We start from the raw sequence: 70,554 nt of genomic DNA, 5'->3' as shown, positions 1-70,554 counted from the left end.
TGAGTGTTTAGTATAATGTGACAGGGGGAATTAGACTATCCCTGTTGCTATAAAATGGGCAAGATAAAAGTATGTGTATTTCAGGGCTGAGTGTATATTTCTGTTGCCTTGAGGTTTCATTTAATGGATACTGCAGATCTACTATCACATAGGCTTATGCAGCAATAAATCTTTTGGCCTCTAAGACGCCCAGGAGTTCCTTTTGTCGGAGAGTGACTAACCAGGTCCAAGAAATCTCTCTGAAGGGCAAAGTTCACAGCTTCATGAAGAAACTGTGGGTGTGGCTATAAAAGCACCAGCTTTTCACGGGTACAGCAGCCAGTCATGAAACAATTATATAGAAGTTTTTTTCTAATTGATTATTCTCCTGTTGATGGGGCTCCTGCACCTAACACCAGAAATTCAACACACACATCCCCCCACCCATCCAGAGATGTCCAAATCACCTTTTCCACATCACCAAGCCCCTCTGTATCCAGAAGCACCAGGGTCTGGTCCGGTCTGCCAGGGTAGGGAACACACCACATCCAGATTCCCTTGGTGTTGGCTTGCACCGTGGAGCCCAGAGGGAAACCTAGGTACAGATTTCACATTTTAGAAACAAAGAAACTGACAGAAATGTGTAGATTGGAACCGGCTGTGCTGGTGCAATCAAGAGAGCCTCCCTTGGTTTTTAGAGGGGCTCCTCTGTTTATTTAGCTTACACGTTTGTTTAAAATATTTCTATGTTGCCTTTCAACCCAAATGCAGACCATTTAGGAGTCTGCAACAAGCAGAAATTCAAAGGGTTCAGTTTTCCAAGTACTGAAACTACTTCCTGGGCTGTTGAAGAAGACACAGAGACACTTAAAAAAAAAAAAGCTTGTTTCATTAAATATGTAGAAAATGCAGAACACCCTTTTTCAACCTTTTGATCATGGAGGAGCCCCTGCAATAATCCTTCAGGCTTCGAGGAACCCCAGAAGTGACATCAGCAGGCCATGCTGTCATGCCACGCCCCCAGAAGTGACATCACCATCTGTGTTAACAGGCAGGCTCAAGGACGACTGAGGGGGTAGAGATGAGAGTTGGTTTAACCCAGGAGTAAGGATACAGGCTCTGCCCCCTTCCCAGGCACAAAACCCACAAGAGAACAACAGAAGTGGCCAGTTCCCTAGATTGTGGCTGAGTCCATTAAGGCAGGAGGGGAAAGGCTATGGAACCCCTCCAGAGGTCCTGCTGAATTCCTGATGTTTCTTGTTGTAAAAGACAGCACAAACAGAATTATAGACTGTGTCTTTCTCTCTCACCTGACTTCTTGCCAGCTAGCTTGTTCATGAGGTAGGACTTGCCCGTTCGGTACAGCCCCACAATGGCCACCACCACCACCGGCTGATGGATTCCCGAGAGCAGCTGAAGGGCTTCTTGATGGACAACCAACTTCCTGTCCTTGTTCTCGATAAGGCACACGGGATTCGGCATGTGGATTTTGGAGGCCATAGCTCACAGCCTGGATGATCTGTCATCGGGCAGGAGAAAAGAGGAACAGCAGCCCTTACCAAGCGGGTACGTTTCACATGCCTGTCTTCTTAACTAGAATGTGGGAGGACATCCTACAATTTTATATCCACAAGAACATTAAATATTTAACACATCATTCGTTTTTGTATCTTCCCATCTCCAGGGATGGATTTGTTTGGAGATGGCATAATAACAACAACAACAACAACAACCTTTATTGGCATAACAATAAGAGGCAAGTACAGCCAAGGAGAGTAAAATGGAGAGGGCATATTTGGTGGTCGCTAGTCAGTTATGCTGGCAAGGAGCATGGTGTAAGCCGTTCTGCGTCCCCAATGGGGAGAAAGACATGGTATCCGGGGGCAGCCAACCTGTGGCTCTCCAGACATCAATGGACTACAATTCCCATGAGCCAGCATGGCCAATTGTCAGGGGCTCGTAGAAATTGTAGTCGATATACATCTGGAGAACCCCAGCTACTCTTGGACTAAAATGTCCATGAGCTCGTAGGTATTTATTTGCTTAGTTGGTTTGCTTATAACAGGGGTGGCCAAACTGTGGTTCTCCAAATATCCACAGACTACAGTTTCCATGAGCCCTGAAATCGTAGTCCACGGATATCTGGTGAGACACAGTTTGGCCACCCCTGGTATAAGCAAACCAACTCAGGGGCGGGCAAACTGAGGCCCTCCAGATGTCCGTGGACTACAATTCCCATGAGCCCCTGCCAGAGGATGCTGGCAGGGGCTCATGGGAATTGTAGTCCACGGACATCTGGAGGGCCACAGTTTGCCCACCCCTGAACTAAGCAAATAAATCCCTTTCCTGTTCAGCCCTACCAAAAGCAGAAGCCACCTCAACAAAATCAGCGGGGCCAGAAGGTGTGCCGTTACACCCTGATGTCTCTAAGCCTTTCATGGTGGGCAAACTGAGGCTCTCCAGAAGCCCCATGTCTTCCATGGACATGCCAGCCCATGTCTTCCATGGACATCAGGAGAGCCTCAGTTTGGCCACCTATTCAGGGGTAGTCAAACTGCGTCCCTCCAGGTGTCCATGGACTACAATTCCCATGAGCCCCTGCCAGCGTTCGCTGGCAGGGGCTCATGGGAATTGTAGTCCATGGACATCTGGAGGGACCCATCAGGGTGTTACTCTGTCGAAGACGGCAATATAGGCACCTCACTGGAGCCGAGGTCCCGATCCGACTGAGGCCCCTGCGCACCTGTTCCCGGAGCGGCGGGGGGGGGGGGGAGAGAATAACCGCGAGCTCCAATCAAGGGCGATCCGCCTCCGAAGTCAGGCTCACGGATTTCCATCGCGCTTGCTCCCGAGGAAGCGCGCTGCGTTTGGTGCCTAGCTTCTCCCTGTCGGCTTAAGCGCAGCTTCCGTGGCTGTCGAGGGAAAGGGATCGGGGCACTGGTGGTGTGGCTTTCCCCCCAAAAAACACTCCCCAAGAGCCAGCCCCAAGTCTTACCTTCTCTCTGCGGTGGAGATCTCGCAGCCTTTGTTTCCTTTTTCCCCCCTTCGCGGCGTTTAAAGGCAAGAAAATGGAAACCGAAAGCCCTCCCTCCCCGTCACTGGCCAAAGGCCGGGAGTTTCCCAGAGGTCAGGGCGCGGCAATGCGAGGGGGTTTCTTGTCCGGTTGCCAACTCTCGGGTGGGAATCACCTGCAGATTGGGGGAAGGAGCGTGAGGAGAGCAGGGTGGGGGGGAGGGGAGGGGCTTCAATGGGGTATCATTATAAAAATGCATTTGGGGGCAGGGATGGCTATTTAACCAATATCCTTTTCTGACTTAGGAGAATGAATCTGGTAGCTTTTAGACTCCACAGAATCACAGGCAGAGGAAAAGGGGAAGTTCTGTTCAGAGGCAGCGTTGGGGGGCTGGTTAAGCTCCGCCTGTTTTTCACTTGGGCAGGCGAAACCTTCGGAGCAAAAACTACCAGAACACCACCCCACAACCCAAGAATTGGGAAAGGACCAGCAGAAACGGGGGTCTTTCTGAAAATAATCAAGATTTCGTGCCAGCATCATTTCCAGCCCTATGTTGTTGGCATGCCCGTTCCCCATATTAGTTAGATCCTACTTGTTAGGTTCCTGGCAAATAGATGGGGAAGAAATGGAGGTAGTGACAGATTTTATTTTCCTGGGCTCCAAGATCACTGCAGATGGGAACTGCAGCAAAGAAATTAAAAGACACTTGCTCCTGGGAAGGAAAGCTATGGCAAATCTAGACAGCATCCTAAAAAGCAGAGACATCACCCTGCCAACAAAAGTGCGTTTAGTCAAAGCTATGGTCTTCTCGGTTGCAATGTATGGCTGTGAAAGTTGGACCATAAGGAAGGCCAAGCGTCAAAGAATTGAGGCTTTTGAACTCTGGTGCTGGAGAAGACTCTTGCGAGTCCCTTGGACTGCAAGGCGAACAAACCGGTCAGTCCTAGAGGAGATCAGCCCTGACTGCTCCTTGGAAGGCCAGATCCTGAAGATGAAACTCAAATACTTTGGCCACCTCATGAGAAGGAAGGACTCCCTGGAGAAGAGCCTAATGCTGGGAGCGATCGAGGGCAAAAGAAGAAGGGGGTGACAGAGAATGAGGTGGCTGGATGGAATCACTGAAGCAGTAGGTGCAAACTTAAATTGACTCCAGGGAATGGTAGAGGACAGGAAGGCCTGGAGGATCATTGCCCATGGGGTCGCGATGGGTCGGACACGACTTCTCACCTAACAACAACAACTTGTTAGGTCTCCATGTTCTTTTGGAAAATGGGAGAACAGCCAAAGATCAAGCAGGCATCGTGAACAACAACAAGGTTCCTAGCTCCAGTTATCTCTTTGGGGCTCCTGTAGTCTTTGAAGAATAAAAAGGTAAAATGTGAATAGCCATAGTGCAGCCGTGTCAGTGAAGGCCAAGTAAAGAATTGTAAAGAACTGAGGGGACCTTTTGACCTAGCAATGGGACAGCACTCCAAAATTCTGCATTCCTCACCTCAAAGGGTCAACTAACGTGTCCACTTAAACTATTTTAGTCTGCAGGTTGTGTTTTGCTTGTGGTGTACAACACAGAAGATAGTATTTTTAAAAGTATGTTCTGAAGGAAGAACTGTTTTTCTGTTCCCATGTCACTATCCAAGAGTCTCAAAGCAGCTTACAATCACCTTCCCTTCCTCTCCTTACAATGGACACCCTGTGGGGCAGATGAAAGCTCTGAGAGAACTGTGACTGACCCAAGGACACCCAGCCGGCTACATATGGAGGAGTGGGGAATCAAACCCAGTTCTCCAGATTAAAGTCTGCCACTCTTAACCACTTTAAACCACTACACCAAGCTGGCGCTCTAAGTATGCATTGCTTCGCTAATGGTTAACTTTGGTCCAGTATTGGGCTGTCATTGTATAACTAGTGCAACAATTCTGTAAGACCCTGAGGTCAACTTATCTATACATGCTTATGTTTTTGTCTATAAAATTGTCAGTGTCTTGAACATCTGTAGGCAGGTGAGTAGCTGTTGGTCTGAAGCAATAGAACAAAGATTTTTTTTCTGCATGCACAGAATACTTTTTATTATCACTGATTTTGCGTCGGTATACCTTTAATTCAAATTCTGTGCCTGCAATCTGTACCTTTTCCTTTTCTGAGTGTCTCTTGGGAATCACAGAGCATGTTTTCTGTATACCATTGAGAAAAACCAGATACTGTCACACCACTGAAGTGAGTGTGTGTGTGCTGTGTGGTTGGAATCTCCTGGTCAGTTTTGCATGGGACTTGTTTTGAAATTGTAAGAAAAGGTTCTTCAAGCTGCTTTTACTGGTTGGCCAGATGTTTTGTGGTTCTTCCCCCAGATGTTAGTGGTTCTTCCCCCGTCATCTGTTCCACTTAATATTTCTGGTAAGGCCTAGGAGGAGGAGCTGGTCTCATGGCTTAAGTGCTATTCAGCGCTTAACACCCATTCAAGGTGGCTGTCCTGCACCTGAGTGCCTCCTCCTCCAACCAGCTTGCCTGTGTGTCCAGCAGCCAGCCACTCACCTTCCATCACCCACCCATGACCACCCCCTCCTCCTTCCACTTCACTCGGAGGCTCGGAGGCTGCAGATTCCTGCCGCGTGAGAACTGCCCCAGCTGGTGAGTTCCCTGCTCGAGGCCTCCAGCCTTTCCAGGTCCTGGGGGAAGGGAGAAGCCATCCACATAGTTCTTCCACCCACCCCCAATCTAGCTCCCCTTGTATTCCTGAATCCAATGGACTTTGCCCCTAGTCAGTATATAAGATCCGGTATTGCATACTTTTCCTGTCTTGTTAATTTCAGGGTTTTTTAAAAAAATAAATAGAATGAGTCTATCGATATGGTAGTGCCTCACAAGACTCTGATCGCTGGAGAAAAACAATTGTAAGGAAAAGCTTTATATGGGGTCTCTGTGTGTGCTGAGTAAAGAAATGCAGGCCCTCTGTTGAGAAAGCTTACTGCAAGAGCAAAAGTCACCAGAAGGGGAGGAGGCGAGGTGGGGGCCTTTTCCCAGCAAGCATACTGAATAATCTCTTCTTGCAATTGAAGAATCATGCCCAGTGCAAAACTGACCAATAAAGAGAAACCAACCACGCCACACAATATAGCTGGAGGAGGGACCTCAGAGAGGTGGTGAAAAGGGAGGAGAGGGGAAATCTGAGGGAATCATTACATTTTGAATTACCTTTGCCTTACAGCCAGAGCAAGGGGGAAAACTGGCACAAAACCACTGTCAGAATGTACAGGGAAACAGCCAGCAAAAAGCGAACTGAGTACTGAAGGGAGAAAAATTCATGCTGAAAGAAAAAGAAAACCTGGGGCACGTCTGCAGGGAAAGCAGGCTGAAAAGCAGAATGAACAAGAAAACCCTAAGCATGTGTCCAGAACTACTTCCATCTCACGCCAGGAACCTCTTCTTCCACGCTACGTACAGGGGTAGTCAACCTGTGGTCCTCCAGATGTTCATGGACTACAATTCCCATGAACCCCTTCCAGCAAATGCTGCCAGCATTTGCTGGAAGGAGCTCATGGGAATTGTAGTCCATGAACATCTGGAGGACCACAGGTTGACTACCCCTGCGCTACGACACGGTGAGATTAGTCTTAGCTAAGAACTGGAAATCCCACAAGATACCAACCATCGACACGTGGCTGGACAAGCTTGCTGAACTTGTGAAAATGGCAAAACTCACGTCCGAAGTTAATAAAAAAACAAAGGAAGACTTCCAGGAGCAGTGGAGCTTTATCTGGACTACCTTGTTAAATGAAGCTCGAACAAACAAAAAATTGAACTATGGGAGGTATACGGATGGGGATACATTGTACTGAATGTATATCTATTTTCTTCTTCTTTTTGTATACCCTTATAGAAATTTTTAAAAAAGATATTAAAAGAAAAAGAAAACCCTCAGGCTTGGTTTGGTATTACATCTACATCCCAACCTCTAGAGAGGTCTGCTTGGGGGACTAGGGAATTTTGGCCACCAATCATGTGGCTTGTAAAGGATCTTATGGCCTCAGGGCTAAAAAGGGCTTTATATAGGGTTTCTAATTGTTGTTGTTTTTTGTAATGTTTGTAAGCCGCCACAAGTCATTGGAAAGCAGCGGGATATAAGTTCAATAAATAATAATAACAAGAATGCATAGTGAAAGTGAAGGAAAACACCAGTACATAAAAGCCTACAGTTTTAGCATAGGGGCACCTTTAAGACCAACAAGTTTAATTCTGGGTATAAGACTTCATATGCATGCACACCTCTTCTGATATCTCAGTAGGGTATAATGCCATAGTAGGATTGCCCGACTCTCTGCTGGACGCAGGGGAGACACCTTTTACAGAGGAACTATGATAACTTGAGCATTTAGCCAATTAATCCAGAAAGCCACACTGTAGGGTATCAGTACTGCTACTAAGTTTCTTCCAGAAAGGTTGCCAGCTCCAAGCTTGAAAATACCTGGAGGTTTGGGTGGTAGAGGCTGAGGAGGGTGGGCTTTGGGGAGGGGAGGAACCTCAGGGTCCACCTTACAAAACAGCTATTTTCTCAAAATTAATCAATCTCTATTTCCTAGAGATCAATGGTCATGCCAGGACATCTCCAACCACAACCTGGAGGTTGTCAACCATGTAATCATTATGATAAAACTGACTTCTGTCGTAGGGTAAGATGACCCATCACCATGGAATTTGCCTTGAATCCCTGCAGTTTGTTGCCCAGTTCCCTTTTCTTTGAGACCTTGAATGTGAAAACGAAGGGTCCAGGGCCTAGGGAGGAAGGCTGCCTGCCACTCTGTAATAGGAACCGTTGTCATCCCACCACACTAGCAGCATGTCTGATTTCCCAGAAATGTTTGTCTGGGGATGTTCCTCTTTCAGTTTCCAGCAACAAACATGCACTCTGGCCTTATAAGAACAGAGGTGATTTCCCAGAACTGTTTCTCTTGAGAGGAAAGGCATCCACTCTGTGTTCCTATTCCCCACAGTTGGCTTCAGGGATTTGGTCTTGTTGAGTGGGGGGGGGGGGCATCATACCAAATACAATCGCAACTGTGCTTCTGACGATATGTCAGTCCTCTGATTCGTCCTCAGCCTCTCTGCCCGCCCCCGGACTGGCATGCTGTCTGGAAGCACAGGACGGCCTCTGACTGGCTCTCACTGAGGGGCCCTCCCCACTGAGGACCACTCAGAGGCCTCCCATGCTCTCCCCAGAGCCTCTGATTGGTCCTCAGTGGGAGGGCCCTGCCCCATGAGCACCAGAGGCCGTGCCACTTTCCAATGGGACAGGACACTCTGTGACTACCTCGCCACTTTCCCCACTATCGGTGACTGGGTAAGACACCCCCCCCCGTCCTCCCAACAAATCCAGTGCACCTTCCCCAGCCCACTGCCAGCCTCTGTGGCCTCCCCAGTGCCTTCCCCGCCATTCTTGACACAGTGGGCCACTTGATCATGCCATTGCCAACCTCCCCTATCTCTTCATGGCAGTGGGGGTTGGGATTGGCGGCCATCTCCTCTGTGGCCTTCCCATCCTCCGATGGCGGCCAGGAGGTAGCAGGGGTCTGTGCAGCATCCACAGACAAGGCACCCACCCTTCTCAGCCACTGGCAAGGATCACCCAGCACATCTCACCCACCTTCTCCCCATCGTGATGGTGGTACCAACAGCCAGCCTCGGCTCTTTACTGCCTCAGTGCTGCCAATGTGGGGGGCCCTGCAACTAGGGTTTAGGGGTTTGGATTAGGGGTTTGGAGCACCTTCCCTAGGAAAGGCTGGAGTCTGGGACTTCTCAGTTTAGAGATGACAAAGAAGGGGACACAATAGAGATTTATAAAATTACTAGTTTCGAAGCCCGTTCCTAAGAATGGGCCTTGAAAGGTTCCCTTCCCCTGGCCCCTGGCCAGGCAGCTTAAGGTAGCCTTGGGCGGCAGCTCACAGCCAGATCCAGTGGGGCCAGTGGGGGCTGGGCAGCTTGTCAGCAGGGCTGGGACACAGCTCCTTAGCAGTCAGCTAGTCAGCTCCTTAGCAGTCCTTGAGCAATCAGCAGGCTGAGAGGCACTCATCAGCAGGCCCAGCCTAGCAGGCCAAGAGCCCCTCGTTAGCAAGCCCTCCAACACAATCCTTTGCCCAGGGCCTCTCCCCTTACCTGCTGCTGGCTCCAGGAACTGAGGCATCTGAGAGCAAAAAGGCTAGAGTCCAGGGACGGAGGGTGGGAGCTGAAGGGGCAGGGCCAATCAGGGCAAAGCTGGCTGCACCCTGATTGGCCCTATTCCAATTTGGACAGCCGGACATGTCCCACCCCCTAGGCTGTTTCATAAATATATAGAGGAACAACAATGGATAAGGATACCTGTGGTGAAGAGAGTTGACAAAGAGAGTTTTTCTCCCTCTCCCAAAATATCAGAATTCAAGAGCATTTCATGAAGTTAATGGGCAGCAGATTCAGGAGGGACAAAAGAAAAGAATTTCTTTACAGAGTCATTAAAATGTGGAATTCACTGCCAGAGGATGTAGTGATGGCCACAGAAATAAACAGCTTTAAAAAAGGATTAGAGAGATTCATGGAGGATTGATCTATCAGTGACTACCAGCCATGGTGACTGAGGGGAACCTCCACATTCAGAGGCACAAAACCTCTGAAGCCCAAGAAGTCTATAACAGGAATGATGAATCAATAACAGTGGCTGATGATAGCTCTAAACAAGGTGGAAAATTACCAGCAGAAGAGAAATTTGAAACTATGGAGATGGAAAAGGGGATGTCGGAGCTTTGCAGCCTAGATAAGGACACCCTACCTAAGAAGACATACAGCCACTCCAAAGCAACAGTACACAAGAACCAATCAAAAGATATATCGATCTGCAGTGAAAGTAATCGATTGAAAGGAGCTTCTTGGAAAAAAAACTGTACTGATATTGGAGCCCAGGAGGTACAACTGTTTCAAGAATCACCGATGTATACTCCGAGGGAAAGACTACAACTGCACTTTCTAAGCCAAAGGCCAAATGGACAGAACATAAGTCAATGGGAACAACAAGTTGCAACAAGCCTCGATATGAGACCCCCTTAAGAAGCTTGGGGAACGGAAATGAGACATAGTGGTTGAAATTCTTTTCCTCCTTTTCCTTTTTTCCGTAGCCATATAGGCAATATAACTAGTTAAGAAGTTACTCTGGGGTCTAAGATCTTCTAAGTAAGCTGAATTTGTATTATTAAATCTAACTTCGTAGTGTCTACCAGCCCAAAATTAAAGCTTAATTAAAAGGAGACACTTAATGGAATGGGTTTATACTACCATGTAAGTGTGGGGTCTTAGATTTCCTATGTTAGCTGAATTTGAATTATTTAACACATCTCTGTAGTGACTCTCAGCTTAAACTTAAAGCATAACTAAAAGGAGGCACCTAACTGAGGAGGTGTAAATGTAACTAACGAAGACTTTATTTTACTAACTAATGAAGACTCTATTTTATCATTTTTTGTATTAATAATGTACACTTCTATAACTTAACAACCTTAACAACCTATATATATTTTTTTCTTTCCGTACAACTAAGTAGGCTTTTATTTTTTCCTTTTTTCTTTTCCCTAGTGGAAATGTGGATGGCTCTAAGACCACGTTAAGTATAAATTGTTTATGATTGTTAAAATTGTTAAAAACTATGCAAACAAATGTTGAAACGATGGTAACAATGTAGACTTCTCTTTTTAAATGTGGTGGAAACGTGAAAAAGTTTATAAGCTTTGGATAAAAGTCCATAATATTGTAGCCATGTGGAGTCTTATAATCTTAAATGAAGAGAAGAGGGTTTTCAAGAACAATGGGGCCCTTATCTGATTTACCTAAGAAAATAAGTTAAAAGGGGATTGAAACGGGGTATCAAGTGTATCAAACGAAGAGCATAATCTTTTTTTTCTGTGTCAATAATGTAGATTACTTGCATTGTATTATCTTTAAATATTACAAAAGGGGATTGAAACGGGGAACTAAATGTATCAAATGAAGAGCATAACCTTTCTTTTTCTGTACTAACAATGTAGATTGCCTGTATTTCATTATCTTTAATCCTGGAAAATAAAAATAAAAATCTTAAAAAACAAACAAAAAACCTCTGAATCCCAGAGCCTGGAGGCAGCATCAGGGGAACATCATCTCTCTGTCCTTTTGTTGGCCATCCAGAGGAACCAGTTGGCCACTGTAAGAGACTGGATGCTGGACAAAATGGACCATTATTCTAATCCAGAAGGGCTCTACTGATCTTCTTAGGAATATGGCATGGTAAAATGTGTCCTCATGTTTATTTGGAGATAATTTGTTACCCCTCCAGGTCAGTGAGACTCATGGTTGAGCAAGAATCCAAAAACCAAGCTCTTCTCCCTGTACTACCATCTACAACAGCCTTGCTCGGCTTTTCTAAATATCCTTCAGGCTTCGAGAGGTGGTGTGATCATGCAGAATATAGCTGTATACATGCCGATCTGGGGGCCCTCCCCTTCCCACCCCCTCCAGGCCTATCATAGGCCATTTTAGGAGGGGGTCTGGTCAACATGACCATACATGGTCATATCTCACAGAATTTAAAATATATATTAAAAAAATTTCACTCCTACCCATTAGGGAAACCCTTCCAGAGCTATCACAAACCCCCAGGGTTTCACAAAACCCTGGTTGAGAAAGCCTGATTTGTAGTAACATGTTGACATTCTTTCAAATCATTTAAGGTGGATTACCACATACCGTGCCCTTCCAGCCATTCCTACTGCTCATTTCTTTCCAGTTATTTCTCCCCAATTTCTCCCCAATTGGGGTGGGGGCTCACTATGGGTTCTATCTGCCTCTCCTCCATTTTAGCCTCACTACAACCCATTGAAATACATTCAGCTGAGAGATCGGGACTGACCTGATGTCACCCAGCGACCTACCACAGGGTGAGTGGCAGTTCAAACATGGATCTCCCACATCCTAGTCTTAAATGGTACACCACACTGGCTCTAAGTAGTGCTAATAAATGTCAGAATATTCAAGACTTGAAGCGTGCATGATTCAACAGCATACAAAGAACATCCTGGCATTTCCCCTGTAATCTTCTGCTGTGTCCTGATTGGCTCAATTGACGACTTCCTGCTCCTTGGAGCACACTTCCTCTCTGCTTGCCTCCGAAACTGAATGAAGGTTGGTCAGACTGCTAGGACTGTCTCTCTCCTCTCTCTTCACAACAAAGTCGTTTCCATTATCAACAAAGCTAGTTATTCTTTAGTCCCTCTGCGTATTTAAACTCTGCCTAGGATAAGAACTTAAGCAGTTCCTTCTGCAGCTGTGCTTGTAGATTACTTTTTTTGTTCTCAGCAGAGGTTCACACATAACAAGAATCTCCTAAACTATAAATCTGTTGTCAATGCAGCAATATTTTTAACATTTATGTAGAAAGGGGAAAAGGCTGCTTTTTTGTAACACAAACACTCAAAATGACTAAAGTGATGATAAAACAGTGATTAAGTCCAGGAATGCAGTCCAAAAGAGATACTCCTTCAGTGCCCTCCATGCTTCCTCTGCAGCCTCAAGACCAGAAGAGGAGTCCTCTGGGTCCCTGAGCGATACAGTTCTCAAGAGATGACACATCCTCCTCTTTTCTTGCCGGAATTACTGATCCGATGATTCAGATTCGCAATCTCGGACTGAAGTCTTCCCACTTCCCGGTGGTATCCTTCTTGCAGCAGCCGACTGTGCTCCTGTGGACAGGGGGCGGCAAAACAAAATCAGAGCCGGTTGCTTGCAGAGTCAGGAAATGAACTTCAGAAATCGAATTTGGGTAGGAATCTGTTATGTTGTATCCCCAAAACTGGAGAGGACATACTTCATGTGATACTCACAACAATCCTGCAAGATAGGCTGAGACCGGCCCAACATCACACCAGGAGTGGCTCGGACAAGTGGGAATTGATACCTGGCTGTCCTGAACCCAATATTCTAACCTGGAGTGGGGTGGGAGGTCCCCAACCTTTTTTGATCCTGCAGCCCCTTTGGAACTCTGATAGGATGTTATAAGCACTTGAACAGTTCCGCAGGGCCTGCAAAAGGGAGCTCCTCCGCCAGGCATTCAGTTGAGATCGATCTGAACCACTGCTTCCCATTGCCCCCCCCCCCCAAGCCTCCCTCCATTGACAGTCATTACAAATCCGCCCAACCCACTGGGCCTCAGTATGAGTTGATTCATGTTCCCTAGTATTCTATTGTTCCACATGCTGCTACTGTTATCCGCACAACCTGTAACGTCCTTCCCTCGACTGTAATAAAAGCTAGGAAAATACCTTGTAACACACAAGTCAATATCATAATGACATCCATGCTAGTTTCATTCTACCACTGCTATGTAGATTTTACACTTCTCTGCTGCTTATAGTTACAAATAATGACACAGCTTCTAGTGTTGCCAGGTTCTGCACAGCAGCAATGAACATTCACAATAGGATGGTCTGTGCCAAATTTATTTATTAATTTTTATTTATTTATTTAGATTTTTATACCGCCCTTCCTTACGGCTCTGGGCGGTAAGTGGGGCTGTGCTATTTTAATTTATAGTCTGTATTTACTCTTACTGCATGTTTTATTTTGTATGATGAAACTGTCTTTCAGGATATCTTAAATTCTGGTTTTAATAAAGGTATCACATTATCTTATGCTGGTCTATGACCATAATAAAGGTCTGTCTGTCTGTCAGCCTCGCCCGGCCACACCCACTTTCTAAGAACACTTTGGCCCATTATGCATGGCGGCAGCTGCTCCATCGCGATTCATTCTACCGCGTACACACGGGGGCGGAGCATGCAGGGCTGCCCTGGCGTAGCGCGCGCACACGTGCGTTGTGCCGGACCCAGGAGGCCCGGGACGCTGCCAACCACGGTAAGCGGCAGCGGCCAGGGGGGGAGGGACTGGGGGGGTTGGGCCCCCTCCATGCGCTATTGCGGGGGCAGGGGGTTGCTCCTATCGGCTCCGCCATTTTGGGGGGTCAACATGACCATATATGGTCATATCACCTGATAAATTTCAAAAATATATATATAAAGATATTTAAAATTTTTTAAAAATTCATTAACTCCCATTCATTCAGGAAAGACTCCCAGGGCCATCCAGAAACCCCAGGGTTTCATGAAACTCTGGTTGAGAAAGCCTAAGCTAGACAGACGGACTCAGTGCAAGGCAGCTTCACAGGACCCAAAAGCCACTTATTCATGATCCAGGTCCTCTGGATGAAGCAGTGGCCTCTGGAGGCAGAAGACGACAGTCACCTGGAGCTTGTGGTTCAGCATCATCTCATACTCCCTCTGTTGTCTCCGCAGGTCCTCCTCCATCTTGGCCCTGAGCTGGGCTTCGTGTGCCCGGTAGCTCCGTTCGTTGTCTTCAGCCATCCTCTGGGTTTGTTCTTTCAGTTGGCGTTGTAGCTCCGCTTCCCGCTGAGCAGCTGCCGCCTGGGCCCTTCCCACTGCAGGAAAAAGGAAAACAAAATGATAAGAGGACACCCACCCTAACCCGGATGGTCCAGGGTAGCTCGACATAATTCGATCTTGGAAGCTAAGCGGGGTCGGCCCTGGTCAGCATCTGGATGGGAGACCACTCAGGGTTGTTATGCAAAGATAGGCAATGTCAATCCACTTATGAATGTCTTTTGCTCTGAAAACCCCATAAGTTGGCTGTGACTTGAAAGCACTCTATACACACACACACACACACACAAGTATATCCACACATGAGGGATGTTTGTTGGGTCCCAAAAACATCACTAACAGGCCTGGAAGCATTATACATCTGAAAGCCATTTCAGAGAGAATGGAAGAGGTGGACCACGGAACCATGTCTATCTGAATCTATCACTGGCCTGCTAGATGCCTCTCGGTATCCTCAAGCAGGGTTTGATGGCCAGGGTGTTCCACTGGGAACCATCCTTGAAGGGGAACACAATTCCTTCCCACCCCACTGTAATAATGCAGAGTAGGGTTGGGTGCTTCTACATCCGAAGTGGCCATTCGTGCCTAAAACAGGCAGCGCTGCAGCGCGGGAGAGGAGGAGAGGTGCCCGCGCCTCCCCTCCCCTCCCGCGCCACTGGCTGCTTTGGGTGCATATGGCTGCTTTGGACACCGAAACGCTCAACCCTAATGGGGGGGGGGGAGTAAAATTCCTCATTGGCTTCCAGACAGAAGAATATTTGGACCAGTCTTGTTAGCATATCTCTCTTTGGGCTTATTTACACTCAAGACAATGAGGCAGTAGAATGCATCGCAAAGGGGCAGCCATGTTAGTCAATCATAGCAAAACAAAGAGGAAATCTAACGGCACCATGAAGACTAACTCATATTTCAATATGAGCTTGCAGCAGGTGCGTAAGACTGGGATGTTTCTCCCTGCAACCAAAAAGACTGCATCGGAAGCAGAGAGTGGGTTGGAAGTCTTCTTCCAGCTCCTTTCTGCTTGCATAAATCTTATCATGTGAAAAAGTAACTGGAATTCACCCTGGTGCAGTTCATTCTACCAGATCACACTCCTAAATATATAAACAAGGCTTTAAATTCTGGGAAGTACAGAGGATCACATCCCAAAGGGTGTGAGAATTTATGAATTAGAAGTAATTGAAAACCATTTTCCCCATCAATTCCCTCCCCCCATACTGTTTCAGTTTATCCTGATTTCCACACACATTTCTCTGCCTTTCATTTTTTCCTACCCACTGACCGGTTTCCCCCCAGTGCTTCTGAGACCACTTTTACGCCAATCTTTTCCAGAAGCAGATTTTACGTCGCCTTTTTCCTCGCACATAATGTTTCTGTCAGTTTTATTTTTGTCTCACCATCCCTCCCCCCCAGCTCTCTTTTTCAATGACTGGACTGTGCTCATGGTCAACTCACACTCTCTCTTCCCTTCCCTGAAGATGAGTGCTTCATACCCCCTCTTTTAAATGATACCAAAACAGCAATATCCTATTGTAATGATAGATCAAGCAGGTTCTCTGAATTCCCCAGTTTTGTTTTTTAAAGTAAGTCTCTACTCTTGAGAAGATATGACTTTTTCTTCGCGTCTCCGCAAGAGAAAGAGCTAGGGGTTTACTTGACTTTTTAATGTATAAAACCTGGGAATTCACTTAACATTACCATGGAATAGGGATATGTTGCTATTGTAGTACCTTTAAGAAATGTAGTCATTATACTGATATATCAATGCAAGCCAGCCTTTAAAAATCTTTTGACTGTGGAGGAGCCCCTGAAATAATTTTTCAGACGTCGAGGAGCCCTGGATGTCAGCTGGCCATGCCCCGTGCTGTGCTCCCAGAAGAGCCAGTTTGGTGTAGTGGTTAGGAGTGCGGACTTCTAATCTGGCATGCCAGGTTCGATTCTGTGCTCTCCCACATGCAGCCACCTTGGGCTCGCCACGGCACTGATAAAACTGATAAAACCGTTCTGACCGAGCAATGATATCAGCGCTCTCTCAGCCTCACCCACCTCACAGGGTGTCTGTTGTGGGGAGAGGAAAGGGAAGGCGAATGTAAGCCGCTTTGAGCCTCCTTCGGGTAGGGAAAAGCAGCATATAAGAACCAACTCTTCTTCTTCTTCTTCTTCTTCTTCCACCACTAGGGTGTGCCCCTATCCCTCCTTTTTCTCCCTCCCCCTGCCTATGCTACTAGTATGGCATCTCTGCTTCATGTAGGCCGGAAAGAAGAGAAGACAGCCTAACCCCCCCCCCACACACACACACACACCATGCCACACCAGAGCTCCCGCTGACCCCTTCAGAATTTCCAGAGACCCCCCAGGGGTCCAGAGACCCCTAGTTTGGAATCCCCGATGTAAGCATTCAGTAAAAAGTAAAAAAGAGATGAAGTGCTGTGATGCCACTGAAACAGCCACCAATGCCATCCTCCAATGAAAATCCTGACTTAAGGTACACGTGGAAGAAAACAGGCTCCACAACTGTGAAAATGCGCAGGGAGGGGAAATGTGCCGAAGAAAGATGCCCAAACTGATCCCAATGCTTGCAGATGAACTGCCACGAAAATCAGGAGTACGTTGATCACGTGGAAAAGCCCTGCAAGGGCGTTCACAAGGAGGTGGGGCACATTCAAATTCAAAGGCAATTCCATGCAGACAAACACAGAGTTGTGCTTCTGAGCTACCACCTCCTGGGATATCAAAGACAGGACAAGCACAGTAGCCCGTTAGGCACTGAAGGCCCTACGAACCCTCAATCTCCTTCTGCCGGTCTGTGAGATTTCGGTCGGCCTGCAGAATGGACTGGGCTGCCGTCTCCTTGGATTTCAGGAACTCCTGTAGAGACTTCGGGGCCTAGAGTGAAACAGGGAGAGAGCAAGATGGTTCACTCGAGTTTGTGATTCCCTTCCATGGGGAGGGAGGCTCTGTAATTGAGTGTGCATTCTCTGTTTCAACGGTGCATGGTCAGCACCCACCAGTGGTAAACAACAAGAATATAGGCCTACTCACCATGAGACCTTTCTCAGGTGTCAAGTGATACTTCTCCACTGCTTTCCTCTGATCCTCCATGAAACATGGATATCCACCTGGCACGGCGTAGCTCCCATTACAGATCTTCTCCTCCAGACCCTGGAATAGCTCCAAGAGGACGGCCTGGCAGCGATCCAAGGACTCCTGCTCATTGCGTCTGCAGATATCCTCAAACTTGATTTGGATCTCGTTCTAGGGTTGGAAGGGAAGGAACAACATATGGCAGACTAGGGGCCAAGCCCATTGCATTCAGGAATACAACGGGCACTAGATTAGGGGGGTGGAGTGGAGGAACTCTGCAGACGGCTTCCCCCTCCGCCCAGGAACTGGAGGGCTGCAAGCAGCTGTTAGGGAATTCACCAGCAGGGGCAGCTCTCATGCAGCAGGGAACTACAGCCTCCAAGCCTCAGAGAGAGGTGGAAGGAGGAGGGGGTGGTCAGGGATGGGGGATGGAAGCCGATTGGCCAGCTGGTTGGAGGAGGAGGCACTAAGGGGCGGGACAGCCACCCTGAGTGGGTGTTAAGCACTGAGTGGCATTTAAGCCACGAGACATGCTCCTCCTCCAAGCCTTTACCAGAAATATTAAGTAGAACAGATGCTTTCTCATTAAGACGCTACATCCAGCACCATGCCTTCTCTTCCTCACATGGATTTCTACCTGTTAGCTTAACTTCTCCTGCTCATGTCTTCAAACAGAGGATATCACCAGAAGCATCTATCAGGAAAGTCAGAAGTTCTTTAATAAGGCCCTAACTTTCCTGGAATGAAAACCAAAAGTGAACCCTGACTCAGGAAACTGAATGAAGTTTGAGTCTAGTGGCATCTTTAAGACACAGTTTTAATTATGGTGTGAGCTTTCGTGAGTACACACCCTTCCTCATTGTGTCACAGGAAGCGTGCGTACACACAAAAGCTTATACTGTGAACAAAACTGTTCTGCTGCTTCAGACCAACATGGCTACCCACCTGAATCAAGGAAGCAGAGTTAGAGAAGCAGGTATGAACTATTTTAGCCATTTCTGCTATTTCCACCCTGGGGGGAATAACAGTAAAGTCCTATTCCAGGATCCTAGTCAGCAACCAGTATCCTTGGAAGTCTACTCTGAGACATATTACATGTGCCTCATCCTCTAAAAAACCTTTTTCAGAGTGAGAATCAGCATGGTGGCGAAGCAGAACAAGGTGACCTCTGCCAGAACTTCAGCCACCTTCCAGTATGATCCACTCACTTAATGGCCGGTCCACCAGTCATAAGCACTGGGCATTTCTCCATACTCATTTTTCTTGCATTAGTGTCCCGAATTCTTTTTTTTCTTTTCTGCATCTGTTTTGCCCCCTCTAGTGGTCAATTCAATATTACAGCATTGTACATCCAACAAAACCCCCCTGCAGTTTAAATCAGCAGAGAGATATGCCAGACATACAGCGATGTAAATATACACTTTCCTCAAGGAAGCTCACTGTGCTGGTGTGTGCTGTGAACATTCCTCATAATCTGTACCAGAATCACAGGGGGTTTATGGCAGGAGAATGTGTCAGCATGAAAAAAAATAACTAAATGTTCAGGGGCAGCCCCACAGCCCAAATTTCCCAGAACCCCAGGACAGAGAACAAGCAATATGGGCATCCCTAAACACAGTCACAAGGACTCACTTCCCTGCACTGGGCAGCTCTAAAAGAGGGCCAAATGAATGGACAACCAAAGTTCAGGGAGGAAAAATAGTTGGGCACATATCCAGACTTAACATAGCCCAGCCTAAAGGTGGCAGGGAGGCTGCCTGAAAGCTGTGGCCATGGGATACTAGGCCATGCCAACTCAGCTGGGCAACCCCTCCAATGAAGGGAGGAACCAGGGAGGCAAGCCTGGCCATAATAAAAATCATGCCCGATTAGCAGCCATGCCATCCTTTTGCTGCCAGGGCAGAAGAGTGGGTGGATAAGCCTACAGAGCCAGTTTCATAACAACCAAGGGGAATTTGTCCCAGTTCTCCCTGTGCCTAGCTAGCTGGAAGGGAAAGTATTGAGGGAGAAAGGACAAAGAGCCTGGGTGATTCATACTCCTTTCCCTTTCAGGACTGAGGCCTATCAAGCCCCAAATGGTGAAGCCGTGGGGTGTGTGGCAGCCCCTGCCTAAATCCTGACGTCACCACAGAGGCTCACCTTGAATACAGAAAGTTTAGAAGCCATTGCCTAGACCACGATGGCTCTCTAGATGTCCATGGACTACAATTCCCAGGAGCCTCTGCTTGCAGGGAATTATAGTCCATGGACATCTGGAGAGCCACAGTTCAGCCACCCCTGGTCTAGACAGCAAAGCTATACACCTTATTCCCATTATTGATATAAACCCAGTACCTTCAGCTGCTTCTGGTACTCTTGGCCCTCATCCTTGAAGGCACGGTCCAGAAACACTTGGATGGCCTCTTTCTCACACTCCACGTGCACTTTCAGCAGCTCTTCAATCTTCTCTGTCGGCAGCGTCAACATGAGATCCATCATCTGCTCATAGCGTTTTACCCCGTCGTGCACAGCTGCTGAACTCTCAATCTGAGCCAAGGCCAACACTGCATTCTCTATGCAAGGGATGGACCCGCTGCGGATGGCATCCACATAGGTCACTGCAAGGTGCCCCAGCACTGCAGAGGGAAGGGGAGAATACTTATCCCAAACTCCACAAATATCTGTATCATGGGGTCTGCAATGTGGTCCTTGCGGGTGTTATAGTGCCTGCCAAGTGAGTGGGGCCAAGCAAGGCTTTTGCCCAGCAATATTTCTGATTGGCCACCAGAGATTTGATTGACTGTACAGATTTTAAAAACACTGCATTGGAATAAAATTAGGGAAATCTTAACAGCTGTAAGAATATTATGGGCGCAGAACTGGAAAAATTGAAGGCTGGATATTAAAATTAAGAGAACCTGCTGAAATGGCCAAACTCACAACATTAGAAAAAAATCAACGTCATCTTTTGAAATACAATGGAAACCTCATAAGCTTCTTACCTAATCGTGACAAAATTTATTTGCTAGCAGAAGGATCCATGGATTAAATGAGGGTACTGAATAATGTATAGATCAATTTACATAGAAATGTTGAATAACTTTAGATTTTTAAGCTATAATAAGTTATCTCAGTATATCTTATTAGGATTGGTAAATGAGAGACTGATTGGATTTTATGATTTTTCTATGTCTGTTCCTTCTATTGTTTTTTCCTCCCCCTAATCTTCTTATTTTCAACTTTAAATTTTCTCTTATAAGATTTATTTATGTTTTGATTTATATCCCGCCATTCTCAGCAAACTGGCTTGTGGCGGGTCACACTAAATACCCCAATAAAATATACACTATTGTCCCATTAAAATACCCATTAAAAAAACCCTATGGCGGTGGCAATTCAAATCCCATGTGCTAGCTAACATCCGGTCGCAGGGGGTACCTTTGATCCAAAGGTACCTTTGATCCAAACGGTGGCCTCATCAAAAAGACACAGCCTATCAATTCTGTGAAGATTCAAGGGGGTGGCAGGTTGCAGTGGATGCCCAATGGGGTTGTGGGTGTCCTGCATAGTGCAGGGGGTTGGACTAGATGACCCAGGAGGTTCCTTACAATGCTATGATTCTATGATTCTAATTCCTATTGAGTGACAAGGATGTTAATGTCACTTTTATTATGGCTGCTTTTAAAAATCTACTGTTCTTAAATAAAAAACTACTGGTGTATTATGATTATCTATCTTTGTTATCTTTGTTCCCAGCATAGTTTTAAGCTGAAGAAGGTATTGGGTGTCACTCAAGGTAAACTGTGGCAGCCATTTTGTGGCTGGCTCAGCCTCCTGCAGCAGCCATTTTGAGGCTGCACCCACTGTGTTGTTCCAGAATTCCAATGGAACCCGCAGGCTCAAAATGGTTGGGGGCCCTACCTGACACCATCCATCCATCAATATTCCAGCCCTACCTTCCTGGTCTGTGATATCTCATGACCATTTTTGCCACATAGAATCTGAGAGTTGGAAGGGACCTCCAAGGTCATCTAGTCCAATCCCCTGCAGGTTGCAGGAAATTCACAACTACCTGCCCACCCACAGTGACCCCATGTCCAGATGATCCCACCCCCTCAAAACAAACAAACAAAAAAACAAAATCCCTGGCTGGTCTGGCCTGGACGAAATTTGCCTTCTGCCCACCCACTTACAATCTGCCTCAATTCACAGAATCAGCCTTTCTGCCCGTTGACTAGCTAGCCTCTGCTTAAAACCTTCCAAAGGAGAACCCACCACCTCCCGAGGAAGCCTGTCCCACTGAGGAACTGTTTCATCCATTTCTTCTTTCACTTACATGTCCCCGTCACTGTGTGTCCCCCAGGAATCACTTTGGCCTCAGCCGTCTCAAAAATGTAGCTCCGGAACCGGTGTGCTTCTCTAATGAAGTCTGGGTGAAGCTTCCTCTCAGGCAACTCCTCCAGGTGCACCAATTCTTGGCGGGTGGCCGGGCGGTCAAAGACAAAGCACTTGCGGCTGGGGAAGTACTCGCGGATGTACTTCTTGGCCAAGTCTAGACTTTCAGGGAAACCTGTGAGAGAAGCACACATTATTCGGTCAAACCAGCAGGCCTTGAGAGATGGTCTCTTCCATTCCAGTTTCCACAACAACAGTCCCTTCAGATCTACTGAGCAGACACAGCGATGACAGATCAGCGCCTAAGGCAGAAAATCCAAACTTCCACGCCACAAGGTGCTGAAATTTAATTTAGAAAACCACACCACTGATAACTTGCAGCTCTTTCATGATGTCCAGAACCCGTCACTGGACGTGGGGCATCTCATCACATTTAACAGTAGGGTCAACCCTCAATTTTGCTATCAAGACCTTTTATTTTCCCTTTTTCACTAAGCCCACATTGGCTAGGATACTGTATTTTTGACTGTCTATCTTTTAACTTTCTTGAAAAATGTCATTTTTCTAGAATCTAAACAGGAATATTCCCCATGTCCCAGGGGAAAATACTTTTCCATTGATGTTGTTGGAGAAAAATCATGTCACTGGGGATGGCTGAAAGATGTTTGTTCCCATTCTCTCTGATCTGAGGGAAACATGTTCAGGATTTAGCCCACCTCTTATGACTAATCAAGTTAAAGCAGTAAGTCCTAGCCCATTAAGGCTTTTCATCCACCAGCTCCCCAAAGTACCTTCTCTCCTCCGCAAGGCATTCTCCAGGTACTCGTCCGCAGAGATGGGGTGTCCATCCAGCTCTAGCTGCAGAGTGAAATCACGCACAGCCCAAATAAAAGTTGGGAAGAACCAGAGGAAGTCATCAGGAATTTCGTCAACTCCCTCAGAGTTCTGCCTGCCTGAGGCCTTAACCTTGATAAGCTCAGTCAGTTCTGTCACGTAGCTGGAACTGGGCTAAGGAAATGAAGATGCAATGTCTACAGAACGGTCCAATAACTTTTCAGCGGCTCCACATCTCTAATGAATATCTAACTATTCTTTCTCAACCTCTTTACCACTGAGAAACCCCAAGCCCTCTCCCTCCTACTACGACTGCTACTAATCTGCCTAACCCACTAGGTCTCAGTAAGAGTTGAGCTGAGGCTCTTTTGCAGATCCATCATTTTCTATTGTTATTGTTGCTATCATGTTAATGTTATTGTTGTTATAATATTATTGTTGGTATCGCCTGTTATTACTATATATGATGTTATCTGTATCTTTTTCCTGCTTCTTGTAAACTGCCCTGAGCCCTGGGGGAAGGCGATATAAATATATAATAAAAATAAATAAATAATAAAACATTCCTCGGGCTTTGAGAAACCCAAGAGGTGGTGCAATGGTGCATAATATGGTTGGGAAGCATAGCTGTGGACACACCCACCAGGGCTCCTCCCCTTTCTACCTCCTCCAGGCCTATCAGTGGCCATTTCGGGAGGGGCGGGGTCGATGTGGCCATATATGGTCATATCACCCAATAACTGTTTAACACATTTTATAAAAATATATTAAACCGTAACTTAACTCCTACCCATTTTGGAAACCCTTTCAGGGCCGTCAAAAACCCTCAGGGTTTCACAAAACCCTGGTTGAGAAAGCGTGATCTTACTTTCATTTCTTGTAAACTATAGCTTGGTCGTCTGTAATACTCTTCTTATTCAACCACTTTGGACAAGTTTAAGAATCACACACCCAATTACTGCCACATCAAAGTCCTGATAGGAAGGGCCCTCCACATTTTATTAACTCCTGGTTCTGCCAGGGATGTGGACGCCTGAATTTTCCAAAGAAGGATACTGTAATTTCTCCAAAGCAAACTGGTCAATGGTGCCCATGCTGTTGTACACAAAGGTGCTGCTCAGCAAAATGGACAGGGCAAACACCCATGAGTCATTCTCGACATTGCTCTGTGGAAAGAGGATGCAGACATTTAGCACAAAACATTTGGAGTATGTGGAAGCCACAGGCTTCCACCATACATTAAATGGGGTACTCTGTTGCCACTACCATAGTCTAGCATTATTTCCAAGAGACTTCCAACCCTTAAGGCAGTGGTCCCCAACCCCCAGTCCGGGGACCGGTGTGGGGCCGTAGATCAGTCGGTATCGGGCCGCAACTCCTCCTCGTCCTCCTCCCTGGCTGCTGCCTCAGGGGCTGCCCTGCCACTCTGCCACCGGCTCACCTTTGGTGCTCTCTGGCGGCCGCCATGGCAGGGGCTCCCTCTCGGCATGGCACTGTGCAGCTGCTGCTGGCAGCGCCCCCCAGTGGGCAGCGGGAAGTCAGGGGCACCGGCGGGAAAGCAAGTGGAGCAGGGGCTCAGGCGGCAACATCCCTCGGCAAAAGACTACCCCCCCCCCCCGGGCCTCAGTAAAACTGTCAAGTGTTGACCGGTCCCCAGTGATAAAAAGATTGGGGACCACTGCCGTAAGGGAAGTCTGGACTGGTGCAGTTTTCCTGTGTAGAGTCAATTGTATTAAACTGAAACACATGCTTGTAAAAATAGCCTATGTTTGCAATACTAAAGGGAAAAATCCTTTGTGATATCATACTGTGTACTCTCAGTGAGAAACACTTCGTAACCTTGTAGAAGAGAATTCACAGACTCTGTTAGAATGTCTTGGGAAAGCCTTGGGAAAAGGGGCCTCTTTGTTTTAGACAGGAGGAATGCATAAGATAATCGCCTAAGTCACATGGGAGTAACCTTGAGAGGCCTGAAAGAACAGATTCTTGGAGTAAGAAAGTTTATTATATTTGTTTTGGTAGGGTCGGAAGGGTTCTCCATTATGGTTTTATTGTTGGAGTCCGATATGTATATTGTTCATCCGGATGGTTTTAATGGGGCTTTAAATTTTGGATGGATCTGTAACCCGCCATGAGCCAGAAATGAGAGTGGTGAGCAATAATAATAATAATAATAATAATAATAATAATAATAATAATAATAATAATAATAATAATAATAATTAATAATAATAATAATAATAATAATAATAATAATAATAATAATAAGATTTATTTCCCGCCACTCCCCTTAGGCTCGTGGCGGGTCACAACAACAACAACAACAATAATAATGAGAAAGGTGAAATTATATTCATGCTCTAGCTTTTGTTTGTAACTAATTTGAAATGTATAAGTATGAGGAGCCCTCCCTTTTTCTGGTGCACATTCTTTCTAGCCTCTGGCAAAGAGGGAGTATGTCCTTCACCTTTCTTAGCTAAAAAACTGTGAAGATCAAAAAGAGACCAGTCTCCCCTTGCCTCATTGGGAACTGGGTAAGAAGACGGGGCTCACACCAGCCGGTGAAGCCTCTGCACTGGCCTTCCCCTGTCTCTATTTCCCTGTTCCGGATTTACCTTCTCCACATCGCCCAGTCCTTCTGTGTCCAATAGCACCAGGGTATGGTCAGGCTTCTTGGGGTGAGGACGACACCACATCCAGATACCCTTGGTATTTGCTTGTATTGTGGCACCCAGAGAAAATCCTGGATGAGAGGGCAAGGAAGATACAATGCTCAGCCCCCTGGGGAAGAGTAGTTCAACCTTTTCCCCGTTATGGTTTATCAGCAAATGAAATGTGTTCAGCCAGAAAAGAGACATACTTCTGGTTGCTCTCAGAAATTATCCTGAGCTCCAGAAACCATAGTTTTATTGAGATACACGACAAGACAAAGTAATCCTCACAATTTTAACATTCTGCCCACATATCTCTATACTAAGGCAAACTTCACAACCCAAGTTTTGACCAACAGATTTGGAAACAGCCCATTTTCATGTTTCTTTTGTAGCCGGTGCATCTAGGGAGGCCTGGAAGGACTTTAATGACTGGGGCCTACAATCCATTCTCCATTTTGAGACAAACTATATACACGTCTCCTTTTCACACTACTCTAGAAATCAGAATGTCTTGGACTACGGGCATATCAGATTTCGGGCTTAACTGTTTTGATAACTCTGCAATTGAGGCCCCAGTGTTTCTAGACACAAAATAATCCAGTTAGATGTGTCCTCCAGCACAGAAAAGGATTAGCCCAGAGCCTCCACAGACTGTAAAGTACAAGGAGCACAGGATTGTCTGAGCTATTACTACAGGAAGAATAATAGTTCATGAGGGAGGCATTGCCAGTGGAGCCAAATTCTCTTGTTAAAAGTGCACAGATACATCCCACAGTCTCACCTTTATCTTTTCCTGCCAGCTTGTTCATGAGGTAAGACTTGCCCGTGCGGTACAGCCCCACAATGGCTACCACCACCACCGGCTGATTGATCCTCTCCAAGAGCTGTAGGGCTTCCTGGTTGACCTGCAGTTTCTCACCCGGGTTGTTCTCGATCAAACACATTGGTGCCTCCATGTTGTTTGGTTGGACCATTCTAGGAGCAGCCCGGGAGGACGATGGTGGAGGAACCTGTTAGGGACAGAATCAGAGTTCTGTAAGTAGGAGAGTGCTAGGCTGAAGTTTCTGTCAGGTTTGTACCCAAAGGTAAAAAGCAAGGGAGTCACAGCCAAGCGAAGAAAGATTACATGAAACCCGATACATGAAACCCAAATTGGCTATCACTGGGATGTCAGCAGCCAGTAATGGCAGGGAGGATCTTACTGGGTACATCAGCAAGAACTCCTGCCCATAGTATCATCCATCTTTGTCCGGTGTTGAATGGTTGGTCATAAGAAGTGCTTCCCACACTACCTTCTTCCAGCTTGGCCAACCAGGCAGCACAGGTCTCTGAAGATCCCTGCCTTGACACAAGATCTACCTATTTATTTATTTATTTGTTTATTTATTTGTTTATACATTCATACATACATACATACATACATACATTGATTTATATAACGTCACTCATGGCAATTGCCATCTCATGGCAATTTACAATATAAAACCAATAGAATCACAATAAAACCCCATAAGTCCCCCAATAAAAATAACCAATAAGCAATACATGGCAGCATAGACTTTACTAAATCTCTCAGTCCCTGCTCTGCTATTCCAGCCTTGGGATCTAGACAGTCTCCCTAGATGGTGTAAACCAGGGGGTTGATGTCAACACAAAACTAGGGCGGGACCCACAGTTGATAACTACGGTTATCCCCCCAGCCTCAACCAAACGCCTGGCGGAAGAGCTCCGCCTTACAGTCCTTTGCAGCCAATTATCATCATCAACAACAATAATTTTCTAACCCTCCCTTCCCATGAGGGTCAGAGCAGGTAACATTAAATAATAAAATACCATCATAAATGAAGTTAAAGACACATATTTAATTAAAACAATTCTACAATTTTTACCAAAGAACAGCCTGATGAGATTTAAATATCTAAAAGGGTTTCATTCTTTAGTTGCATGAATATTCCTGCAGATGTTCCCCCAAGGAGACCAGCCAATGAGAGTTATTAGGTGTTGCATTTTACCATAGGCTTGGCGGAATAATTGTCTTGCCGGACCTGCGGAACTAATTGAGGCCCTCCAGTGCCCTGATCTCAGTTGGCAGAACATTCCGCCAGGCTAGGGCCAGGACCGAAAAGACCCTGGCCCTTGGTCCTCTTTGGGGCCAAGGTTCCTGGGCAGAGTTTGGTCTGCTGATAATACTACTCTTTGAGGGACATATTGAGACAGGCAGATAGCTAGTTGCAGACTGTTTAGGGCTTTGAAGGTTAGTCCCAAAACCTTGAATCTAATTCAGACTCCAATCTGGAGCCAATGCACCGGTGTCATGTGCACCCTCCACTGGGTTCCTATAAGGAACTGTTAGTGTCTCCAGATTAGTTAGTGTCTCCAGATTAGTCTCAAGGGACGTCCTGCATAGTTGCAGAAGTCTAGCCTGGAGATGACTATATTTCATTATAGCTAGGATGGGAATTGAGAGGCAGGCTGCCAGTTGTCGTGCCTGGTGTAGATGTAAAATGCCAGGTGGGCGATGTTCACCATCTGGGCCTCCATCAACAGGGAGGAGTCCAGAATCATGCCCAGGCTCTTGGCGGAAGTCACAGGTGTCAGCTGGACCCCGTCAAGAGCTGCTATTCTCCATCTTGGCTGGATTCAGCTTCAGCCAATGTCACGAGCCAATCCTCCATGGCCTCCAGGCATCTGGCCAGGATGTCTGGAGGTGTTGGCAGATGGCTAGGGGGCATGTGCAGATGTTAGATTTATTTATTTATATATTATTTGGTTTATAGGCCGCCCCTCTCTGCAAGCAGACTCGGAGAGGCTAACAACATTTACAAATTATCAGGGACATCTTCAAAGCCAACGAAGTTTTGCTCTGGGTAAGGCATAAGCTTTCATGCGCATGCACACTTCTTCCTGTAACAGATATGCATGCACACAAAAGTTCACGCCCAGACTTTGGTGATCTTAAAGGTGCTCCAGGACTCACGCTTTGTCCTGCTGCTTCAGTCCAGCGCAGCGACCCACCTAAATTTAGGTCCTCAAGGAGAGAGACAAGGAAGTCTTACATTGAGCACATGAGATTTATTTTTCTCCCAGAGATCATAGGCGAAGCGTCACCTACTAAATCACTTTGTGGCAGTCTGGGGCAAGGTAAGAAAAATGCAGGATTCCTAGAAGGCAGTGGCTTCATGATGTTGGTCTAATTCATAACAGGAAAGGATATTCACTTGTAAATCCTTGCATAACAGGTATCACCTACCTTGGGTTCTTGTACCGGTGGTTGTGGGATGCGGGGACTCTCTTTCATCCTTGGCATGGTCAAGGGAGGATCTATCACAGGTTCAACCACGGGCTCATTACAATTCTCAGAAATTTCCTGTGGGAAGAAAAAAATACTTTGGCTTCCCAGTTCTGATTCCCCAAATGCACTTTATTATTTCATATTTTTACAGGGCTTACACATAGCCTTTGTTAGAAATAAGGGGCGTTTCCTGCTCATTTCTAACAAAGGCTATGAGGAAGCCCTGTAAAAATATAAAATTAAAATAAAGCACATCTTATGTTTTCACCTGCTGTGTAGGCCCTAGCCTGGAAATACTGCCCTTAAATGGAAGCACTTCCGACAGAACATCTGGAAAGGAGGAGATGAATTCAAAGAGGGAGAAAGAGAGGGAGAAGAAGCAGAGGTGTTTTTTTTTCTCCAAACAGTGTGGAGAATTTCTAGAGAAGAACCTCCAGAGGAGAAATGACTATGGAGACCAGGGGATGGGCACGAACTGGAAAATTCTGGTCCAATTCAGGTTTCTGTGTGTTCCCAAGCTGAACACCTGAACCCGAACATCCCAAGTCCCAAAATAAACCATCTGGGCTCGGCCTGCCCCACTGTAAGGCTGAAATACCTGCAAGTGGGAGGGAGCGAAATGCCAGGCATTTAAATCTAACCGCTTGACAGGACCACCTTTGCTTTCTCTTTCCAAAGGGAAAGAAACAAAGAGAGCGCCAAAATGGCTGCCAGCCATTTCAGCCTCATAGCAGACAGGTGGCGCCGTTTCACTCCCTCCTTCTTCCAACACTGGTCAGTCCTTAAGTGGTCACTGGATTCCTTTTTTTATTTCGCTGCTGGAGACTAACATGGCTCCCCAAATTACAATCACAGAGGATTTCCTAGGTGAGCTTCTCAAGCGGTCTGAAAGAGCTATTACAATAGACAACAGGGGAGGAGGTCATGACTCAGTGGCAAAGCATCTACTTGGCATGCAAAAGGTCCCAGGTTCAAACCTCAGCATCTCCAGCTAGAAAAGGACCAAGTGGCAGGTGATGTGAGAGACCACAACCTGAAACCCTGGAGAGAAGCTGCCACTCAGAGTGGACAACATGGACCTTGATTCAGTAGAAGGCAGCCTCATGTGTTCGATGCTGGAACCTTTGACACAGTCAATATCTCTGGCATAGACCTATACCCAGACCTATACTCTTCCCAGTCCTACCCTCGATGGCGCTGCTTCTTGGGCATCGCAGCTCTCATTCAGAAGGATCCATTCATCCAAAGACAACACCGCCACAAATTGTTCCAGCATGGCAGACCACTCTGAAAAACACAAAACATCATAGGCTGCGTAAGTACCAGTGGATCTTTGGAAATTCCCTTTAGCATTCCCTTTACAGCCAGCATGGTGTCGTGGTTAAGAGCGGCACTTCTGATTTGGCAAGCCGGGTTTGATTCCCCACTCCTCCACATGCAGCCAGCTGGGTGACTTTGGGCTAGTCACAGTCCTCTTCGTGCTGTTCTGACCAAGCAGTCCTGTAAGAGCTCTCACAGCCGCACCTCACTCACAGGGTGTCTGCTGTGGGAGAAAGCGATTGTAAGCCACTTTGAGACTCCTTCGGGCAGTGAAAAGTGAGGCATAACAACCAACTCTCCGCCTTCTTTAGGTTTGCCAAATGATCGGGAAAACCCAAGTCCAATCTACTCTTCTGCTTTTAACAGCATCTTGATCTAAAGCAGGGGTAGTCAAACTGCGGCCCTCCAGATGTCCATGGACTACAATTCCCAGGAGCCCCCTGCCAGCATTCGCTGGCAGGGGGCTCCTGGGAATTGTAGTCCATGGACATCTGGAGGGCCGCAGTTTGACTACCCCTGATCTAAAGGAATCAAAAAGGCGATCTGTCTTGTGGCGTGGAAATAAGTTTTTTTCCCCACAAATGTCTGAGCATCAGGCTGCTGTTACAAAGCAGGATAAAGATCTATGTATATGCCCCTTTGGGAAAGCCCCAGAAGGGAGAACTCAACCCCGGAATGGACACAAACACCCATGAAGCTGCCTTACGCTGAATCAGACCATACGTCCCACAAGGTCAGTGCTGCCTAAGACTGGCAGTGGCTCTTCAAGGTCTCAGTAGAAGAGTCTTTCACATTAGGTAAAGGTAAAGGTATCCCCTGTGCAAGCACTGGATCATGTCTGACCCTTGGGGTGACGCCCTCTAGCGTTTTCTTGGCAGACTCAATACGGGGTGGTTTGCCAGTGCCTTCCCCAGTCATTACCGTTTACCCCCCCCCCAGCAAGCTGGGTACTCATTTTACCGACCTTGGGAGGATGGAAGGCTGAGTCAACCTTGAGCCGGCTGCTGGGATCAAACTCCCAGCCTCATGGGCAGAGCTTTCAGACTGCATGTCTGCTGCCTTACCACTCTGCGCCACAAGAGGCTCTTTCTTTCACATTACCTTCTGCTTAATCCTATGACAGATGCTGAACCTGGGACCTCCTGCGTTAAAGGCGGAGGCTCTTCCACTGAGCCACAGTCCCTCCCCATAGCCAAGGCAGTAAAAACTGCTCTTCTCCTATGGCAGCAAAGTGATCTGAGCCAATGGGAAAACATCTGGTATGAAAAGTATCCTCACCCTTTCCACTGACAAATTTACTTCCAAAGATGTTCTTGGGCCTCTGGTCCAGGACATAATCTTTAAACAAACAAAGCTGAGCCTGGAAGATGGGATGCAGGAAGTCAGAAGAGGGAACCTTCCTATCCTTCCCATCCACATGTGGGGGGTGGAAACAAAACGCTTTCTGAGTGGGGAACAGGGTCTGGATACAGCTAGACGGTGTACTCTTGCAGTCTGAAACTGAAGACACATAAGAAGATGTTATCACCAGATGGTAAAATAACAACAACAACAATAACAACAACAGCAACTTGACAATCTATGGCAACAATCACCCTTTCTGCTTTCTTCCCCCTATCTAAACCAGCCTTTTGCAATCTTTTCCCCACTGAGAAACCCCTGAAACATTCTTCAGGCTTCGATAAACCCCAGAAGTGGCACCATCATGCAGAATACAGTTGGGAAGCAGAGCTGTGGACACGCCCATTCAGGGACCATCCCCTTCCCACCCCCTCCAGACCCATCATTGGCCATTTTGGGAGGGGTTGACATGACCATATATGATCATATCACCTGATATTTAACACATTTTAAAAATACATACAAAATTAGTTAACTCCCACCCATTCAGGATACCCTTCCAGGGCTGTGAAGAACCAACGTGGTTTCACAAAACCCTGATTGAGAAAGCCTGATCTATACCAAGCCAAACTGTTATATTTTTTAAGACTTCCAATCTGTCCCCCTTCCCAAAGAAACCTGGGAGCAGTAGTTTTTGCAAAGAGAATGTTCAACATCTTTAGTGAACTATCATTTTTAAGATTCTTTGGGGAAGCCCAAAACTAAACTGATTTTTAAAAATTGACTTGGGATGTTTCACATCCTTATTTTCCTCACTTGTAAGTTCCTCTTTCTTGGCAGTGTTTCTGTTCTCCATGTGTTTTGTGCCCTCTGGTGGTCAATTCATATTACACCAGTTAATGTCCTGCATAGCAGATTAAACTGTAGGTTTTAATGCTGGACGTAGGTTTTAATGCTGGACATAAACCTATGTAATATCGAATCGGCCCCTAGAGGGAGCCAAACACATACAGAACAGAGAAACCTCCCTAAAGAAACGGGAACTTACGCCAGGAAAATGAGAATACTCAAAAGCCTTTCCCTTAGTTTTACAGAGAAGTCCCTAGCACTGTGAATTCAGTGGAGTATTCTTTCAAGTAACAGGAGACCAAAGCAAGAAGGCCACTAAAATATGTAAGCGCACCTGCCAGAGTGGAAAGGAGGACATCCAAGTTATGATCCATGGCTTGCAGCACCTCCCCCCAAAAGGAGTTAGATGCAACATCACGAATGCACCACACAAAGTCAGGCAGTATGCTACTGAGCAGGAAGCTGTTCTCCAGAGTACAATCCTCCAGGACTCGTACCTTGTCTGGTAACATCTTTACATATCTGCAGGGAGGATACAGGTTGAGGAAAAGAGAAGTACTGGGAGGCCAGGAGGGGATCTTGAGAGCATTCAGGGATTTGATTTTGGAGTGGAGAGGAATGTTGATCTAGAACTGCAATCTAATCTCCACCCCACCCCAGCTAAATTAGATTGTTTTTGGTTTTCAAAAATTCTCGGTCCCTCTGAGCATGTGCGGAGGGTCATTTCAAGGAGTTTTTAAAAGTACTGATGAGCACATCAAATGCAGACACTCGTCCTCTTTCCCGCTGAACTCTGCTGTCTTGCATCTTTTTTTTGCTGAAAGACCATCCCTCAAAATCAAAAACAACTGAAAATGCAAAGGGTTCCTAGCTTTACATCCTCCTGTCACGGCAACTAGCCAGGAGGACAAAATTCTGTTCAGATGGCAATTCAGGTGGCGTCACATTTGGAAGACTAAGGATGGTCTGAGCCTAAAGGCGCAGAAAACCAAGGCAGGATAAGGGTACCCAGCAAATGACAAATGTTAATATTGCAGAATAGTCACAGTCTGTGCTGTGATGCAGTAGGAAGGATACATCAGTTTATCAAGCTCTTCTTGGGGATCCCAAGCACCTTTGCTGTTATAGATAAAGATATTGCACAGCAGTACATCCAAAAGGAACAGTTTGAAGGAGATGGACTTCTCATCCTGTTGTGATACCAGAAGAAACATCAGGAAGCAGAAGTGATGTCTGGAACTAGAAGTCAAGCGAGCCACCCCGAATATGTTGATTAAAACATTTGATCCCTCTTTCCTACTGTCACACACACTCAAGAAGGCTTAAAATGCCAACACACATGAATAGGAAAATGCCTACATCATAATGAAAAACAAGAATATTGCAGAGCCATCCACCTTTTAACTGGCTACTTTAGCAGTGCCTTGAACGGCCACTGGATCGGCAGATGTTTATCCTTCCAAGCTGTGAAAAAATGTCTTCAGCTGCTGATTTCTGCACCTCAATCTGCGCTCAAAGGTACAAGAGCAGGGCCAGGCTGGGTTTCCCACTGTTTGGCAGCCTCGCCAGAGGCTACAAACCTTCCCCTCATGATTTCTGCCTCATATGCAGCAACAGAGTTTCAATCCATAAAAGAAAAGACAGCAACCCAATTTTGCACACTGCCAAAGAGATGAATTAAGAGGAAAGAAATATACCTAGTTTCTCCCTTGAGAAAAAAACAGTTTGCTCAAAACCGAAGAATTACTTTTTGCGCTTTATAATAATCCACATGCAATTCACTGCTACAAATCAACCATCTAACCCTCTTGAGTCTATGGGCACCTTTGAAAATCTGACTCAGTATCAAGGGCACAGCTACAAAATGGCTGGCACAGGAGGCGGAGTCTCTGGGCTGTTGCCTCCTACCTTGTGACACGGTGGAAGCTGCTCTCACAAAAGCATTGTTAAAAATCTGCAGCCAATCTAAACTCCAGTATCAATCAAAAGCCTTGCTAGGCAAAAGCAGTGCCTGGCTCCGCCTACTTTGCCCTACTCTACCAATATTCAGCCGGTGCTTCGACTGCACTGGTTATCAGTCTGTTTCCAGATCAAGTTCAAGGTTTTGGTCTTGACCTTTAAGGCTATACGCAGTCTGGGTCCTGCTTACCTGCGGGACCACTTGGTTGCTTATGCCCCCTGCAGGGCTCTTTGCTCTGCGGGTATGAACTTACTGGTAGTCCCAGGTCCTCGGGAAGCTCGCCTAGCCTCTACCCGGGCCAGGGCCTTTTCGGTCCTAGCCCCAACCTGGTGGAATGAGCTCCCGGAAGAGCTAAGGGCCCTGCCGGAGTTGTCAACTTTCCGCAGGGCTTGTAAGACGGAGCTCTTACGACAGGCGTATGGTTGAGGCCAGGGTGGCATCCGGCTATTCAGTCTGGGATTCCCCATGTCCACTGTGTTCATCTGTTCCCACTCTCACTAGCAGGATGGCAAGAATGTGGCCCTAGCGTAAACTGAGGGCGTAAACTGAGTTAGTAGTCTTTCACCGCCGTCTTTTTAGTCCTATTAATTTTAGTAATGTAATTAGGGTATCTATGGGGTTTTATATAGAGCCTCTTGTGGCGCAGAGTGGTAAGGCAGCAGTCTGAAAGCTCTGCCCATGAGGCTGGGAGTTCGATCCCAGCAGCCGGCTCTAGGTTGACTCAGCCTTCCATCCTTCCGAGGTCGGTAAAATGAGTACCCAGCTTGCTGGGGGTAAACGGTAATGACTGGGGAAGGCACTGGCCAACCACCCCGTATTGAGTCTGCCATGAAAACGCTAGAGGGCGTCACCCCAAGGGTCAGACATGACCCAGTGCTTGCATAGGGGATACTTTTCCTTCTTTATGGGGTTTTATTGTGTTTTTATTCTTTTATTGTGTAAACTGCTGTGAGCCTAATTGGGAACGGCAGTATATAAGCTCAATAAATAAATAAACAAACAAACAAATAAATAAATACACTTGGTGGGCATTAGAGAAGGTGTCGATGGGCATATACAATCAGGGTCCTGTGTACCTCAAGGATCATCTGTTTGTCTATACTCTCCAAAGAGCAACTCACTCTATATATTCCAACAACCTGATACTCCCTGGCCCAAAGAAATCCATCTGGCCTCGACCAGAGCCAGAGCCTTGTCTTCTGTGGCCCCAACCTGGTGCCATGAGCTCCCCAATGAGATCAAGGCCCTACCGCAGGGGTAGTCAAATTGCGGCCCTCCAGATGTCCATGGACTACAATTCCCATGAGCCCCCTGCCAGCGAATGCTGGCAAGGGCTCATGGGAATTGTAGTCCATGGATATCTGGAGGGACGCAGTTTGACTACCCCTGCCCTACCGGAACACAAACGATTCCGTAGGGCCTGCAAAATGGAGCTCTTCCGCCAGGCTATTGGATAAGACTGACGAAGAAGACTCAAACCGAACCCAACCGCCAGGCAACTGCAACACCAATGACCCAATGTCCCTCATCTATTGGACCAGTGGCTCTCAACCTTCCTAATGCTGTGACCCTTTAATACAGTTCCTCATGTTGTGGTGACCCCCAACCATAAAATTAGGCAAGGCTCCTTTCACAGAAATTAAACCGAAACCGACCAATGGCGTGAAGATCCATTGCTCTTGATTGAATATAATTTCAATCAACTGAATCCGCAAAGAAACCTTGAATAAATATGTTGTGTTGATTTCCATGTATGGAATTCTTCATTGTCATTTTCTGTACTGAAATTTTTAATGGTTTTACGATGTTACCTGCCTTGAGGACTTTGTTAGTCTAAGAAGGTTGTAACAAATAAGTTAATACATTTCACAAAAAGCTCCCAGGGTACACTATATGTACAGTGAGTTTCCACCTCCGTGCACCCTCTATAACTCCGAGTTTCTTATGTCACAGCCATGACCCCTGTTAATGCTAAGAAGGAGAGCTATTCACAGACTTCTATTTATGTCTTGTTCATTGTTGAAAAAAACCCCAGGGTTTCTCAGTTCAGTTCTGCCTCTTGTCTTGCCGAGCTGTGCTACCACTTAGAGCGCCTGGTGGGAGACCGCACTGCGCTGGAAGCACTGCTGGAGCGGCTGGCAGCTGCGTGCGGGTGCCTGCAGGAGGAGCAGCAACAGTGGCAGTGCCCCCCCTGGCCAAGCTACTCGCCCTGCTGCAACCCCTGTGAAAGGGTCGTTCGACCCCCAAAGGGGTCTCGACCCCCAGGTATTAGACTGTATTAGACCGTTCTCCATTATATGTTATTCCAGTTATATCTCCTTTTTCAATTGATTACAAATGTTACCGTGTGTTTCTGCTAGTTCTATATTCCATGTACACCATCCTGAGATGCCAATTGATTAGTTCATAGCTTTCTAAAAATTATCATTATCACCATCATCATCAATAAAATTTGTATACTGCTCATTGCTAGCTCAGGGCAATGGACAATGTATAACAGTATATACAATACAATGCAGTAGATAGAAATTATTCACATAAAAATTAACATTATCACTTTAAAACAGGGGTAGTCAAACTGCGGCCCTCCAGATGTCCATGGACTACAATTCCCAGAAGCCCCTGCCAGCAAATGCTGGCAGGGGCTTCTGGGAATTGTAGTCCATGGACATCTGGAGGGCCGCAGTTTGACTACCCCTGCTTTAAAACAATGAAAATCATCAACATTGAACAGTTGTTTGGCCATGATTGACCACATTTCCTCAGATGTTCTCACTGGGCAGCCCAGTAGATGTTATTAGTTCCCGGGCCCCAACCAAAAGCTCAGGGGAAGAGCCCAGATCTCCTCTGAGAGCTCGTTCCACCAAGTAGGGGCCAGGTCAGGAAACGTAAATTCTAGAAGCTTACCACAGGAGAGAGCCACCAAGCTGTGCTCAATAGTTTTCCGTGGATTGATCATCTGAAAGCCAGATTAGATGGCAAGTTCTTATAGTCTTACAGAACTACTGAGGTAGCTGTCGAAAGATACTGAAATTCTGCTCAACATTATGCATTTATTTCCAAACTCCAGAATGGCCTATCCAAAAAACTTGGGAAGAAGAACCCTACCTCCTCCATTTGCTCAGGAAGACCTTCCGTATCCAGCAATACCAGGGTTTCATCTGGTTTAGTTGGGTGGGGTGAACAATGCAGCCATATCCCTGGAGAACGGGGACAGCCTGGAGGGAAAGGGGATTAAGATGAAGTTGGTACTTATCTACCGCTTTTCGCTACCACAAGAAGTCTCAAAGCGGGTTACAGTCGCCTTCCCTTTCCTTTCCCGACAACAGACACCCTGTGAAGTGGGTGAGACTGAGAGAGCCCTGAGATTACTGAAGAAGAAGAAGAGTTGGTTCTTATCTACCGCTTTTCGCTACCACAAGGAGTCTCAAAGCAGCTTAAATTCACCTTCCCTTTCCTCTCCCCACAACAGACACCCTGTGAGGGATGTGAGTCTGAGAGAGCCATGATATTACTGAAGAAGAGTTGGTTCTTATATGCCGCTTTTCTCTCCCCGAAGGAGTCTCAAAGCGGCTTACAGTCCCTTTCCCATTCCTCTCCCCACAACAGACACCCTGTGGGGTGGGTGAGGCTGAGAGAGCCCTGATATCACTGCCCAGGCAGAACAGTTTTATCAGTGCCGTGGCGAGCCCAAGGTCACCCAGCTGGTTGCATGTGGGGGAGTTCAGAATCAAACCTGGCATGCCAGATTAGAAGTCCGCACTCCTAACCACTACACCAAACTGGCCCAAGGTCACCCAGCTGGTTGCATGTGGGGGAGCATGGAATCAAACCCAGCTCACCGGATTAAAAGTCTGCGCTCCCAACCACTACACCAAGGGGGCGCCACATTTACAAGACACTGGGGAAGGACCCACGGAGGATGCTGGGGCACTCACCTTTATCTGTCTCCACCAACTGGTCCAGGAGGAAGGATTTCCCAGTCCCCTTGGGCCCAAAAATGGCTACCACTCTGAGGGGGCCAGCCAGTGTCTTCAGAAAGGACAAGGCAGCTGGGTTCAATTGCAAGGTTCCGGAAACAGGGGACGGCTCCACGAGGCATATCGAGTCCATCACCCTGACAAAAAAGGAGTGAGAAGATACATGCACAATCAAGCCATCTTTATATACAGGCTCTCCACATTCTTCTTAATTAATTAAGAATCCACGAACCCCTGGTTGAGAAAGCCTGCGCTAGGCACAGTATGGGGGAATACATACAGAAGGTCCCAGGATTGGTCCCCAGAATCTCCATCCAAAGGGGTTTCTGGTGGCAGGATTGGGAAAGAGATCCACCTGAGATCCTGGAGAACTGCTGAGTGGACAACTGTGGATTGGCTAGATCCTTGGCCTTCCACATGAGTGAATTCATAATTAATTATCCACTCATTTTTATATATATATAATTTATTGGTCATGTTGACCTGCCCCCTCCCACCCAAAATGGACAATGATGGGGGTGGGAAGGGGAGGGGCCCTGGGTGGGCCTATACACAGCCATGCCTCCCAACCCTATTCTGCATGATCACCCCAAAGCCTGTAGAATGTTTCAGGGGTTTCTCAAAGGTAAAAAATTTGAAAAAAGCTGGCCTAGCAGGTAAACTTTGTTTTCAGGTTTCTGTAACCATTGTCCTATTACTTTGTTCATGAGCTATCTCATTCTGCTGGGTAATCTCACTTACGTAGTATAATCTGCCTTCAATCTCAACGAGAGAGGTGGGCTATAAATAAAAGAAGAGTTGGATTTTATACCCTGCTTTTCACTGCCAGAAGGAACCTCAGTGGCTTCCAATCGCCTTCCCTTCCACTCCCGACAACAGGCACCCTGTGAAGTAGGTGAGGCTGAGAGAGCCCTGATATGACAGCTCGATCATAACAGCACTATCAGGGATGTGACTAGTCCAAGCTCATCCATCTGGCTGCATGTGGAGGACAGAATCATAGAGTTGGAAGGGACCTCCTGGATCATCTAGTCCAGGGGTAGTCAAACTGTGGCCCTCCAGATGTCCATGGACTACAATTCCCAGGAGCCCCTGCCAGCGTTCGCTGGCAGGGGCTCCTGGGAATTGTAGTCCATGGACATCTGGAGGGCCACAGTTTGACTACCCCTGATCTAGTCCAACCCCCTGCACTATGCAGGACACTCACAACCCTATCACTCATCCACTATAACCTGCCACCCCCTTGAAACCTTCACAGAATCAGCCTCTCCATCAGATGGATATCCAGCCTGTTTAAAAATTTCGAAAGACAGAGGAGTGGAGAATCAAACCCTGATTGTTAGGTAGAAGCTGCTGCTCTTAACCACTACACCACAAACAAATAAATTGGGAATGCCAGAACCTACATGGTTGGGGACCAATCCTGGTACCTTGAGACAAGGTATCTAAAAGATCATCTTCTCCCATATGTTCCTCCTGCCCAGGGATTAAGATCACGTGAAGATTTATTTTTATATTTATTTATATTTATATACCGCCCTTCCCTGAAGGCTCAGGGCTGTTTACAGGGAACAGGAAAAACAGATAACATATGGTAACAACAGGTGATAACAACAATAACATTATGCCAACGATAACTTTAACATGACAACAGCAATAATATTAGAGAATGATGGAACTGCAAGGGAGCCTCAGCTCAACTCTTACTGGGACCAGTGGGTTAGGCCAATTAACAGCAGTCGTAGTAGGAGGGGGGGGCTTGGGGGCCAATTGGAAGTGATGGTTTGGGTCGACCTCAGGCAAATGCCTGGGTGGAGGAGCTCCCTTTTGCAGGCCCTGCAGAACTATTTAGGTTCAGTCACGGCCCTGATCTCCCTCAATCTCCCTCCTAACCATCCCACCCCTCATTTGGAGGGTACACAAGACAGGGCCTTTTCCACCACAGCCCCACAAATGATGTGACAAACTACCCACCTGTCCCCTTCACTGTTAATCTCCAGGAGACAGAGGAAGAGAGTTTTATTCAGAACGGCATCCTGATTGGCTTAGCTTGGCAATCCTAACTGGAGTTTTTGAACTGTGACTTTTGTGGGGTTTATAGCCTCTTAAGAGCCTCTTGTGAGGCAGAGTGGTAAGGCAGCAGACATGCTGTCCGAAGCTCTGCCCATGAGGCTGTGAGTTCAATCCCAGCAGCAGGCTCAAGGTTGACTCAGCCTTCCATCCTTCTGAGACCGGTAAAATGAGTACCCAGCTTGTTTGCTGGGGGGTAAACGGTCATGACTGGGGAAGGCACTGGAAACCACCCTGTATTGAGTCTGCCAAGAAAACGCTGGAGGGCATCACCCCAAGGGTCAGACATGACCCAGTGCTTGCACAGGGGATACCTTTACCTTTAGTCTTCTTTTAAAAATATGTTTTATTTATATTCTAAGGTGCCGTGAGTTCAACAAGGGAGAAAGGGAACTAATCAATGTTAGAAATTAGTAGAATTAATAAATAAACCTTGTTTTATTACAATATCCTGGCCTGCCCAGTATTTAATTGCTTTTTTTTCATTTTGTGCTGCATCCCATGAACGACATGGTGCTACATTTTAACAATAAGTGGCAAACATTTGGATCCTCCAAAAAAAAAAAAAACCTTCCCCCCAAAAGGAGCCCCACTCTCAGAGATGAGCTGAGGCTATGATCCATTTTACCCTGAATGCAGAACAAGGGAGCGGGTGACAAAACAGTGGGGCATATTCTTGCACATACCAAATTACGCAACAAAAAAACTGCACACCATAAAATGTCAAGTTGCACAACAGAAAAGTTTGGATTACATCAATCCAGTCTCCCTTAAACCCCTGAAGAAGCTACCTGCCTTCTGCTCAACCGGTCCACCTTTAGCGGTCACTGTACCCTTGGCCAGTATTTCCTACTCAGGCTGGCAGTGGCAATCCAAGACCTCAGGCTGAGGGCTTCCCCTTCGCTTATGAGACCCGCCGATGCTGGGGATGGGACCTGGCCGACACTCTCCCCCGCCTGCCCACCCGCCCCTCGGCCGGTCCACTCCTTGGAAGGCCGGACTTAAAAGTGACGATCGATGCCAGCGAGGCGAAAGAACGCGCGCACCGGGCTTTTGGGCGGCTTGGAGCGCTTCTAGTTCGTCGCCAGGCTCCAGTCGACCGGGGGTTGGGGGGGGGGGGGAGAGGTCGGCAGGCCGCTCAAACCTGGTCCTGGGGCGCTGATCCGCTGTCCGAAGGTCCTTCCGGGAAGGAAGCGAAGTCCTGCGGCGCTTTGAAGACGGGTTGATTTCTTGCACCAGCAGCAGCTCCCGTGCCCTCCTCTTAGCCGCGTTTGACAAGAGGGCAACCCCCGACGGTCACTCCATCGGGGCTTCCTCCTCCAGCGGCAGGAGACGGTCCCGTCCGAACTTTTTGCGTGTTCCCGAAAGAACCACGCGAGCTCGCCGACTCTGGCGCGGCAGAAAAGGAACCCGAGCTGGGCTCCTTGCGTTTTCACTTTCGCTTTCCGCCGGCTCCACGGTGGGGTCTGGAATGCTGAGAAGGCTTTCGCTTTCCTCCCAGCCTTATCGGAGCGGAGCAGCTGGGCTCCTTCGCTCACTCATCCCCCCGCCTCCCCTCCCCTAATGCCTTCTCTCTTCCAGCCCGGTTTGTTGCCCTTTCTCCTATTCGATGCCATTTTTGGGTACAGTTTTCCCAAGTATTAGGGGAGTCTCCGCAGCAAAACTTCCCGGCCGCAGGGAGTCCTGGGAAATGTAGTCCTGTGAAGGGCGCCGGTGAGAACAGAGAAAGAGACTGAAATTGCATGCATAGATGGGTGTATGGTTAAGGAAGGAGAAAGGTTTAATTAACTCTTGCCCTCCGGAAAGCCTCGGCGTCACACGAAACCACGATGGACAAAACTGCAACATTGCATGGCCAATTTCAAGAGAAAAGAATTCCCTTTCCAGTCTCCCAAATTTTTATGCCTCTCAGACAATCAGAGGTGACAGAGAGGACACGTTTAATAAGCGTGTTTCCCTCCCCTCTGCTGGGCAACAATGCACACAGTAGAGTCCCACCCACCCCCACCCCTACCCCTTAAAAATATATCTTCACATCCACTTGCAGGAGATGTGTATTCTTCACTATGAGGAGAATGATGTAAAACTCGGGAGGACTGCAAAACACATTGGGATGCATTAATAGAACAGTAGAACAAAGCTCCTCCCCCAGGCATTTGCCTGAGACCGCCCACAGGTCCCCCTCAGAGATCCCCCTCCATGGCCTGAACCACGTTCCTGTTACATTGTTGTTGTTTAAGATCCCTGAAATTGTGTTATTTAGAACCACTGTTGGATTATTGTTGTTGTATTTAACTTTGTTCTATGTTAGTTCGTTCCATGGATTCCCCCGTGATGTTGTATGTTAAATGCCCTGAGCCATATGGAAGGGAGGTATAGAAATCAAGCAAATAAATAGGCCCAACACAATTCTTATTCAAGAACTGTGCTTTAGAAATGGAAACACAGAGATGTTATGTGTGCCCTGTAGAAAAAAATCTGGTTGTCCTTACCTGTAATTGATGTTCATCAAGGGTTTTCTGTGCAGGCACATATGGGTCTACTGAATGGCAATATGGAAGTGCATGTCCTCTATAGCAGTGGTCGCCAACCTTTTTATCACCGGGGACCACTCAACGCCGGGGACCACTCACCGGGGACCACTCAACACCTTTTACTGAGGCCCGGTGGGGGCCTCTACTCTCAACCACTGCCCTAGCGCTCTCTGATTGCTATGGTAAATGTTTAAACTTCCCTTCAAAATAAGATACAGACACGCCACAACAATGAAGTGTGTTGTAAAGGGCTGGGGGGATGAAGTAAAGGGCCGGGGGGGGGGGAGAGAGAAGGCGTCCTTCATGGCCCACCTCCAATTAGTCGAAGGACCACATGTGGTCCGCAGCCCACAGGTTGGGGATCGCTACTCTATAGCTTTCCTCCCCAGGAGCAAGCTTCCCTTTGTAGGAAGGGACAAATCTCTTGATGTAGAAGCATGTTAGAGGTAATATCTTCAGGATCAGATTCAACACAAGGAAGGGGGGCTTTAAATTCCAGAAAATACCCAAACTTTATTATATTCAAAACTCAAACATCATGTTTAATTAAACCCCAATGGAATGCAAACAAGCAAAGTCTATGGACAAACCATGGAAACCTCTCTAAGTCATTGGGGCAAAGGTCTCTTTGCCTTCCTCTGTCCCTAGGTTGTTGGCATTTAGGCTCAGTCTAGGAATTATGGTAGTTTTGTTGACTCTGGATGGGTCTTTCCATACTGGTATTGTTGATTGTGCCCGCAGAACCACCTGGGTTTACAGTTTCCAGGTCGCTGGGAAGTAATACCCAGGGAAGGGAAGGCCCTAGTGTTTGGAGGTATAGTGAGAGCTCTGAATCAGGAGTGGCATCTTAGAACTATCACTGAGGCCTTAGTTCTGCATGCATTTGCCACACGGTATAATCCACTGAGCTCCTGTTTTCCCAGTTTTATTCCTTCGGCTTGCCTGATGCTTCTTATCACCCAGAACTGTGTATATATGTGGAGACATTTATTTCAATAAAAGTATCTGATACTGGACCATAACTGTCTTAAAATTTACAATGCAGAGGCCTGAAGCTCCAGATGTGTAGACTATGGATGGCCACAAACTGGTTCACAATGCTAAATTCCTCATGAATTTTGCCAGTGTGTGCCGTCTACCAAAACCATTCCTATACCCTTTGTTCTGGGCATTTAAACCTAGCAGCTGAGCAGAGCAATCTATTCATCAGCTTTTAGGTTTAAATGGCTGGCATCTGAAGCACTTTGAAGCAGGAGGGAGCAAAATCAACACGCCCACTTTGCTGTAAGGATGAAATCCTTGCAAGCCATTTCAGCGGTGCAGTTCACTTCCCCTACTTGGAAGGGGAGGAAGCAAAAGTGGAGGGTTTAACTGGCTGTCAGCCATTTCAGAAGTGAAACTGACTGGCCGAAGCCAGCTGGTTTGTTCCAAGGCTTTTATTCAGTTCTGAGGGGCTTTCCGCACTCCTTCAAAATTGCACAATGGTTGCCAATTGAAATTGCTACTGATTTGCCGTTATGCACAACGTCATTGACAATCTGCCATACACCTGAAACCGATCCACAAAAAGCGCTTCGTTGTAGCGCTTTCAGGGAAATCCCAAAAAGTGGATTCACCCTCCAGAAAGCGCTACACTCCTGCAACCAATCTGCAACACTCGCGGGAAAGTTCTGTGTGTTACCGTTGTTGTGGTTTCTACAAAGTCCCTCCCCCTGGCTCTCTCCTCTGATCTTCCGGCGAAGCGATCGCCATTTTTTTTTTCTCCGAGCGAGCGGAGATCAATGCACCGGCGAGCCTCCATTTAGCCAGTGAGGCTTCCCCGTCTGCAGTCCCTCTGTTTACAGTCACTAAGCACAAGCAATGCAGAAGCCCATTTGCTGATTTATTTTCCCTTTATTTTTCACACTGTTTTCGGCCGAAAATCGTGCCTGTGAGGGGGGGGTGATTTTTTTTTTCACTTGGGGGGAGTGTGGCAATGATGAAACGGCAGCTCAAACACACCCACTAACTGGATGGGTCTCTCCGTTGCAACGAATCAACGCAGATTCGTTGCAATGGGTGTGTTTGTTTTTTAAAAAAAACCTTTATTAAAGGGAATGGGGCTGTTTGGGAGCATGCTAATGGCCGCCCATTGGCTGCTTGACGGCCAGGGGCGGGACGAGCTTGGCAATAGCACTTCCTGGCTAGCGATTTTTGCCGAGACCGGAAGCCTGTGGGAAACGATAGAAACGCAACTGGATTCCACTACAAAGGCAGGTATGCATAACGACGAATTCCACTATTTTAAATGGCGATTTTTTGTTCAGCAAACAATTTGCTACATGGATCTCGGTGCGGAAAGCCCCTGATTCTGAATCTGAATCAGTTCAGGAACAGCCTGAAAACCCTGAACCAGAATTTTCTAATTTGTGCTCATCCCAAATGTATACATATTGTCCGAGGATGTCTAATTTACAGCTCCGCTTCTCAAGGGGTGCTGAATGCATTCCTGCTCTCTGTTTGGATAGGAGACCTTCTGCCAACGAGGAGTTAGCTGAGTGAAAAGGAAGTCATGTTCCTCCTCTCTGATCTTATAGAGCCATGTTCCCCAACCTCCGGGCCGCGGCCCAGTACTGGGCCGTGAGGCCCTTGGTACCTGGCTGCAGCAGGGGAGAGGCGCCAGTGCTGGCACACCAGTGGGTGCACCTCCCTCCCCCTCCCGCAGCCCTGTGCATGCCATGGGGAGGAAGGCATGGGCGCAGGCACAAATGCGCAGGCACGGCAGCTCCGTGCCTGTGCATTTGCACCTGCTGGCGAGCACCACGCTACGGGGGGAGGTGCAGGCACAAACTCACAGGTGCAGCAGCACTGCGCCTGTGCCCGCCAGTGAGCACTGTTTGGTCCGCAGTGTGGCGCTAGCCGGCAGGCACAAACACGCAGGCATGGAGCTGCCACGCCTGTGCGTTTGTGCCTGCGCCTCCCGCCGGCATCCACGCCTCCCCCCCCCCCCAGTCCCTGGGCTGAAAAAGGCTGGGGACCACTGTTATAGAGGTTCTTCTTATTGAAAGCTTGAGTGGAGGCCAATTTTGCCCATATATCTCTATGATGAGTTGGGGTAGTTGTGACTATAGTGTAGGGCTTGGCTATTCATGATGCGTTGTTTGATGCAAACAATCCATCATGAATAGCCAAGCCTCTATGCCTGCATGCAACCAACAGCTGGCTCATTGCCACTGGTGCTGCCCCTCCTCTCTGCGCCACAGCACTGGCCTCCTATGCTCCACTTTGGGTTCTGATGATTGCCGAGAGGACTGAACCGAGCCGAAGCACACAACCCTATAGACAGGCCCTACTATGCTATAGTCACATCTGCACTAGCCCCTCACACGGAGATACTCACTTGGAGGATCCACTTGCATGGATTTTTGCAACTATAATATCCTCCTGCTATAGTGAGAAATATGGCTGGAAGGGCCAGCATGATACCCAGGGATAGCTTGCTGCAAGACAAGCCCAAACAAAACGACAACAGAACCCCACTGGTGGTGACAGCTCACAAATCAAGTCAGTTCAATACATTACTAATTGCCTGCAGCCCATTAGTGACAGTGTGCTTATGTGTGGGAATAAACCTTTTCTTGCCTGCCAACCTAAAACAAATTCCCTCCCACAATGATTAACTACTTAACAGTAACATGGACTCCAGCCCCAAGATCTGCAGCAAGCAGGATGCCGACTTGGCTGTCATTATAGATAGTAACACTATCAGTGGATGCAGCAACAAAAATATGTTTTTATAGATCGCCCTACTAAAACCTGCATGGTGAAACTCCTCAGGGCTTTGCATGATCATAAACCTGGCATTTCCCCCTTTTGTTCTGCTAATGAGTAACTGCCACCAAGCCCAGAGATCCACATCTGGTTAACTCAAAGTGGCCATCTGGCAGATAAGCAGCATGTGTTATTTAAAATGCAGGATAAATAAACCCTTTAATGATAGATGGTCACTGTATTTTGGCCTGAACACAAGATTTCCCCTTAAATATGTATCGTTGTTTACATCAATAGCGAGTGTCTATAGCAGGGGTAGTCAAACTGCGACCCTCCAGATGTCCACGGACCACAATTCCACCAAGAGCCCCTGCCAGCATTCACTGGCAGGGGCTCGTGGGAATTGAAGTCCGTGGACATTTGGAGGGCTGCAGTTTGACTACTCCTGGTCTATAGGACCAGCAAGCGAGCCAACCAGAGATTTATTTTCTTCTCAAGAGCAATGGCATGAGATCTGAACACCCAGCAGTGGAACGGGAGTTATGACACGTACACAACTCAATCTAAAGGCATCCGGCCCATTCCGCACATACTGGGGGGCTTTTTGCACGGCTTCAAAATAGCACAATGGTTGCTAATTGAAAACGCTACTAATTTGGAATAACCCACGACGTCGTAGACAATCTGCAACACTCCTGAAACCGACCCGCAAAAAGCGCTTCGTTGTAGCGCTTTCAGGGGAATCCCAAAAAGTGGATTCACCCTCCGGAAAGCGATACACTCCTGCAACCAATCTGCAACAATAGCGATAAAGACCTGTGCGTTAACATTGTTGCGGTTTCTTCAAAGTCCCTCCTCCTGAGCTTGTCCTCCAAACTTCCGGCGAAGCGATCGCCATTTTTTTTCCCCGAGCGAGTGGAGATCAACGCACCGGCGAGCCTCCGTTTAGCCAGTGAGGCTTCCCAGGCTGCAGTCCCTCCTCAGAGCTGTTTACAGTCACTAAGCACAAGAAGCCCGCAGATGCCCGTTTGCTGATGTATTTTCCCTTTATTTTTCACACTGTTTCGGCTGAAAATCGTGCCCGTGAGGGTGGGGGGAGGGGGGATTTTTTTTTCCCACTCGGAGGCAGCGTGGCCACGATCAAATGACAGCTCAAACAGAGGCTTCCCGGCTTCAGTCCCTCCCCTTCAGTCACTAAGCACTCACATTTCACACATTCCATTCAGCCGAAAATCGGGCCCGTGAGAGGGGGTGGGGATTTTTTTTTTTTCACTCGGAGGCAGCGTGTTAACGATCAACCGATCAAACGACAGCTCAAACACCCCAGGCAGCTGGATGGGTCTCTCCGTAGCAACGAATCATCACAGATTCGTTATAATGGGTGTGTTTTTTTTTTTTAAAAAAACCTTCCTTAAAGGGAAAGGGGCTGTTTGGGAGCATGCTAACGGCTGCCCATTGGCTGCTTGACGGCCAGGGGCGGGACGAGCTTGGCAATAGCGCTTCCTTTCTAGCGATTTCTGCCGAGACCGGAAGCCTGTGGAAAACGCTAAAAAACGCAACTGATTCCACTACAAAGCCAGGTATGCATAACGACGAATTCCACTATTTTAAATGGCGATTTTTCATTCAGTGACCAATTTGCAACAAAGATCCCCATGCGAAAAGGCCCTGGATAATGCACGTTCAGTGTGCTTTTGCATCTGGATTTTCCTGTGCAGAACAGGAAAATCTACTTTGAAAGTGCATTGAAAGCACATTATCTAGCATGTGCAGAATGGGCCCAAGTTTCATGGTGAAACAGAGCACCAAAGCTCCACGTCCAACTCCCCAAATAAATCCCCCAAGTCTTGTAACATCTCTGAGATTAACAAAACTTTATTCCAGAATAAGCTTTCATGGGCTACAATCCACTTTTTCAGATAGGGCATTCGGTTTATTCTTTGATACAGACATGAAATTCTCCCTTGCCCTTAACTTGGTTCAAGCAGAATGTCCTTTATCTTCACATTGCAGCCTTTACTCCCATCCAATTCCACTTTTAAATGTTAGTTTTGTTATCCTTCAAATGTAACAATGGATTTTTTTTTGGATTTACAAATACAGCAAATACCTGCTACATAATTGAGTGTAAAAAGCTGGGTTTTTTTAAAGCTCTCTGCTCATTTTCCACCCTCCTCTCCATCTTGTCTGCTCCCCCATCCTTTCATTAGCGCTGCCCCAAGATGCTTTCCTCAAAGGATCACACAAGAATCGCCACTGTTTCGGGAATGTTGAAGCTCAGTTCTCAGTTGTTCAATCTCCTGCTGCATCCTTGTGGCTTCTTTCTTGAATCCTTCTTCCTGAAGGCGTCTCTCCTCCTGGGGATGAAGAACGCAGTCAGTTCCAGCTAACCAGAAAACAAAGATGGAGGTCGGGGAATTTGGAAGGCCTTATGTGAAAGGCAGAGCTAGCCAAACCACCAGGAAGCAACTCTGGAAGTGTGTGCAAATTCTTGGTGACTTCCTCTCTTCACATTCCCTGAAAGTAGAGGAAGCCAAACTGTGGCTCTCCAGATGCCCATGGACTACAATGAGCCCCAGGGGCTCATGGGAATTATAGTCCATGGGCATCTGCAGAGCCATAGTTTGACCATTCCTGCCTTAGGGCATCTTCCTATGTCCTCTAGTTATAAATAAGGAAAAAGTCACCAAGATGGCACTGACATCTGTAGGCAGTCAGTAACACCTCCATAATATTCAGTACATTCCTCCTATAAGGCCAGTTATGCAAGGCCAGCATATGAAAACACAGAATGGAACTCGTGTCTTCGAACAGGGTGCCCACGGGACAGGCGGGCCATTGGGGAGGGGGGCAGGAACAGGTGCCCTAGTCCATCCCATGCCTAAGACCACTCCTGTATGCAGACTTATGTGTGTGCTGGCAAGGAGGGGGTGGGAGTAGGGTTGAGCAGAGTTACCATTACCTGTGCAACCTGGCAGTGGAAATTCCCTGGCAGGAGAACTTTAAAGCAGTGGTCCCCAACCTTTTTATCACGGGGACTGGACAACATTTGACAATTTTACTGAGGCCCGGGGGGGGGGTAGTCTTTTGCCGAGGGACGTCGCCGCTGCCTGACCTCCTGCTCCACTTGCTTTCCTGCCGGCGCCCCTGACTTCCCGCCGCCCATAGGAGGCGCTGCCAGCAGCAGCTGCGCAGTGCCATGCCGAGAGGGAGCCCCAGCCATGGCAGCTGCCGGAGAGCACCAAAGGTGAGCCGGTGGCAGAGTGGCAGGGCAGCCCCCAAAGCAGCAGCCGGGAAGGAGGACGAGGAGGAGCAGCGGCCCGGTACCGACTGATCCATGAACCGATACCAGTCCCCGAACCGGGGGTTGGGGACCACTGCTTTAAGGGACTGATTTTTATATAGAATACACAGGGAAACCGCCATAAGCCTCCCCTTGGCCGCTAGAAAGCCACTCGGAGCTAGGCAAAACCCCCTCCGTTTCTCAGAAACAACCCCAAGTTGCTGAAAACCACGCAAGCACACACAGCATTCGGCAAGCTCCTAAAAGTGACATAACAAGCAGATATTTTTTTTAAGAAAAGAAAGGAGGATCTTTGCTACAAGCTGCTAGCAGGCCTCATACAGTGGCCACCTCTGCATCTGCATGTCGTAAGAAAGATAAAGGCTGCCAAATTCCTTCATCTTTGCGTCTCGTAACAGGTGTTAAGAATCCAGCAGTGACAGAAGATGGCAGAATCTTCAGACCACGTAAAGCAGCCTTCTCCAGACTTAGTGGATAGCGTAAGCACCAATCCTGATGTGACAGCGGATGTACCCGCACCGGATCAAGACCCACATAGCCCACTAGTACCCTTTGGTAGAGGGTGGCGCTGGGATAGGAACGGCCCCCTACAATTGTAACAGGATTCTGTGGGATCCCCTGGTCCAAATTGTAAGTTGGCAACCCTACAGGAATGATCCTAATGCTGGAGGTGTATCTGATCAGGAGCCTCTCGAGGACCTTCTTACCTGCAGCTTTACAGTCAACAATCTGTCAAACTCTAGTTGTTGATTCTTCCTGTCCTCCTCCATCTTGGCCCATAACTGTCTCTTGTGCTCCTCATAACTCTTCTCTTTCTCCTCGGCCATTTTTTGGGTCTCTTCTTTCAGTTTCCTGTGCAGCTCAGCTTCCTGTTGAGCTGCCTGAGCCCGGACTCGTTCCACTGCCGAGAAAGAGACCAACAGTGAGGGTACGTTTGTGCATTAGGATTTAGTTGGCTTTTTAAAAAGACAAGTGCCTTCTCCTCGGCTGGTTTGTACAGAATGCAAAAAGCTGCCCAACACATGTGAATTCACATTTGGGAAAGTGCATTTGTTGACAATGGATCTGGGCTTACTAACATCTTCCAGTGTCCTTGAAAGGCCCACCATGCTTCCTAATGTATCCGAGAAAAACAGATACAGCTACTCAAATCCCTCCTGGCCTCCTGACCCACCCGCAAGATAATCATAGCCCGTTTGGGGTTCCTGAGTTCACATCTCCACTCTCTCTGTCTAATCTACCTTGCAAGGTTGTTGTAACGATAAAATGGTGGAAAGGAGAACACTGCAAGCCACTTTGGGTTACCAGTGAAGAGAACGGCGGGATGCGAATAAAGTAAGCAAGTAAATAAATAAGATTGTCTCAGGATTTGTATGAGCCAAGCTTTATAAAATAAACCCAGTAGCCTGCAAGAGTTCAGCTCCTCTGCCCTACTTCCTGGGACTCAACTCAAAACAAACACTAGAAATTTAAATACGGCAGGAGAAATATCATACAGACCTGTAATTCAGTTTTACAACAGAATGAAATGGTTGTGCTTTTAATATATGAATCAACTCAAATGAAGGATGTGAGTGAAATCAGGGAATTTAATGCATCTCTAAATTTGGGTTTCTACTCCCATGGACTCCAAACCCCTCACTGAGCTAGTCCTCATTAAGCTCAACTTCTAGCCTGGTGTGTTGTTTGGGCATTCCAAAAAGGGGGCCCACTGCTCCTGAATCACCTGCAGGGTTCCATTCTTTCTGGACTGATGGAGTTTGTCCAGTAGGATGCCAAATATGAAAATATTCCTTCAAAGAGGTCAGAGAATGACAAGGACAAATGAGTCCATGGGACTCAGTTAGAAGGGACCTAAGCCACCTCTTCCAGAATTGTTGGCAGCTATGAGGCCTACAGAACCCCCCAAACAAATAGTTACCTTCAGCCTCCTTCTCTTTTTCTGTCAGGTTACGGTCAGCCTTCAGGATGGATTGGGCCGCTGCCTCCAGGGATTTCAGGTAGTCTTGCAGGGCCTTGGATGCCTGAGTGGAAGGAAGGGGGGGGGGGAGTTCACTTGAGTTTCTCTTCCACACTGTCTGTGCAGGGGTGGCCAAACTGTGGCTCTCCAGATATTCATGCACAATTCCCAGGAGCCCTGGGATGACCCTGGCTCAGTGGTAGAGCATCTGCTTGGAATGCAGTAGGTCCCAGGTTCAATACCCAGCATGTCCAGTTAAAAGGACCAGGCAGGAGGTGATGGAAAAGACCTGAGACCCTGACTAAGTGACAGAGCCTCTGCTTGGCATGCAGAAGGTCCCAGGTTCAATCCCTGGCATCTCCAATTAAGGATCGGGTTGTGTGTGATGTAAGGGACCCCAGCCTGAGATCATGGTCAGCCACAGCTGGTCTGCATAGACACCCCTGACTTGATGAACCAATGGTTTGATTGAGTAGAAAGCAGCTTCATGGGTTCAATGCAAACCCAAAGAAATACCAGATCACTTAGGATTGGAAGATCAGCTACTGACGTGAGTGGCTGGAAAAAAGGGAGGAGATTTTTACCGGGAGGAAAAAGGCAAAGGTGTAGAGGGCTGTTACCCTAAATGCTCTCAGTCTATGGAGGGAAATTAGCAATGCAAGAGCAAGGACCTTTCACCAATTTTATGTGGTAATTGTCCCTTTTCAGGCTTTTGAGGCAGACAACAAATATTTAAAAATGGAGATTTCTGTTTTATTGGGAATAATTGTTGTTGTTGTTGTTATTAGTTGCAAAGTTGTATGTGACCCATCGTGACCCCATGGACAATGATCCTCCAGGCCTTCCTGTCCTCTACCATTCTCCGGAGTCCATTTAAGTTTGTACCTACTGCTTCAGTGACTCCATCCAGCCACCTCATTCTCTGTCGTCCCCTTCTTCTTTTGCCCTCGATCGCTCCCAGCATTAGGCTCTTCTCCAGGGAGTCCGTCCTTCTCATGAGGTGGCCAAAGTATTTGAGTTTCATCTTCAGGATCTGGCCTTCTAAAGAGCAGTCAGGGATGACCTCCTCTAGGACTGACCGGTTTGTTCGCTTTGCAGTCCAAGGGACTATTGTTTGTCTTGTATATTATTGGGAATAATACACAAGACAAATAATAGACTGGATGCAATTACACTAACACATGTATGCAAGGAGATAAAATAAAGGAAATGACTAAGTTTTGGGAAGAAGGGGCAGCAAGGAGGTATAATTATCATTCTTGATGTGCAGAGCACAGGAAGAAGGAACAGAGAAACATGAATGAGCCAGAATTTGATTTGAGTGTCTGGCAGGATCCAAGGTCATCAGAGAGGCAATCTGGGTGCCCAAGTGAAGAGATTTCCTACCCCTTTCCAGCCAGGTGAGGTCACACAGGCTGAGATGGGCTTTAGACAAAAGGCATGATTGCCCTCTGATCAGTGTGGCAAAAAGATTTGATTGCTCTAGGTAAAGGTAAAGGTATCCCCTGTGCAAGCACCGAGTCATGTCTGACCCTTGGGGTGATGCCCTCTAGCATTTTCATGGCAGACTCAATACGGGGTGGTTTGTCAGTGCCTTCCCCAGTCATTACCGTTTATTGCTCTAAGTTGGTGAAAATCAGCAGGCTGAACAAAAAGGAATATTTGGGGAAGAATGGGAAGGTTGTGGACCTGGTCTGAAATCTAATGTCTAGTAAGAGTGAATAAACTCTTGGCAGGCTGGCTCGATCTTTGGGATAGGAAGGGGCTTTCTGGGATAAACAAAGCATTTCTCGTCTGACCAGAAGGCACCAACTGGGAGAAAGGGTTTACAGGGGCAGTGACCGACATCCAGTGCTGGCTTTAGATAAGAAGAAAGGGCAACATGTTTTCCAAGGAGGGAACTGATGGTTGTGAGGAAGGGACAGTAATGTTCCCCCCTTATGGGAAGTGTCTATCCAAAAGGCTGTTTACAATGCATGGACTCACCATTAGCCCTTTCCCAGGAACTTGCTGATACTTCTCTAATTGTTTTTTCTGATCATCCAGGAACTGCTGGTATCCACCAGGCACTGTGTAGATTCCATTGGCAATATTCTCCTCTAGGTCCTGGAACAGCTCTTTGAGCAGGGCCTGGCAGCAATCGAGCGATGCCTGAGCGTTGCGAGAACACAAGTCCCCAAGCTTAGACTCCAGCATCATCTGGGAGGAAACAAGCAGAGATGATTTCTAGAGAACAAGAACAGATGATTTCTAAGGAAGAAACATTCTAGATCAGGGGTAGTCAAACTGCGGCCCTCCAGATGTCCACGGACTACAATTCCCATGAGCCCCTGCCAGCAAACGCTGGCGTTTGCTGGCAGGGGCTCATGGGAATTGTAGTCCGTGGACATCTGGAGAGTCGCAGTTTGACTACTCCTGCTCTAGATTCTATCTACTGGAAGGGCTTCCTCAAGCACAGTCTAGGAGACAACAATAGAGATGGGAGGAAACATTGCTCTAAAAGAAGCAGTCAGAGACAGGGACGCATGGCGAAGACTTTCCTGTAGAATCGCCGAGGGTCGGACACGACTGAACATATAACATCATCATCATCATCATCATCATTGCTCTATCAGCTCCCCTCCCTTGCCCATCAATCAACACAAGCATATGAACCGGATAAGTAAGAGAGCATCCATATAAAAGGAGCCTCTAGGGTAGGGATGAGTAACTGGAGACAGGTTCAGTGCCCATCAGGTGCTAACAGAGAGGAAGGAGAAGCATCTGGAACAGGCTTTTTCAACCAGGGTTTTGTAAAACCCTGGGGTTTCTTGATAGCCCTGGAAGGGTTTCCCAAATGGAAAAGCTGTTCACTTTGTTGGGAAGAGCAAACTGCTCCATCCTCCTCTCAAAGTAGCTTTCCCATGAGATGAGCTGTTGAGTAGGGGAAGTTTCGGAACATACATGTGTTCCCTGGGGTAGAAATGCCTTTTTGGCCCAGTGGAACCACGGGACTGGATCCACTGCATTCTTGTGTCCCCCACTGGTCACTGTCCCAGGCCAAAGCATCCATGCTAAGAACCCCCGTCTCAATTCCTGGAAACGATTCAAGGTCAGATTCAAGATCCAGTTCTTAGACAACAATAGGCCCCCTGTTCCTGAGGCAAAGGAAATCCCGTTATCCCCTTCTCTAACTCTACCCTTAACCTAACCTTTTGCCAGATAGGGACATGTCCATTAATGGCAGCCCTGCTCAACTTTTTTAATGTTGAGAAAACCCCTGAAACTTTCTTCAGGCTTCGAGAAACCCCAGAAGTGGCGCGATGGTGCAGAATGCGGTTGGGAAGCAGAGCTGTGGACACGCCAACTCGGGGCCCCTCCCCTTCCCGCTCCCTCCAGGCCCATCATTGGCCACTTGGGAGGGTCAACATGACCATATATGGTCATACTACCCAATTAAACTTTAAAAAATAATTCACTTCCACTCATTCGGGAGACCCCTTCAGTGCCATCAAGAAACCCCAGGTTTCATGAATGGAGAAAGCTTGGTTGACATCTCCAAATGGTCACATTTCCACTAAAATGTGCTAATCTCAATACCCCCAGTTGTTTCTGGTATTGTTGACCCTTGTCGTTGAAGGCACGGGCCATGAAGACTTTAATGGCTTCCTTCTCGCACTGGCTGTGCGCTTTCAGCAATTCTTCCAAGGTCTCGGTGGGCAGCTTCAAAAGCCGCTCATTTGTTTCCTCGTAGCGTTTAATGGCTTCCTGCACAGCCGCTGAGTTCTCAATCTGGGCCAAGGCCAGTACTGCATTTTCGATGCAGGGCACGGTCCCGCTGCGGATGCAATCCACGTAGGTCACTGCCAGGTTCGCCAGCACTGCGAAGGAGGAGCAGAGAGCAGCCAATGAGTTAGCTTGTTGGTCCTCTAACTTACCTCATCCTGATGAAACCCAAGTCTGCAGTCTTAAGCAAACTTACTGTGGGAGGAAGCCTACTGAACCCAGTGGAACTTCTTGGGGTCGCATTGTCTGGATGCATGGCAGCATTTGTCATCAAGAATTGTGTAAAATAAACAGGGCTGAGCGGAATGATGAGGCCGAGAGACGCTGAGCAGACAGGGAAGTTAAATGCAGGAAGAGGTGGAAAAGAAAGACTAGTCCTGCCTTTCTGAACTTTTTGACCACAGAGAAACCCCTGAAATCTTCTTCAGGCTTTGAGAAATCCCAGAAGTGGCGTGATGGCACAGAATACGGTTGGGAAGCAGAGCTGTGGACAGGCCCACCTGGGGCCCCTTCCCTCCCTACCCCCTCCAGGCCTATCATCGGTCATTGTGGGGGGGGTTGACATGATCAGGTCATGTCACCTGATAAAAGTTGTTGATTTTTTTTAAATATATAAAGATTAATTAATTCCCACCCATTCCAGGACCGTCAAGAAACCTTAGGGTTTCACAAAGCCCTGGTTGAGAAAGCCTCACCTAGCCAAAATGACAGTGAGCTGAGAAGCAGGAAACTAAGGGGGAAATGTGGGAGAAGGTAAAGAGTCAAGGAAAGCAATCAAGGGAATGAGAAAGTTCTAATATCAAGGTAAAGAACAGGAGGAGCTATGGAAAGATAAAGGTAAGTAGAAGAAGAAAAGAAAAGCTGGATTTCTTTACCCCACTTTGCACTACCCTGATGAGTCTCAAAACAGCTTACAAACACCTTTCCCTTCCTCTTCTCACAACAGACAGCCTGTGGAGTACTTGGGGCTGAGAGAGCTCTAACAGAACCTCTGTGCTAGAACAGCTCTAAGAGAACTGTGACATTAGTATTAGTATTAGTATTATTTAGATTTATTACCCGCCACTCCTGGAATGGGCTCGTTTAGATTTATAGACCACCCCCTCCGCTCAAGAAGACCCAGGGCTATGAACAACTTAGGTCCAACTGGACACTAAAATCACAGTTTAAACAATTCTTAAATCTGTTCTAAAAATTCCACCCATGGATGTAGAAACCATAACCCAGGGTGGGGGCGGGATACAAGAGGGAGGCCAACTAGATGTTTATGTTTTCATATTTTACTGGCCTCACTCATAGGCCTGGTAGAAGAATCAAAGTTGGTTCTTCAGATCTCAGCCACTACACTACGCTGGCCAGGGAGGTACCTATATGCACAGAGTCCAGTTTGAGTGTTTTCTATTAATGTACCAGCTTGGTGTAGTGGTGAAGAGCAGAGGCTTCCAATCAGGAATTCCAGGTTCGATTCCCCATTCCTCCACATGCAGCCAGCTGGGTGACCTTGGGCTCGTCACAGCCCTGATAGTGCTGTTCTCACAGAGCAGTCCTGCCAGGGCTCTCTCAGCCTCACCTACCTCACAGCAGTGGGGAGAAGGGAAAGCGATTGTAAGCCACTCTGACACTCCGTTGGGTAGTGAAAAGCAGGGTATGAAACCCAACTCTTCTTCTAATCAACATATTTCATCCTACCTTCAAATTTACAATTTACAGAGTTGATTTTTTAAAAATGTGAACAGTGATGCAGTTCCACAGGAGGCTACAAACTGTACGCTGAAAGAAGATGGGTGGGGAACAGATCTGTCTTCCAGATCTGTCTATCGGAACACTCTGATGCCAGGTGCTGAGGAGGGGGAGACTTATTCCACTTATTGGGGTTTCTTTTCCCTCACAAAGATTTGAGCCAAGCCTAGGGAAGGAGGCTGGTAGAGTCCAAAGCACTAACTAGACCTTCATTGGAGTAACCAAATCTGAAAAGGTCTTGGGACCATCCAAGGATATCAGTAGATGCATGTATGTTCAGTAGATGCATGTTCAAGGTTTTGGTCTTGACCTTTAAGGCTATATGCGGCTTGGGTCCTCCTTATCTACAGGACTGCTTACCTCCATATGCCCCCCAAAGGGAGCTTCACTCTGCAGATATGAATTTGCTGATGGTCCCGGAAGAGCTGCGGGCCCTGTCGGAACTCTCTCAGTTCCGCAGGGCCTGCAAGACAGAGCTCTTCCGCCAGGCATTTGGTTGAGGCCGAGCACAACAAGTACCGAGGAAATCAGACCCTCCTCCCCTAGTTTCCATGCTCAGGTACTAGACCAGCAGGAACTACTCTGTAGCATGTCCATCCTCAGCTGCTCCCACATCTAATTCCATAGCATTAGAGGTCTGGATGTATTAAATGTTACCACCATCTTGGGATTGTGTAATATTAAGATGTTTTATTGGGTTGCTGTTTTTTATGAATTGCGATTTTATTGTTTTAGTGTATATGTTGTAAACCGCCATGAGCCAGAATTTCTGGGAATGGTGGTATATAAATTAAATGATAAATAAAATAAATAAATAAACATCAGCATGCCAGGAGTTAAAAGGAGCCAACATGGAATGAGCTTACATCATAGTACAGGAGCCCAGTCATATCTCAAGGTCTGGGCCACGCCCCCACCTTCCATGAGCCCTTCTACCCTTTCTTCTACTCACATGTCCCAGTTGCCACATGGCCTCCCTGGATCACTTTGGCCTCCGCCATTTCATATATGTGTTGAAGGAAGATGTGCACTTCCTTCACGAAGCTGGGGTACAGCTTTGATTCAGACAGGTTTTCCAGCTTCTTCAGCTCTTCCCGCACGGTGGGGCGGTCAAAGACAAAGCACTTGCGACTGGGGAAGTACTGGCGGATGCACTTCTTTGCCAGGTCTAACTTTTCGGGGCTGCCTAGAGAAGAGAGAGAGAGAATTAAACATGAGGTCAAATCCACCAGCCAACTTTTGGACTAGCGAACTCCATCCTTGACCCCTGCCCCACATGATGCAGAGGCCATTCAAATGCTCAGGCAGGCAAGTGATAGACCCCCATGTTGACTACACCACCCCCAAAGGCACACCATGACCTCTTCTTGAAAGACCTCCTCCCATGTTGGATCTCCTTCCTCAAATAGAAACTTACATCCCAAGAGGAAAGCTTCTAGTCTAGCCTGTTTAATTTTGTGTTTGATATTTTCAAACAGGTAATCCCTCTCATACAATCGGAGGTGAGGCAGTCCTGAGAGACCTAGATGACGTACAGTTGATTCCACTGGCTCTTATAGGCCCATCAGAAACTTCACATTATGCCCTTAATGTCCCTAACTGTTGGGGCTGTTGAAAAGCAAGGTATAAAAAACAATTCTTCTCCTTCTTACCCCCCTCCCAAAGAACAGCAAGGATTCCTGTGGCACCTTAAAGACTATCAATTTAATTTTGGCACTAGTCTTGAGCAGTAGTACCCTTTTTCCTCCGCAAGGCATTCTCCAGATATTCATCCGCAGTGATGGGCTTTCCATTGAGCTCCAGATCCAGACAGAAGTCCCTCACAGCCCAGATAAATGCTGGGAAAAATCTGAGAAAGTCGTCAGAAGCTTCTTTCTTTGAGCATCCTGGGGCCTTCACCGTGATGCACTTAGTCAGCTCTGTCACATATCTGAGATTTCAATAAGGAAATGAAGACATCTGCAGTATGGGGGTGATCTTTCCCAAGTGTTCCCAAGAAATACAATGCTTCACATATAAAAGTTATGCTGTAATGCAGGCTTTATCAATCAGGGTTTCGTGAAACCCTAGGGTTTCTTCATGGCACTCTCCAAATGGGTGAGAATGTTATAGACATAGACATAGACATAGACATAGACATAGACATAGACATAGACATAGACATAGACATGAGCCTCTTGTGGTGCAGAGTGGTAAGGCAGTGACATGCTGTCTGAAGCTGTCTGCCCATGAGGTTGGGAGTTCGATCCCAGGAGCCGGCTCAAGGTTGACGCAGCCTTCCATCCTTCCAAGGTCGGTAAAATGAATACCCAGCTTGCTGGGGGGTAAACGGTAATGACTGGGGAATGCACTGGCAAACCACCCCGTATTGAGGGCGTCACCCCAAGGGTCAGACATGACCCAGTGCTTACACAGGGGATACCTTTACCTTTTATTGATATACAGATACAGATACAGATACAGATACAGATACAGATACAGATACAGATACAGATACAGATACAGATACATATTCTGTTGTTGTTAATGTTGTTAGGTGTGAAGTCGTATCCGACCCATCGCGACCCCATGGACAATGATCCTCCAGGTCTTCCTGTCCTCTACCTTCCTGTCCTCTACCATTCCCTGGAGTCCAATTAAGTTTGCATATATAGATATAGATTTTATTTATTTATTTATTTATTTATTTACTTACTTACTTACTTGTTTGTTTGTTTGTTTATTTACCGCCCTCCCCGGAACAATACATGAAACAATCTATAACATATGAATAACCATACAATAATATTAATAACTAATCGTTGTAACAATCTGGAACCGCTCCGTGGGAGCGGTTTAAATAAAACAGTAAATAAATAAATAAAACAGTAGGGGGTTGGTCTAGATGGCCTGTATGGCCCCTTCCAACTCTATGATTCTATGAGTAAGGGCCCTTAGGGTGGGCTCTGTCCGGGATGGGGAAGGGTGCCCATCGGCCCCTTCCCCCTGACTGACAAGTGAAGGGCCCAATCGGGAGGCGTGAAGCGCCTCCCGATTGGGCCCTCTGCTTGTCAGTCCAGGCTCAAGGCGCCATTGGCCCCTTACCCCAAGACAGACCAGTTGGGAGGTGCAAAGTGCCTCCCAACCCACCAAACCACCCCACGTGCCTCACCTTCGCCCCACAGTGGCCATTCCTGTGTTGGCCGTCAAGAGGTGAGGTAGGTCACCAGGCCCCGGGGAGCTAGCCAGGGGGAGGCCTTCACTGCTGGCCCAGGAGCTGGGCCGCCGCGTCCCAGATGCGCAGCGTCCCTTACACCCCTTCCTGACAGCGGCCACACTTCACAAACAAGCCTCCCTACTCCTGCTGGCTCTTCCTTGCCTTTTTAAACACAGCTCTGATTCTCACTTTATAAACAATGGGGTGTGAGGGGGTGGCCGGTGCAAAGAAGCCATGCTCACTGCTCCTTTCCTTTCTTTAACGAGCTCCAATGCTCAGACCCATTCCTGACAGCAAGCACACTTTAAATACATGGGGCCATTCCGCACCGGGATCCATGTAGCAAATTGTTTGCTGAACGAAAAATCGCCATTTTAAATAGTGGAATTCATCGTTATGCACACCTGCCTTTATAGTGGAATATTGTTTCCCACAGGGTTCCGGTCTCGGCAAAAATCGCTAGAAAGGAAGCGCTATTGCTGAGCTGTGTCCCGCCCCTGGCCGTCAAGCAGCCAATGGGCGGCCATTAGCATGCTCCCAAACAGCCCCTTTCCCTTTAAGGAAGGTTTCTTTAAAAAAAAACACCCCCCCCCCCGTTGCAACGAATATGCGTTGATTCGTTGCAGCGGAGAGACCCATCCAGCTAGCAGGTGATGTTTGAGCTGCCGTTTCATCGTTGCCACGCTCCCCCCGAGTGAAAAAAAAATCCCCCTCCCTCACGGGCGCGATTTTCGGCCGAAAACAGTGTGAAAAATAAAGTGAAAATAAACCAGCAAACGGGCCTCTATGATGCTTGTGCTTGGTGACTTTAAACAGAGGGACTGCAGACGGGGAAGCCTCACTGGGTAAAAGAAGGCTCGCCGGTGCGTTGATCTCCGCTCGCTCGGAGAAAAAAAAATGGCGATCGCTTCGCCGGAAGATCAGAGGAGAGAGCCAGGGGGAGGGACTTTGCAGAAACCGCAACAATGGTAACGCACAGAACTTTCCCGCGAGTGTTGCAGATTGGTTGCAGGAGTGTAGCGCTTTCTGGAGGGTGAATCCACTTTTGGGGATTTCCCTGAAAGCGCTACAACGAAGAGCTTTTTGCGGATCGGTTTCAGGTGTGTGGCAGATTGTCAACGACGTTGTGCATAACGGCAAAACTGTAGCGATTTCAATTAGTAACCATTGTGCTATTTTGGACGAATGCGGAACAGCCCACAGTGTTGTTGGCCAGGGCGGGGAATAAGCCTCCCTACTCCTGCTCACCCTTTCCTCTTCTTCAAGAACTCTGATGCTCAGAGCCAAACCTTTCAAAGCCCTTTTTTAAAATGGGCTTTGCTACTTCATTGGACCTTCCTGCCTGCCTTCCTCCCAGCATTCATTTCCTCCTTCCTTCTTTTCCTTCCTTCCTCAATTTCTCTCTCTCTCCTATCTGCCTCTCTATCTCTCTCTCTCCCTCCTTCTCTTTCTTTCAGTGTACAGTGGACTTAATACCTAGTATAACAATATAACAGTATAAGCAATGCAACAGTGCAACAGTGCAAAATTACATATACATACATATACATACATACCATTGTTCTCCCTAATATTTGGGAAAGGCCCCCTGTCTGGGCACATCTGATATCCGGACTGTCCTTCCGCCCACACAGGCCAATCCGGCTGCGCCCAGCAAAGTAGGGTGCCACTGGACTGGGAGAGCCCCTGGAGTGTCCGCCTCCAGAAGCCGGCTGCGAGCCATGCAGCCACCGAGGACACTGCTCCTCCACTGCCCTGCCTTGGCTGCTTGGCTGCTGGCCCACCATGCCCGCCAGCGGCCGTGGTGGCCCAGCCGCATCCAGAGATACCTGCCCACTTTCCACCAGGGCTTCCCTCCGCGCACCTCCAGGCCCTGCTGCCTTGCCCTCACGCTAGCCGGTAACACACCGTGCCCCTCCAACACCGCACGTCCAATATGCACGTCATGAGCATGTCCAATATGTTCATCCTCGTATGCAAGTCCAGGCCCAGAGTGACTGCTGCCAATAACACACATACTGTGTAGCCAAAAAACCCTTTCCACCCTCATTCTGTTTGGGCTGTCCGGTGGGGACCCGGAAGGGAACTTATACCTCCATTTGTGCCGAAGGATACTGCAGTTTTTCCAGTGCGCCCTGGTCAATGGTGCCTATGCTGTTGTACACAAGAGTGCTGCTCAGCAGAACGGAGAGGGAAAAGATCCACGAGTCATTCTCAGTATTGCCCTGCAGAGAAGCAAGCATGAAACGATTAGCATAAAAGTAAAGTTCAGGGAATACTACTGTACCTAGGGCACCTCTGTGGGCACAGAATGGGAACTATGGCCTAGAGATGCTCTTGGGCTCTTATGACAGCCTTTCTCAGCTTTTTTGCCATTGAGAAGCCCCTGAAACATTCTTCAGGCTACAAGAAACCCCAGAAACGGCAAATTCAGGCAGTATGTGGTAGGGAAGCATAGCGATCTACACCCCCTTCCCAGCCCCTCCAGGCCCATCACTGGCCATTCTGGGAAGTGAAGGGTAGTTCAACATGGCCATACATGATCAAATCACTCAATAAATGATTAACCATTTTTTAAAATATATAAAAAATCAATTAACTTCCACCCATTTGGGAAATTCCTCTACGGCCATCAAGATGCCCCAGGGTTTCATGTCTTACTACCTCCATCTGGGGCAGCATCTACCACATCCAAGATTTGGGGGAGCCATTCAGATCAGGGTTGTTCTCTCCTATGGCTCTAACTCACCTTCTCCACGTCTCCCAGTCCTTCTGTATCCAGCAACACCAGAGTGTGGTCATGTTTTTTGGGGTGAGGAAGGCACCACATCCAGATGCCTGTGGTGTTTGCTTGTATTGTGGCCCCCAAAGAAAAACCTGTCATAGGTATAGCAGATAAGGAATGAGAGCTCAAGTATTAGGCTTCCTGTTCCTCTTAAGATGGATTGTGTCCATACTAGGGATATGGTTCAGATTTGTATTTTTAAAGGGTCGATTATTTTTGTCCATTTCCACACTAAAATGTGCTTCTTCAGCCGCAGTCCCAAATTGGCCCCTCACTTGCCCTGCAGCAAAGAAATCCCCAGAAAACTGGATTCCATCTTTTCAAGTGGGGTCTAATTTGGGGCTACCTAATGCAGAAATGCATGCAATCAGGTTTTTCCTTATGCCCACCATTTTGAATTGTTTGGAAACTCTCATATCCTTCCTTCCTTCCTTCCTTCCTTCCTTCCTTCCTTCCTTCCTTCCTTCCTTCCTTCCTTCCTTCCTTCCTTCCTTCCTTCCAAAAAATTACCTTAAAAAATAGGGCTGATCACATTACAATGCTGTTTCTGATTTTAAAAAGTGTCCTGCAGTTTTGCACAGCAGTGTTATAAGTTATAACATTATAACCCAGGGTTGTTGTTTTTTTAATTACATTCAGGACACTTTGGGGGAAGGGGGGAAGTGATCAAGAGCATAGAATGGTGGGATTAAGGGGCACAATGAAAACAAAGGTGCAAGCAGGCAACATATTGTAAAAAACATATTTTGGGGGAAGGGGAAGGGAGCAAAGCATGATGGGAGGCTGCCTCCATCAGAATCAGTGTAGAAAGCATGTCAAGAATTTCAGCCTGGGGAATAAGGGGAAGGTATGTCTCCTAATGCGGAAACGGTCATGAAGAAAGGTTGACCAGTCTTTGCAAAGCAGGCAGATATCTGAACCCCAAATGAAGTCCAATGGCATTGGTATGACACTGATGACAAAATGGCTTAGCCCTGCAAGCCCTGATCCAGCCATACATTAAGGTTCTCAGCTCTTCTCTTTAACAATTCTAGCCCATATGAGGGCATTCACAGACAGGGAATGTCAAGTGCAGGCTAATCTACAGCAAGGGAAACATAGACAAGAGGCTGCAGTTAATGGGAGGATCATCTTGGACTACTTTCACATATCTGGAGAGCCATAATTTGGCCACCCTGTTATACAGGTCTAAGGTGCGGAAATAGGCAGTGGAAGTGTTGGTGGATGAGGTGAAGGAGGTGGGGACCCTAGGGGGAAGCGACGATGTCCTCATAGAATTCCTTTTGAGATGGAGAGCCAAGGAAGCTTGTAGCCAGACGCGGATGTGGATTTTCGTAGGGCAAACTTTAATAAACTCAGAGACATGATGAGTGTCATACCATGGACGAGAATGCTGGAAGGGAAGGGAGCATGTGAAGGGTGGGCGCTACTCAAACAAGAGCTATTGCATGCTCAATCAATGACTATCCCAGAAAGACGAAAACACTGCAGGAGCTCTAAGAAGCCTTTTTGGATGAACAGAGAACTTCAAGAGGAACTAAGAAAGAAAAGGAAAATGTTCAGGAAATGGAGGGAAGGACAGAGCTCTAAAGAAGAGTACCTACAGGTTACTAGGCACTGTAGATCAATCATCAGAAAGGCCAAAGCTGAGAGTGAGCTAAGATTGGCCAGGGAAGCCAAAGCTTGGCATGGATTTGTCTCCAACAGGTCCTGTCAGACCAACCTGGTTTCCTTTTTTGACCAAGTAACAGGTTTGCTGGTTCGTGGAAATTCGGTTGATGTTGTTTACTTGGATTTTAGTAAAGCTTTTGATAAGGTTCCCCATGATGTCTTGATGGATAAGTTGAAGGACTGCAATCTGGATTTTCAGATAGTTAAGTGGATAGGGAATTGGTTAGAGAACCACACTCAAAGAGTTGTTGTCAAGGGTGTTTCATCAGACTGGAGAGAGGTGAGTAGCAGGGTACCTCAGGGTTCGGTGCTCGTCCCGGTACTTTTTAACATATTTATTAATGATCTAGATGAGGGGGTGGAAAGACTACTCATCAAGTTTGCAGATGACACCAAATTGGGAGGACTGGCAAATACTCCAGAAGATAGAGACAGAGTTCAACGAGATCTGAACACAATGGAAAAATGGGCAAATGAGAACAAGATGCAATTCAATAAAGATAAGTGCAAAGTTCTGCATCTGGGTCAGAAAAATGAAAAGCATGCCTAGTGGATGGGGGATGCACTTCTAGGTAACACTGTGTGTGAACAAGACCTTGGGGTACTTGTGGATTGTAAACTAAACATGAGCAGGCAGTGTGATGCAGCGGTAAAAAAGGATGCTGTTCCCATTGGCTGCAGAGGAAAGGACATGCAGTAATGGGTTTAAACTACAAGTACAACGATATAGGCTAGATATCAGGAAAAAAATTTCACAGTCAGTTCAGCAGTGGAATAGGCTGCCTAAGGAAGTGGTGAGCTCCCCCTCACTGGCAGTCTTCAAGCAAAGGTTGGATACACACTTTCCTTGGATGCTTTAGGATGCTTAGGGCTGATCCTGCGTAGAGCAGGGGGTTGGACTAGATGGCCTGTATGGCCCCTTCCAACTCTATGATTCTATGATTCTAAGTTTTTCATTGCATGGGGGTAAATAACACACTTTGAAGAACTCTTTGTGGGTCTTAGAGGTGCTACTGGACTCGTATTTTGTTGTACTTCCGTTTATGTACTTGCGATTGGCAGCAGGAAGAAGAAGAATTGGTTTTTATACCCCGCTTTCCCCTGCCTGAAGGAGTCTCAAAGTGGCTTCCAGTCACCTTCCCTTCCCCTCCCCACAACAGACACCCTGTGAGGGAGGGGAGGCTGAGAGAGCTCTGACAGGATTGCTCAGTCAGAACAGCTCTATCAGGGCTGTGACTATCCCAAGGTCACCCAGCTGGCTGAATGCGAAGGAGTGGAGAATGAAACCCAGCTCACCAGATTAGAAGCCGCCACTCTTAACCACTACACCACGCTGGAGAACCATAGCTATGCAAATGCATTTTGTGATTAAAACATATGGTCACACGAACATAGGACCACCCTGACCCAGGTCATCCCAATCTTATCGGGTTTTGGAAGCGAGGCATGGTTGGCCCCAGTTAATACCTGGCTGGGAGACTGCCAGGGAAGTTCAGGATTTCGACTGGGGCAGGCCATGGCAAACCATCTCTACACCTGAAAACCTGACAGGATCGCCATGCGACACCTGCAACAACGCACTTTCTACCACCAAGATGTGACTTCACCCAGCCCCGATTCTCCATTGGGTGGGACCCCCTCAATGCCTCACCTTTCTCCTTTCCCGCCAGCTTGTTCATGAGGTAAGACTTCCCAGTGCGGTACAGCCCCACGATAGCGACCACCACCACCGGCTGCCGAATGGCCTGCAGGACCTGGAGGGCTTCCTGGTTGATCCGCAGTGGCTCATCCAACTTGTTCTCTATCAAGCAAATTGGCTTCTCCATGGTGTCAGGCTGAGCTCAACGGGGCAGCCCCAGAGGATGGATGAACCTACTGAGACAGGAAGTCAAATGCTGGCATCAGGGGGTTCTGTGTTCAGGATACGGCCACTGGGAACGGTTCAGCTGAGTGGAACTCTCTGTATCCCTCCTTGCTGGCTTGGGTGCCTCCTACGGTAGCCAAGGGAGGAGGAAATGTTGGGTCTTTTAAATAGATGGGACTGGGCAGTGGAAGAGCTAGATTTTCAGGGTATGAGCTTTTTAAACTCAAATCTCCCTTTGTCAGATACACATAGGAATGCAGACCCCTGAGCCCTTATATCTCAATTCCAAGGTGGGAAATATATTGCAAAGAAGAGACACACAACGCAAAGGTACAATGCTGGAGATCTGGCAGGGGCTCATGGGAATTCTAAGTCCAAGGACATCTGGAAAGCCATAGTTTGGCTACCCTGTTATAGAGGTTTACGGTGCAGAAATACGTCGTGGAAGTTTTCCATTGCATGGGGGTAAATAACACTTCTTGAAAATAACATCCTATTAAGCATCTATTCAAAGGACAGCCCCACACCCCTCCAGGCAGTTTGCTGCATGCTGCTGTGCCCATTTTGAGCATGGCTCATGGTGTTCCCAAGGCTTTCCTTTTGGAAAACAAATTTTAAGAAACATCCTGTTCTAATCCAGCCGAAAGGTGAGTTTTTAGAGCTCTGTGGGGAGTGTCTGTACTTCTGTTACCAGAAGTTCTGTTTCCAAAATTGTGCCAAGAGGTTCAGAGCCTTGTCACTCCTCTTTGCTGAGCTCATGAAAGCGCAAAGGAAAGTGAGGGGGGGGGGTAAAGGGGGAGCAATCAGTAGGCATAGCAGAAGTGAGCAGTGTGTAGTGTGGACCATGTTCCTCTGCTGCTGGTCAGTTAAGCACTGCAGCCCAAAGTTGAAGGTGCTGTTTTTGCACTCTGACATGGATGCAGCCTGCAACAGAAACAAGATCCAAGGGACAATATACAGAACCAAATTTTTACAGACAGTAGTTGGCTACCAAGAGCTGTGATCAAAGCAGTAGGCGTTGTAGGAAGACACAAGTGGATACAGGAAGGCATAATCACAGGAGAGTCTGCACCTCAAAGGCATGTTTTGCAGGTAGAAGATCTCAGGTTCAGTCTCTGGCCACAGGTGTGGTGCTTGTAGTTCCACCAAGGACTAAGCTTGAACACCAAGCTTGAGGTTCAAGGCAGGATTGACCAATGCGTGGCAAGGTCCCATGGACTACTGGTCTGATCTAGCATGGCTCTTCTCATGGTCTTATCTCTGTCACCTGAAGGTCAGTTTTAATAGCAGAAGATCACCAACCAGCCACATAGATAGGGTGGCCAGCTCTGGAATGGGAAATACCTGAAGATTTTGGTGGAGGAGCCAGAGGGAAGGGTTTGGGGAGGGAAGGGACATCAGAAGAAGAAGAGTTGGTTCTTATATGCCGCTTTTCTCTACCCGAAGGAGTCTCAAAGCGGCTTACTATCGCCTTCCATTTCATCTCCCCACAACAGACACCGTGTGAGGTGGGTGAAGCTGAGAGGGCCCTGATATTCCTGCTCGGTCAAAACAGCTTTATCAGTGCTGTGGGGAGCCCAAGGTCACCCAGCTGGTTGCATGTGGGTGTGATGCCACAGAGACCACTTTTTCCCGGTCAATTGATCTCTGTCACTTGGAGATCTCCAGCTACTACCTGGAAGTTGGCAACCATACACAGAGGTTAACAACTCTAGATATAAAGTTCCTTAAAAGAGAGCATGGCACAAATTATCCCTTTCCAGTTTTGGAAGACGTCAAGGATTTATGCCTATCTTTCAAACTAATTATTTGAGAGAACCAGAGGGAGAGAAACTGTACTTACAGATTTGGTTTCCTGGGAACCGTAGTTGAAGCTACCCGCTGCTGACTTGACAAACCTCCTCTCTTTTCCTCCGACGTGTGTTTGGAGCAATTCACAGCACTTCTGCTTTGCCTGGGCTCTCCTATGGCTTCTTATAACAGTGCTGACTTTCCCCCTCAACAGTCAACTATGGGTATTTCCCGTTCTCGCTTTTGCTTTTGGTTTGTCCAAAGCCATTTCCTCTGTAGATGCGATTTCCCAGAAAAAGAATGTATTGTTATCCTGGAGTGAGATAGCTAGGTTCTTGTAATTGCAAAAGAGTGGGAAAGCTGGATTTTGTTCCTGATGGGTTTCTTCGAAACAGACTGAGATAAGTTCCTTATCAAGGGTAGTCATTGCGTAATTGCTTTTGCTCGCAGCTCTCATGTCTCATGCCTTAGCCCGTGTGCTAAACTAGTGAGTAAAGTACAAAGAAGATACAGTGCCTGAAGAGGCAGCGGCTGTGGAAGGCTGAGGAAGATCTAAAATCTCACCTACCCAAGGGCTTAGTGTATGACAGGCAGTCTTGCTAGTAGGGAGGTATACACAGCACACACCAAACAGAACTTGAGTGGGAGATTATACTGTGTCAGCTAGCAGCTAAACCAGGGTGTATTATGCAACACGGAAAATTCACAAAAAGAATGCTAAGATGACGTCTTATTTTTTAGTTCCTAACATGGCACCATTCTCACAGTTTTGCCTTGCAAACACTACCCACAGTTCCAGCCGTGTTTTTTCAGCAGGGCTTCTGAAACTAGTTTTGCAGCAACTTTTCTTATGTGGCGGGACTAAGGATGGTCTTTTTTTGATGCGTCTTTTTGGTCTCCTCCCCTATTCTTCTGGCAGTCCCTCGTCTACCAATGGGAGCTCGAGCACCTGCCTCTGATACTCTGCCTTTGTCAGCAATCTCGTGAAGATGCCATTTGCCCTGGCAACCAAGCCAACTCTATTGCTATGTAAATTAGTAGAAATAACCCTGTGATATGCATGGCATTTCTCCACAGTCTTTCGCGAACGCTTATGAGACTACAAAGCTCTACCACTGATCAGTAACCATGGGGGGGGGGGTGTGTGTGGCTTGTTTGAAAGTTTCTCAGATTGGCGAAGTGGAGGGGTCTGAAATGCCAGTTCCGGGTTGCAAGAGAATGAGGAAGCAGAGCTGCTTCAGGCTAAGGGCAGAGGCTCCCATTTTGGGCTCACCAGTGATTAAAAACAACCTTCACGGAGGAAGGGGTGGAATGGTGGGGGCTTCAAGTTTACATAGGAGCCTGCAGTCTGCTGTGATCCATCCTGCCTACTCTTTACGAGGAACAGTATAGCTCAGAGGGGGAAAGGTAGTACTTTTGACATTCAGAAGTCTGTGTGTCCCCATGGAAAAGTTTCCATGAACTACAATTCCCATAAGGCCCCGCCAGCAGCATGTGGGGGTCAGGTGACTTTGCAGCACAACAGAGGAAGTTCCCCCTTGCACAGTTACCGTCAAAACGGTTTAGAATGCATAATTGCTCGAAAAAACAACAGCGAAGAATCAGAGCACATGCATACATGGGAATGTTTTAAAAATGTATTTTAAAAGGATGATTTAAACGGGCCAGCAAATTGACTGCAGCATAAAGTAGCGCGTGCATAATAGGCCCAGGTTGGCTTCCTTGGGTTCAGTACAGCAGGGCTTTTTTCCCCCCTTCCTGCTTCCCCATAGCATAGTAGTACTTTAAAGAAATTCCTTGGTTTTCTCCAGGTTCTCTCCATCTTTCCCAAACCTCCTTTCCTGTGAAGATTTGGGAAAGATCACACTAAATCCTGGATGACTGAAAACTTCAGCCCGCAAGGCAGCCATTTCCTGCCATCACATCAGAGCAGGCTGACACACACCACCCAAATACACACATGCACATGGCAGCTTTTTTGGTTTTTTTAAATTGTCTTTGAT

The 70,554-nt window shown here is 47.3% G+C and overlaps 3 protein-coding genes across 5 annotated transcripts in view; all 3 read right to left on the bottom strand.

The window, feature by feature from the left end:
- Positions 1-3,096, bottom strand: part of LOC143837199 (guanylate-binding protein 3-like) — a 17,672-nt gene extending 14,576 nt beyond the window's left edge. The window contains exons 1-3 of the mRNA XM_077336782.1: positions 2,975-3,096; positions 1,290-1,498; positions 447-574 (exon numbers count right to left, since the gene is read on the bottom strand). Of these exons, the coding sequence (XP_077192897.1) occupies positions 447-574; positions 1,290-1,479 (318 nt within the window). The 5' untranslated portion in view covers positions 1,480-1,498; positions 2,975-3,096. The remainder of the gene's footprint in view (positions 1-446; positions 575-1,289; positions 1,499-2,974) is intronic.
- A 6,783-nt stretch (positions 3,097-9,879) lies between these two features.
- Positions 9,880-41,775, bottom strand: LOC143837192 (guanylate-binding protein 7-like). Of its 2 annotated transcripts, XM_077336763.1 has the most exons (18): positions 41,336-41,775; positions 38,080-38,258; positions 37,250-37,359; positions 33,259-33,371; positions 32,516-32,703; positions 31,270-31,491; positions 29,858-29,958; positions 28,630-28,746; positions 26,161-26,389; positions 25,341-25,468; positions 23,782-23,891; positions 22,683-22,888; positions 21,833-22,066; positions 19,852-20,132; positions 17,476-17,688; positions 17,217-17,319; positions 14,278-14,471; positions 9,880-12,720 (listed from the first exon to the last, which is right to left on the bottom strand). In XM_077336763.1, exons 2-18 carry the CDS (start codon positions 38,252-38,254, stop codon positions 12,595-12,597), a joined length of 2,850 nt encoding a protein of 949 aa, XP_077192878.1. In that variant the 5' UTR covers positions 38,255-38,258; positions 41,336-41,775; the 3' UTR covers positions 9,880-12,594. The 2 variants fall into 2 exon arrangements, with proteins under 2 accessions (XP_077192878.1, XP_077192879.1); XM_077336764.1 differs by lacking the exons at positions 33,259-33,371; positions 41,336-41,775 and having other exon boundaries at positions 38,080-38,255.
- Positions 41,776-48,334: 6,559 nt separating this feature from the next.
- LOC143837191 (guanylate-binding protein 1-like) lies at positions 48,335-68,950 on the bottom strand. 2 transcript variants are annotated; one of them, XM_077336761.1, is made up of 11 exons: positions 68,604-68,950; positions 66,548-66,771; positions 63,190-63,317; positions 62,556-62,665; positions 58,981-59,174; positions 58,197-58,430; positions 55,319-55,599; positions 53,726-53,938; positions 51,701-51,803; positions 50,487-50,680; positions 48,335-48,832 (listed from the first exon to the last, which is right to left on the bottom strand). In XM_077336761.1, the coding sequence occupies exons 2-11, from the start codon at positions 66,720-66,722 to the stop codon at positions 48,707-48,709; spliced, it is 1,758 nt and encodes a 585-aa protein (XP_077192876.1). In that variant the 5' UTR covers positions 66,723-66,771; positions 68,604-68,950; the 3' UTR covers positions 48,335-48,706. The 2 variants fall into 2 exon arrangements, with proteins under 2 accessions (XP_077192876.1, XP_077192877.1); XM_077336762.1 differs by having other exon boundaries at positions 66,548-66,768.
- Positions 68,951-70,554: the final 1,604 nt, after the last annotated feature.

This window comes from Paroedura picta, chromosome 5 (assembly GCF_049243985.1).
Source record: "Paroedura picta isolate Pp20150507F chromosome 5, Ppicta_v3.0, whole genome shotgun sequence".
NCBI lineage: Eukaryota > Metazoa > Chordata > Lepidosauria > Squamata > Gekkonidae > Paroedura > Paroedura picta.
Note: the sequence above shows the minus strand (reverse complement) of the source record. Positions and strands in the feature narration are given on the sequence as shown.

Coding starts and splice junctions, on each gene's coding strand:
- LOC143837192 (XM_077336763.1), bottom strand. CDS start 38,254: ATGGACTCGATATGCCTCGTGGAGCCGTCCCCTGTTTCCGGAACCTTG. Junction 33,372..37,249: donor TTCCTGAGCAAATGGAGGAG/GTAGGGTTCTTC, acceptor GTATCACAACAG/GATGAGAAGTCCATCTCCTT. Junction 22,067..22,682: donor TGCCTTGCGGAGGAGAGAAG/GTACTTTGGGGA, acceptor CTTCTCTCACAG/GTTTCCCTGAAAGTCTAGAC.
- LOC143837191 (XM_077336761.1), bottom strand. CDS start 66,722: ATGGAGAAGCCAATTTGCTTGATAGAGAACAAGTTGGATGAGCCACTG. Junction 58,431..58,980: donor TGCCTTGCGGAGGAAAAAGG/GTACTACTGCTC, acceptor TCTCTTCTCTAG/GCAGCCCCGAAAAGTTAGAC. Junction 48,833..50,486: donor TGTTGACTGTAAAGCTGCAG/GTAAGAAGGTCC, acceptor CTTCATCCCCAG/GAGGAGAGACGCCTTCAGGA.